We start from the raw sequence: 72089 nt of genomic DNA on the forward strand, positions 1-72089 counted from the left end.
GTGAGGATCAGGGGGAAAAGTCACGGTCAAATTGAGTGAAAAGGCAACCCTGTTCGCAGCACCCCCCTTCCTAGACCAGTCTCGGTATTTCCGACTTATCTCAGGCTACCGAGCTCGGATTGGGCTGAAATTTTACAGGCAACTAGAAAACATCATTCCCTACAACTTTCATGTTTTAAGTCAAGGCCAATTCGGCCTCTAACCAGGAGATACAAAACCAGACAGAAAGTTCCCAAATGAAACCCTAACTTTCTACAATTCCTACCAAACCAGAAATTGGTTGCAATTACCACTCATTTACAGCTACTAGAGCCATTAAACATCATTTCCAACCATCATAGATAGCCACAACATCATGATCATAGTAAACCAGAAAAATCATCAATAAATTGAAAACTTCACCAATTCATCTCAAACCAAGAAATAAACCACAAAATTCATCACTTTAACTACCACTAGGCACTAATTAAGCTTCATTAAGTGAAGGAGAAGGTTCAATCACCACTCACCTAGTAAACAAGAAAGGAAGAGTTGCTTGTCACCTTAGCTTCCCCAAACACTTCACCAACCAACTTACTACCACCAAATGGAGAGGTTTTATGGAGTAGAAACAAGATCAAATTGTTGGATGGTTACACTTAAGCAAGATGGAAGCAAAATCTTGAAGAGTTTTCTTCCTTTTCCTTAGAGAGAGAGCCGGCCAAGAAGGTGAAGACAAGAGTGAATTTTTGGTAATTTTTTGAGATATTTAAGTCAATTGGTAAAAAGTCAAAAAGGTGAATAGTTTTCTAACAAGTGTCACCACTCACAAAGTGACACTTGTCACCTCCTTAAAGAATCTCTATCCTTTTGTTCCCACTCACATCAATCACATTTCAACCTCTACTTATCTCTTAACACCCGATAAATTTCCACCAGTATCCCAAACTTAACCTAATTGGCCGAATTCTTCCGAACTTTTCGCACTAGTGGGTCCCACGTCCGTTATATATCCTTAATTTTTCAAAAACTATCCAATACTAGAAAAATCATCTAAAAACTATATCTGATCATTAAAAATATCAAGAAAATTTTCCTACTAAAGAAAATAAAGAAAATGCAGAAAACAAACCATTAAATAAATAAAACCCTAGAAAATGGGAAAAGTACGGGTTCTCACACTCTCTCCCCCTTAAAAGAATTTCGTCCTCGAAATTCCTTATCATTGGCTACTCCGGGATACAAAAATTTTAATACTTCCTTCTCCTGATTAAATTGAGCATCATACTTAGCTACCAGATCTGTACCCCTTCACTGGCCAGGTTCATTAAATTCTTACCTTTCACGTCCTCTAATGGGTCAAAGACTTGATGTTGTTCTAAGGAGTACACCCGAGAGGACACTTTCGATCCATCCTTGTCCCTCTTCGACTGGTCAGGGTGGGTCGTGGTTGGTGGCAGAGTCCCTCTCCGCTCAAGCAGGCGAGCTGGACAGTTAGCAATCTGATGTTCGGCACTTCCACAGCGCAAGCATTTTCCTCCTTTCTTCCAGCAATTGTCCTCTGAGTGGTTTAATTTTCCGCAATACCCGCAGGGTCCGCGTGCTGCAGAAGCCGAGCCTCCTCTTGACGGGCTCTCTTGTGACATTCCCGGCATCCTTACTCCTCCCGTTCCCCGCCCAAACTTGGGAGGGGTACTTTCATCCCCCTGCCCCGAACTACTTCCAGGAAATCCCCTCTTTTTCGCATGGAAGTTTTTCACCTGGAGCCTAGCATTCTCTACTCGTTGTGCCTTCTCCACTGCTTCGCTGAAGGCGTTAATTTGGGCTGCCGCGAGGTTCTTCTGGATTTCTACGTTCAGGCCCTGGACAAATCACCGTATTCTTCGTTGCTCGGTCATGATGAGTTCGGGCGCAAATTTGGATAGGCGGGTGAATTGGCTCTCATATTCCGCCACAGTTTGAGCTCCTTGGCGGAGTCGAATGAACTCGTCTTCCTTCCTCTCCTGAACTAGAGGAGGGAAAAACTTCGCATTGAACTCTCTGATGAAGTTCACCCAAGTCCTAGGTGTCTGTTCTCGTTCCCACTTCTGCCGAATTACGTTCCACCAGGAACGGGCTGCCCCCTCAAGTTGGAACACGGCAAAAGTCACCTGCCGTTCGTCAGGGTAGTGTAGGGCTGCAAATATATCCACCATCTTTTCAAGCCATCTTTCGGCAACGTCTGGGTCGGGTCCCCCAACAAACTTTGGCGGAGCGAACTTTTGGAATCGTTCGAGAGCTCTGTCTTCGCTCTCGATATTGTTACCAGGGTTTCCAGGGTTAGGGTTTGGGTTTTGGCCCTATTGCTGCACCACTTGTACTAGCAAGTCTGTCATTTGCTGCATAGCAGCAGCTATTTGCACATTAGGGTTTACTTTCGGTTCCAGATTGGGTCCAGCAGAGTTTCCCCCGTACCCCTAACCGGTGTGGGTTGTCTAGTTCCGCGCCCACGTCTCCGACCACTCCGTGTACCTTCCATGAGTTTTACTTGGTTTAGGCAATAATACTAAACCAAAATAAGCACGATGCATGTGAGTAACACTCAAAACTTTTATAATAACACACATTTATACATTCCAAATAAGATCAAAACATATATATACAAGCCGGTCAAAATTAAGCCACACACAAATTACAGCCAGTTAAGTCAAGTACAAACATAAACGATCCACCGAGGAATGGCCTTTCTAGTTCACCAAATCCTTTCTAACCTAGGCCCTCATATCTTTCATATCCGGGCGCAAGAATCCCATCTAAGATAATTCACAACTCGAGCGGGCCGGTCCCAAGAGTAAACCATCCTTATTAAAGATTCCTACCCGACATACATACCTAGCTTCCTCGAGTCCCATGATAATGATTCGTACACTTATCACATGCCCGGTTCATAACTTATGCTCAAACGAGCACTTAGACATATTCATGAAATTAAGACCACAACACCACTTGGCCCAGTCTCACTCCGCGCAGAGACCAAGCGAAGTGGCTCTGATACCACTTGTAAAAGCCCCACCTTCCCCTAAGGCGAACCAAAGGGGTTGGTGGACTGCCTGCCCAGCTCTCGCCAAGACTACGGGTCAGTTTACGTCAATCTAACACGTTCCGGAACTTACCAATGCACGCAACCAAGTCAAAATCACAAAAAAAAAAACGAAAAAAAATCGAAACCGATGATGAACAGTACCGGCCACGTCAGAATCCGGATACTAGGCCGAAAGTAGCCAAAATTTTTCCTTTGCCGTTTGAAATATTAGTTGATCCGAAATCCAACCAAATATCAACCAAACATATATACATTGAAATGTAACATTAGGGTTTGCCAAAACGGCATATCAAAACGATTCATCATGGATATACATGTTCGGTTTGCCAATCAAAAGAAAATGAACCCAATACACATTAGGGTTTCATTCAAAGAGCTATTCAAAAGACATTTACATGAGCTCAACTTGACAACCAACAAGTATAACCTTTCCAAGAGTGGTCATTTTCCTGTAAGGAAAACAAATGGAACGGAATGAGTTTAAGCCCAGTGAGTTACTACCACATAAGCAACAAAGATCACATAAGCATAATCTTTCATTTCAAGTACACAATTAAGGAGTAAAACAAGTCGGTAAAAGGATACGGACGGCTCTCAAGAGCCCATTTCCACGCTTACATTCTTGATCCAACCTCATTGACCCTCCGTCAATGTTTAAGAATACCCGACCGTAGACCTCACTTCACTTCCATTCCTTCCACCCAACATACCCCAACCGGGCCCGCACTCCAAACAGTAGTTTTTGGTAATACTCGAGTATACCGGAATAAAGAGTCTCATTACTACAAGATTCCCCAGTACAGTCCCCGTGGCATGTCAATTTTTACGACCAAGCCCTCGCCGTCTCGATTCAATTGACTACCAACGGGGTTGAGCTCAGTAATACAGTAAGGCCGTTGGATATTCGTCCAAACGACACCAAATCAGGTTTCCATGAAATGGAATTCAATAACTCATATATCAAGTTCAGTATTACAGTGAAACGGTAAACAGTCATTAATAGTATCAAAAGGGGTAAGGGCGGTCAAGTACACCCTCACCTTAATCAATTCCAATATCCAAATAAGCCTTCAAGGCATCACAATCACATATAGCAAAGCCACATTATCAGCATTCAAGTGAGTAGTGCACTCACCAACCAAGTAGGTGATGTTTCATGCACCGTCGTCAAAAGTATGTCGTGAACCACCGTCACACCCTAGAACACGCAAACAAGTACAATGAGACTCGATAACGAGTCATAAAGCAATGCCAATCACAACCCCAATAGGGTTCTATAAACATATACAAGCATTATAGGAAACCAGAAATTCCGAAAATGGAATTTACTTAGCCCTGATAAAAATAGTGTTTGACCACATTTTACGGGAATGGCACTAAAGGCACTACGATTATCGGATTAGGGTGAAAGACCCACCATTTCGAAGCTAAGAAACAGGGCTACAACAATGTAGAAGGTCACTCAGTCTAATTCCTAGCACAACTAGGTCAAATAGGCAAGATACCAAACCAGAACCATAATAACAGGTTCACAAACTACATTCTGCTGTAATCAGTACAACTCAGTCTATACAGGTCCACATTCAGAAATTCCAAAGGCATATGGTAGCTAGGTCATCAAGCTACATTTCATCAGAAGACCTCAAAGGCCAAATCGTGCATTTTCATGGTCGAAAATGGAAGACTACACGAAAACAGAAATCTGGGCGTGAAACAGGTTTCGAAAATGGTCAAGGGTATTTCGGTCATTTCACATGCTACAGTGGTCGGATCAAGCTGAGTATTTACAGGAAACTAGTTTATAGCCTTGGCTACAACTTTCATGTTTTGGCCAAAATCTAATTCGGTGAGGATCAGGGGGAAAAGTCACGGTCAAATTGAGTGAAAAGGCAACCCTGTTCGCAGCACCCCCCTTCCTAGACCAGTCTCGGTATTTCTAACTTATCTCAGGCTACCGAGCTCAGATTGGGCTGAAATTTTACAGGCAACTAGAAAACATCATTCCCTACAACTTTCATGTTTTAAGCCAAGTCCAATTCGGCCTCTAACCAGGAGATACAAAACCGGAAAGAAAGTTCCCAATGAAACCCTAACTTTCTACAATTCCTACCAAACCAGAAATTGGTTGCAATTACCACTCATTTACACCTACTAGAGTCATTAAACATCATTTCCAACCATCATAGATAGCCACAACATCATGATCATGTTAAACCAGAAAAATCATCAATAAATTGAAAACTTCACCAATTCATCTCAAACCAAGAAATAAACCACAAAATTCATCACTTTAACTACCACTAGGCACTAATTAAGCTTCATTAAGTGAAGGAGAAGATTCAATCACCACTCACCTAGTAAACAAGAAAGGAAGAGTTGCTTGTCACCTTAGCTTCCCCAAACACTTCACCAAATAACTTACTACCACCAAATGGAGAGGTTTTATGGAGTAGAAACAAGATCAAATGGTTGGATGGTTACACTTAAGCAAGATGGAAGCAAAATCTTGAAGAGTTTTCTTCCTTTTCCTTAGAGAGAGAGCCGGCCAAGAAGGTGAAGACAAGAGTGAATTTTTGGTAATTTTTTGAGATATTTAAGTCAATTGGTAAAAAGTCAAAAAGGTGAATAGTTTTCTAACAAGTGCCACCACTCACAAAGTGACACTTGTCACCTCCTTAAAGAATCTCTATCCTTTTGTTCCCACTCACATCAATCACATTTCAACCTCTACTTATCTCTTAACACCCGATAAATTTCCACCAGTATCCCAAACTTAACCTAATTGGCCTAATTCTTCCGAACTTTTCACACTAGTGGGTCCCACGTCCGTTATATATCCTTAATTTTTCAAAAACTATCCAATACTAGAAAAATCATCTAAAAACTATATCTACTCATTAAAAATATCTAGAAAATTTTCCTACTAAAGAAAATAAAGAAAATGCAGAAAACAAACCATTAAATAAATAAAACCCTAGAAAATGGGAAAAGTACGGGTTCTCACATAAAGACTCTATATCCTCTTTTGTTCTCACAATATCCCAGAAATATTCCTTCATCAGATTTTTTCTCAAACTTACCAAGATGTTCCTTTAAATTTAAAATAAAACATTTACAACCAAAGACTTTGAAATATCCAACCGTAGGTTTCTTATAAAAAATCAGTTCATAAGATGTTTTATTCAAAATGAGTCTCAAAAGGATTCTATTCATCACATAACATGCAGTGTTTACCGCTTCAGCCCAAAGGTATTTTGGCAAACTACATTCACTTAACATAGTTCTAGCAGCCTCTTGTAGTGTCCTATTTTTCCTTTCTACAACACCATTTTGTTGTGGAGTTCTTGCAATAGAAAACTCATGTGTTATGCCATTATGATCACAAAATTCTGGAAAACCACAATACTTGAATTCCATTCCATTATCACTTCTAATCCTAACAATTTTTAAACCAAGCAGATTTTGCACTTTAGCAAACAATGAAGTGAAATTTTTGAAGGCATCATCCTTATGAGCAAGAAATATCACTCAAGTATATCTAGAATAATCATCCACAATCACAAAGCAGTATTTCTTACCTCCCAAGCTAGTGATTTGAGTAGGACCAAATAAGTCAAGATGCAAGAGTTCTAAAGGTTTAGAAGTTGATACACACTTTTTTGGTTTAAAAGAAACTTTTGTTTGCTTTCCAAATTGACATGCATCACAAATTTTATCCTTTTCAAAACAGATTTTTGGCAAGCCTCTAACCAGTTCCTTTTTCGAAATTTCCTTTAGTAAATCCATGTTAAAATGACAAAGTCTCCTATGCCACAACCAAGGATCTTCATTTGAAGCTTTAAGACATTTGAAACTAGATGAATCAATTTTATCAAGAACCACAATATATATGTCGTTAAACCTCTTACCTTTGAACACAACATTATATTTGGAATCAAGCACAATGCATTCATGCTTTTTAAACAACACATTCAAGTCTTTATCACACAATTGACTAACACTAAGCAAGTTATAACCTAAGTTATCAACTAAGAGCACATTATGAACAAAAGTTTCACCATCCTTACCAACATCACCTATTCCAATTGTCTTAACTTTCACATCATCACCAAATGTCACCTTTCCACTTGATTTTGATTTTAGTTTTATGAACAAAGAGGGATCACCGGTCATATGCCTTGAGCAGCCACTATCAATAAACCATTTGGACTCGTTTGAGCCTTTTTCCTGAAAAGAGAAAGTGTTTGGTACCCTTTTTAATTTTTGGGTCCACAATAGTTAGCATTGTGTCTAACTAACCACACGCATCTCATCCCTTTGTTCAGATTTCTTTTCACATAGCAATCTCCTTTCAAATGCCCTTTTTGACAACAAAAACCACACATAATGGAAGAGTCCTTAACATGTAATGGTTTGACATATCTCAATCCACTTCTTCTATATGTTGTGAAACCATGTGTATTTTTGTTGTGTGCTAATGTTCTTTGATGAGCAGTAAGAAAGGTAGATGACATGTTCTTTTTGAGAAAATCTTGCTATCTTGCTGTCAAAGTCTCATCCAAGTTGTCCATTCTTTTCTTCAAATCACCATGTCTTTCCTTCAGCATTTCACAAATACTTGTCTTTCTATCAAGCTCATTTTGAACATCAACTCCGGCTCTTACAAGACATTCATTGTCAGTCTTTAGTTGTTTATTTTGTTGAAGAAGACTTGCATTTTCATGAATGAGAAAAGCAATTTTCTGTTTTAGTTGCTTGTTTTTATCATAAGATTTCTTCAAGGCATTATGTAGTTTTTCAACAAAGGATTCAAGATCATCATCTTCTTCATCATAACTTTCAGATTGAGAGTGTATGGAAGTTACCTCATTATCTCCAATAGCCATGAAGGCCATTTGAGCTGATTCTTCCTCTTCTTCAACTTTCCCTTCGGAGTTGCATTCATTCAAAGTAATCTGGAAGTTGTTGAATCTTGGCTTTCGATCAGCTTTCCCATCTTTCATTTTCTTCATGGGGCATTCGTTTGCATAGTGTCCAGGCTGTCCACATTCATAGCATTTGTCCACTTGCTTCTTGTTGAATTCTTGTTTTTCTTTGTTCCTTGCATTTGATGAATAATTTTGAAATTGATTGCTAGGTCCTCCCCTTCTAAACTTCCTTCTATTCAAGATTCTCTTGAAGCCTCTTGTGATGAGAGCAAGATCATTATCATCACCATCCGAGTCTTCATCATCCAAGTGAGATGGATCATCTTCACCTTGAGTAGTCTTTAGAGCAATGTTTCTCTTTGCTCTAGCATCCTCTTCCTCCTGCACTTTAGATTTCAATTTCAACTCATAAGAGGTTAGTGAGTTAATGAGAGATTCAATAGGCACAGAATTTAAATCCTTAACCTCCTCTATTGCAGTCACTTTATTTTTCCATTCTTTGCCCAATGCATTGAGAATTTTCCTGTTCTTCTCTCCCAAGGTGTACTCTTTGATCAAGTCATTGAACCTGCAATATATTTTGTCAATATCCTCAAGAGGTTCAATTTTAAATGATTCATACTTTGTGACCAAGATAGCCTTTTTCTGTTCTCTCACGTTGTCACCACCCTGATGGATTTCTCTTAGCTTATCCCACATTTCTTTGGCCGATTTACAGCCTTTTACTCTAATTGATTCATTTGAATCTAAGGCACTATAAAGAACATTCATGGCTTTGGCATTCAATGTGAGATTAGTCCTATTTTGAGCATTCATTTCAACTCTCGTTTTTGGCCGATACAAACCTGTATCTGCATCAAGAAAGTTAGCTTCATGCGGTCCTTCACTCACAATAAACCATAGCTCAATATCAATAGATTGCAAAAAGATAATCATCATTTCTTTCCAGCTAACATAATTGGAGCCACTAAACATGGGAGGCCTAGTAACAGATTGCCCCTCAACAAACATAGCATGACTGGTTGTCATCTTTACTCCATGCCGCTTGAACTTAATCTCTAGGAGGCCAAGCTCTGATACCAATTGTAAGCCCCAAAGACAACCTAAGAGGGGGGTGAATTAGGTTGATTAAAATCTTAATCAAATTTATGCACTTTTTCTTTAATAAAAATTTACCTTCTTTTCTAGTAATGATCAACCAAGTAGATTAGAAGAAGAGAGCAATGTTGATTAGAAAAACAAGTATGGATAAGCAATGAGAATTTTATTAAACAAAAAGAATAAGATAGAATATCAAACCGATTGTCTACCAAGCTTTCCTCAAACTTGAAGACCAATCACTAGGTTGACCAACTTCTCTTTGATGAAAGATGATCAACTAGATGTACAATGGAGGGAGCACTTCCTCCTTGCCCTAAGCCTCACTTAGTCAAGCTAAGAAGTTTTACAATCACTCAGAAAACCCTCAACAAAGCTACACTAATGAAACTTTCAACCACAAGAGAAATGCTCACAAGAAATTCACACCACTTAGAGAACAAATCTAGCTTTGGAGATTATTTTCTAGCTAAAATATCTCTTGAGATCTTGTAAACAAAGTGTGCAAAAGTCACTTCTTGGTTCAGAACAGTTTGTATTTGAAGAGGACCAAAAATGGGATTCATTAATGCTTCCAACGGATAGAAGGCAGATGAAGAGTCAACTAGCCGTTGGGGCTGTCGGACGTCCGACGACCAAATCATCGTCTGAACCTATCGTCCGAAAACAGCCAAGTTGTAGTTCGGACGTCCGATGAGTTTTTATCGTCCGACAGCATCAGCGTCCGATCGTCGTCAGAGAGTTGGCAAGTCTTCTTGGAATTTTTCAGACGTCCGACGCGGTTGATGTGTGTCCGAGGCGTGCGTCCGATCCTTCCGGAAGTCCAACGCTTCCTTATGAGAGTCCAACAGAGCTTCCTTCTTGATGTTCTTTATCCTTTCGGATGTCCCACAGATTCCTTTCGGACGTCCGACATGAGTGTCCTGTTTTTGCTTCTTCTTTTGGTTGATTTTCATTTCTTGACATATTCGTACCTGATTCTTTGATAGGCAAAAAACACTTACATTTGAAGAGAGTTAGATAAACATTTCAAAGTTTTTGTGATCATCAAAACCAAGAATAACAGCGGGATCAAAGGGGCAAGAGCAGGTCACATAAGCCCATTTTGGGGTTTGAAATCTCAGCCTTCCATCGTAGGTTTAGGTTTTGGGTTCCTTTAAATGCTTGAAAACGCAGCTAGCAAAAGGGGACTCTGGTGACGGCTGAAGGAGACTGGGGTGACGGCGGAGAGGGTAAAAATGGAAAAAAGGGTTTTCGGACAAGAGAAAAGGGGGGCTGAAGGTTGACGGCTAGATTTTTAGAAGAAGAGAGTTAGGGGTTTGACAGACGGTTAGAGAGAAAGAACGAGAGAGGTAGGAGAGGCAGAAAAAGCATAGAGAGGGGGGAAGGTTTTGATAGAGAGAATCAGGAGAGTGAGGCGGGCGGCTGAGCAAAGAACGAAAAAAGGGAAACAACGGGAAAAGAGAGGGCTTTGGTGAGAACCAGAGGGAAAAGCTATGGGTAACAAGAAAGGGAGGAGAGAGGTAGGAGATCGAGAGAGGCTTTCAGCTGAAGGGAATAGAGCAAAGAGAGGAAAAAAAACTAGAGGGGCTGGTGGACAAGGGGGAGATAGAGAGGCCGAAAGAGCTTCGGGTGGAGAAAAAGTTTGGGAAAAGCTGCGAAGAAGAAAAGCCAAAGGAGGAAGCAGATCTGGTGCTGTTCTTTGAGAATCAGCAAGGAAGTGCAGCGGTTCTCAAGCTCACGAATTCACCATCATCATCTGCAGAACTTTGTAAGCTATTTTTCTGCCTTCAAATTTCAGTTTTTAAGTATGGATGCTTGAGGCTCTCTGTTGTGTTTTTATCGCAGTGTCTTGGTGGATTTCCTACGTTTTTTCTGAAAAATTACTGTTTTATTTGAGTGGGTGGAAGTTTCTGGGTTTTCTGATAATTTTAAGACTAACCGTGACTTCCTTGGAGTGGAGAAATCTGTGAAACTTTCGTTTGGTGTTTTGCCGTGAGAATGAGTGATGTCTACTTTGTTTTCTTGCAAACAATGCTCATATTCCTTTTGTTTTATGTTTGGGAAAACTGGTAAATAAGATGAACTCCTAGCCTGGGCTCCGTGAAATGTTTTGAAAATGCATGTTTTGGCCCCTCTCTATCCCCGAATTTCCTTTGTTGCTTGTCTAAGCGTGCGTTCATGGTGAACATAATGAATGTTGGGCTGTAAAATTTTCTGGGTTCTTGATAAGCTGCATTTCATCTTTATGTTTTGCTGTTTTCCCTGCTCCCCGCAGCAGCCCACCAAAACTAGTTTAGTCATCTATTTTGCTAGTTAAATCTGGTGTCTAAATGATCAATGATAAGGTTGCTAAGAAAATTGCAGCAACAAGGTTGGAGCTGTCTGTTTTATTGCAGCAATGGTCATTTGCTTTGTTGCTAAGGTTCTTGTTTTGTTCGAAGTTTCTGTTTTGTTTGCCAATTGGTGTATCATGCGCATGTTTGTCGCGGGTTCTTTCTTTTGCGTCTTGGCTACAGTTTTTCATAACTAGTTGTATTTTTGGATGTGTTAGAAACGCACGAATGTATTTTTGGGAATGGTAGGATGGATTGAAGGTATAGCATTTGGGTTTTTGATTGATGATTCAGTAGGCTTCGTTGGGTTACTTTGCATAGACATCTTAGTTAAATAATGAAGTTGCATTCAAGAAACTTAGAAAGCTGGTGTTTGTTTCTGTTGCTCCATATATGTCTTCCATTTGTTTCCTCATTCGATCTTTAATGGTTTAGTGTTCATTGTTTGGGTTGTGTTAATCGAAGTGTCTAGTTGTCAAGAGGAGTTGAGTGTCTTTGCCAGTTGTTGTTTGAAGTCTTTGTATAAAAATCTGCATTTTGAGAGCTTGAAGTTGCAGAAAGCTTCGAATGAATGTTGCAGATGAATGCTTCTTTCGTTGCATGCATGCAAAAGGTTTTCATAACTTGTATTTTAACCCCCTTGAGTTTCATTTAATGCTACTATGGCCCGAAAAATGGAAAAATCAATCATTTTGGTCCCTTCTAAATGTTGATTTCACTTGATACGGTTTAATATGATTGTTTGATAGATTATTTGTGATTTTTAGAGTGAATTTGAGGATCTAACGATTTTTGATCATTTTTAGTTTGGACTTGAATTTTAATGAAATTTTGAGTAATTTTTCTTGTTTAATTATAGCCAATAGGTTTCATTCATCTTTTGTGAACTTTATCATTTGATTGGTAGGTGAACTTTTGTGAACTTTATCATTTGATTGGTAGGTTTCACCTTAAGCTCTTAATTTTAATTTATCTTCCTTTAGACCCTTAGTATTTATAATAATAATAATAAATTGGCCCCTTAGACTTCTTTAATTGTTTCAATTGGGTCCTTGTTTGTTTCAATTTGATGAATATGAGTTGTTTAGTTTATTTGAATGCTTGGATTGATTCAATCTCATGTTTATTCCCATTTCGTGTGATTATTTCTTGATTAAAGTGATGCCTTGACTCTTTTATTATTTGGAGGGTAAATAAGTGATTTCACTCCATTAGGGCCCCAATTCAAGGGAGGTACACTCTATTCCTTATTGCTCACTTTATTTGACCCTATGTGCCTACGTGACTTTACATGTTTAAACTGCATGTCCTCTTGAATGTTTTTATTTATTTATGTGATTTATTGGCTTTAGTTTTTGTATATTTATTTTAGCTCAATTTCGATCATTTGAAAGGTACTTGAATGCCAAAGTTGTAATAGATAGGGATTTAATTATTTTATTTTATTTTATTCTTTTCCCCTTAGATTGTAGTAGGGCTTCTCCCGAATATAATAGTTAGGGCTTTATTTGCTTTATTTGCCTTATGTGTGTTTTGCATGTCAATGTGCTATGTGTTACCGCTTTCTTAGGGTCTTGCATCTAGATATCATGCTTATGTGTTATGTGCTATATGTGATTTATGTGTTTACATGCTTTTATTAGGTCTTACATGATTTATTTGATTGTAACCAATGTGTGATGTCACCACACTAGTCCAATGCTAGTTGTGGTCAATTTCTCGAATCCACACTAGTCCAACGCTAGTTGTGGCCCTTTGTTCCGACTTTTCTCACTAGTCCAATGCTAGTGGGAAATTGTAGACATGGGCTAGTCCACCGCTAGACCCTTAGGAGCCCCTCGAGCGTTAGATCGTGGTTGTGTGATAAAATCACTTTATCTCATGCATGTTTTCACTTTTTAGGGTTTTACTATGTTGCATGACACTTTCTTATATATGTACACCCTTTATCCCATATTCCCTTCTACTTATATCCCTTATTCCGTATTTTCCCTTATATATATATATTCCTTACCCCTTTGTATGAAAACATAACATTAGACTTGCATTTCATTTAAGAAATAGAAACTAGGTTAAATCATTTGCATGCTAGATTAGGAAAACCCCTTGCGTATGGGATATGGACGAGTTTGGCTTTCTAGCCTTAGCACGCTTGTATTCCCTCTATTCAAGGGAACATTGAAAGTCACGAGTATAAGTCCCCCGCACCCATTATGATGCATTCCTTTAGCTCATACACATTTGTATATTATTATTTTCTTTACTTTTTCTTTCTTTCGAGTCTCATGACTTGCATTATTCGTGACTTCTTCGAAGAGTCTTTATTGGGTATCACAATCAATGTGATTGGTGCCAAGTAAGTTTTGAAGATAAATTTCGACCCCCCGATACCCTCTTAGGTCTAGGGTTTGCATGCATATAGTACATCCAAATGTGATAAATCTTAAGGGTAAAATAAGAAAATCTTTGATTAAATCGCGCAACTAACCTTGGCTAGGTTGAAAGGGTGCCTTGGATTCTTATCCTTGTAACAGCCCACCTTCCTCTAAGGCGAACCAAAGGGGTTAGCGGACTGCCTGCCCAGCTCTCGCCAGGACTAACGGTTCAGTTTACGTCGATCTATTACGTTCCGGAACTTACCATTGCACGCAAACAAGTCAAAATCACCAAATAAAAAAAAAATGAAAATCGAAACCGAAATTTATCCAAACCACGGCCAAGCATATATATACATTGGAAATCAACATTTACAAGCCAAACGGCAAACCAAGATATTCGTCTAGTTCATACATGTACCAAAAGCCATTTACACACCAAACATTGGTGGAATCAAAACACTTAGGGTTTTTTACCCTCAAGGAGCTATTCAAAAATACATGTACAAGAGCTAAACTTGTCATCCAACTATCACAATCTTTTCCAAAAGTTTCATTTTCCTGTAAGGAAAACAAATGACATGGAATGAGCTAAAGCCCAGTGAGCAACTATCACATTAGCAACCAATAGCATATAGCATAACCGATCACTTAAAGTACACAAATAAGCAATGAACCAAAATGGTAAAAGGATACGGTCGGCTCTCAAGAGCCCATGTCCACGCTTGCATTCTTGATCCAACCTCATTGACCCTCCGTCAATGTTAAAAGTACCAAACCGTAGACCTCACTTTACTTCCATTCCTTCCACCCAACATACCCCAACTGGGCCCGCACTCCATTCAGTCATTTTGGTAATACTCGAGTATACCGGAACCAAGAGTCTCATTACTACAAGGTTCCTCAGTACAGTCCCCGTGGCATGACAATTTTCACGACCAAGCCCTCGCCGGCTCGATCCAATTGACTACCAAACGGGGTTGAGCTCAGTGATACAGTAAAGCCGTTGGACAATCGTCCCAAACGACACCAAATCAGTTTCCATGCATGGAATTCAGTATCTCATATAACAATTGCAGTATTTCAGTAAAACAGTAAATAGCCATGAAGGAAATTACAAGGGGTGAGGGCGGTCAAGTACACCCTCACCTCAATCACTTCCAATAACCAATTAAGCCTTCAAGGCATCAAATACACATGGAACAAAGCCACATTATAACAAGTAAGTGAGTAGTATACTCACTAAGCAATTAAGTGCTATGTCACGCACTTCCGTCAGGGGAATGTCGTGAACCACCGTCACGCCCTAGAACACATAAGCAAGTACATGAGACTCAATAACGAGTCATAAAGCAATGCCAATCACAACCCCAATAGGGTTTCATAAGCATATACAAGCATTATAGCAAACCAGAAATTCAAACAATGGCTTTAGCCTTGACCCTGAAAATAAAACTGTTTTGTCCTTACTTTGCGGTAATGGCGTCAATTTCACTACGATTATCGGATGGGGGTGTAAGACCCACCGTTTCGAAGCTATGAAACAGGGCTACAACAATGTAGAAGGTCACTCAATCCAGTTCCTAGCTTAACTAGGTCAAAAATGCCAAATACTAAACCAGAATGACCAAAACAGGTTTGCAAATCACACAAAACTGTAATTACTATAACTCAGTCTATATAGGTCCAAATGCCGAAATTCCAAAGGCATATGGTAGCTCAGACATCCAGCTACATTTCATCAGAAGACACCAACTTCAAAATCCAAACCAATTCCAGCCAAAATATCCAAATACCAACGCAGTTTTCGCATTCTGTCCAAAGAAGAACAGCTACAGTAATTCCGACATAACTCACTCTACACTAAGCCAAATGGCCTGAAATTTTACAGGCACCTCAAACTCATCAATACCTACAACTTTCATGTTTTGAGCAAAGTCCAATTCGGCCTCTAACCCTATGATCCAAAACCGGACAGAATTAGGGATTTATGAACCCTAACTTTCCATTTTTCCATCCAAATCCAAAATTGATTGCATTTATCAACAATTCACACCTACTAGAGTCATTTTAAACCATTACCATTCATCATACAAGGCCACAACATCAAGATCATATTAAACCAGAAAATTCATCATAAATTGGAAAATTCCACCAAATCACTCCAAATAAAGAAATAAATCACATATTCCATCACTCATGCCACCATTAAGCACAAAATAAGCATCATTAGAGGTAGTAGGGTGTTCAAGCATCACTTACCAAGAAATCAAGAGAGAGAGGGATGTTGGCCACCTTAGACCTTCAAACAAACTTCACTAAGACACTTACTAGCACTAGAAGGAAAGATTTTATGGAGTGGAACCTAGTGTAGGCTTTTGTTCTTGGAAGATTGAGTGAAATGGAAGCTTGAAAGTTGAAGAAATTTCCTTCCTTCTTGAGCTAGGAGGGCCGGCCAACATGGAGAAGAAAATGGTGATTTTTGGGCAATTTTGAGATATTTAATCCTTTGGTCAAAAAAGTCAAGAAAGTGAATAGTAATTCTTAAAGTCCAACCAATGAGAATGGGACACTTGTCACCTCATTAAATGCATTCCTATCCTTTCTTTCTTCTCTCACATCAATCATTTCACACACTCTACTTATCTATTAACACCCGATAAATTTTACACAGTATCCGGAATTTAACCTAATTGGCCGAATTTTTCCGAACTTTTCGCACTAGTGGGTCCCACGTCCAAAATACATTCTTAATTTTCTAAAACTCACCAATGCTAGAAAAAATCAACTAAAAACTATAATTACGCATAAAATCTACCAGAAAAAATATTTCTAAACCAGAAAATGCAAAATTTATGCAATTAAGGGAACTAAAACCCTAGGAAAAATAATTAGGGTTTTACGGGTTCTCACACTCTCTCCCCCTTAAAAGAATTTCGTCCTCGAAATTCCTTATCATTCACTACTCCGGGATTAAATTGAGCTTTATACTTTGCTAACAAATCTGTGCCCCTTCACTGGCCAGGTTCAGTAAATTCTTACCTTCCACGTCCTCTAATGGGTCAAAGCCTTGATGTTGTTCTAAGGAGTACACCCGAGAGGACACTTTCGATCCATCCTTGTCCCCCTTCGACCGGTCAGGGTGGGTCGTGTTTGGTGGCAGAGTCCCTTGCCGCTCGCGCAGGCGAGCTGGACAGTTAGCAATTTGATGTTCGGCACTCCCACAGAGCAAGCATTTTCCTCCTTTCCTCCAGCAGTTATCCTCTGAGTGGTTTAATTTTCCGCAATACCCGCAGGGTCCGCGTGCTGTAGAAGCCGAGCCTCCTCTTGACGGCCTCTCCGGTGACACTCCCGGCATCCTTACTCCTCCCGTTCCTCGTCCAAACTTGGGAGGGGTACTTTCATCCCCCTGCCCCGAACTACTTCCAGGAAATCCGCGTTTCTTAGCCTGGAACTTTCGGACCTGCATTCGTGCACTTTCAACTCGTTGGGCTTTTTCCATTGCCTCGCTAAACGTAGTGATTTGAGCCGCCGCGAGGTCTTTCTGGATCTCAACGTTCAAACCCTGAATGAAGCGGCTAACCCGTCGTTGTTCAGTCATGATTAGTTCAGGCGCAAACTTGGACAGGCGGGTAAATTGACTCTCATATTCCGCCACAGTCTGAGCCCCTTGCCGGAGCCGGATAAACTCATCCTCCTTCCTCTCCTGGACTAGAGGAGGGAAAAACTTGGCATTAAATTCTCGGATGAAGTTCACCCAAGTCCTAGGCGTCTGCTCCCGCTCCCATTTCTGTCTAATTACGTTCCACCAGGAACGGGCTGCTCCCTCAAGTTGAAACACGGCAAAAGTCACCTGCCGTTCGTCTGGGTAGTGTAGAGCGGCAAATATATCTACCATCTTCTCAAGCCATTTCTCAGCAACGTCAGGGTCGGGTCCCCCAACAAACTTTGGCGGGGAAAACTTTTGAAAACGTTCGAGAGCTCTATCCTCGCTCTCGATATGGTTACCGGGGTTTCCGGGATTAGGGTTTGGGTTCTGGCCCTGTTGTTGCACTACTTGTGCTAGTAAATTGGTCATTTGCTGCATAGCAGCAGCTATTTGAACAGTGGGGTCGGCTTGTGGTTCAGGATTGGGCCCAGTAGAGGTTTCCCCCGTACCCCTAATCGGTGTGGGTTGTCTACCCCTGCGTCCACGGCCTCGACCACTTCGGGTGCCTTCCATCAATCTAAGTCAATCTAGGTCATCAAATAAATACACTGTTAAAGGGCACCTAACCCTTCCTTCCGTAGCACCAGACAAGAACAATGAAACAAGAATAAGCAACTCAAACATTTACTGCGAAGAGCATTTAGACACATAACATGTATACATAGATCACATAACCAGGTTAAGCAATCATACGGAACGGTCAGTCAAGTACATATGAAGTCATTGCATGACACAATAGGGTCCTCAAAAGTACTTTAAACAACTAGGTCACAAGTGCAAAAGAACTCACGAAAAGCTTTTTCCCTTCTAGGGCTTCGTCCATATATTTATATCTTAATCAAGGTCGATCACGCTTAACCACACCCAAACAAACCACACGAAGTTCCATAGAATCACCTTTCTAGTTCACCAAACCCTTTCTAACCTAGGCCTTCATATCTTTCGTATCCGGGCGCAAGAATCTCGTTTAAGATAATTCACATCTCGAGCCGGCCGGTCCCAAGAGTAAACCATCCTTGTTAAAGATTCCTACCCGACATACATACCTAGCTTCCTCGAGTCCCATAATAATGATTCATACACTTATCACATGCCCGGTTCATAACTTACGCTCAAACGAGCACTTAGACATATTCATGAAATTAGGACCACAACACCACTTGGCCCAGTCTCACTCCGCGCAGAGACCACGCGACGTGGCTCTGATACCACTTGTAACAGCCCCACCTTCCCCTAAGGCGAACCAAAGGGGTTAGCGGACTGCCTGCCCAGCTCTCGCCAGGACTAACGGTTCAGTTTACGTCGATCTATTACGTTCCGGAACTTACCATTGCGCGCAAACAAGTCAAAATCACCAAATAAAAAAAAAATGAAAATCGAAGCCGAAATTTATCCAAACCACGGCCAAGCATATATATACATTGGAAATCAACATTTACAAGCCAAACGGCAAACCAAGATATTCGTCTAGTTCATACATGTACCAAAAGCCATTTACACACCAAACATTGGTGGAATCAAAACACTTAGGGTTTTTTACCCTCAAGGAGCTATTCAAAAATACATGTACAAGAGCTTAACTTGTCATCCAACTATCACAATCTTTTCCAAAAGTTTCATTTTCCTGTAAGGAAAACAAATGACACGGAATGAGCTAAAGCCCAGTGAGCAACTATCACATTAGCAACCAATAGCATATAGCATAACCGATCACTTAAAGTACACAAATAAGCAATGAACCAAAATGGTAAAAGGATACGGTCGGCTCTCAAGAGCCCATGTCCACGCTTGCATTCTTGATCCAACCTCATTGACCCTCCGTCAATGTTAAAAGTACCAAACCGTAGACCTCACTTTACTTCCATTCCTTCCACCCAACATACCCCAACCGGGCACGCACTCCATTCAGTCATTTTGGTAATACTGGAGTATACCGGAACCAAGAGTCTCATTACTACAAGGTTCCTCAGTACAGTCCCCGTGGCATGACAATTTTCACGACCAAGCCCTCGCCGGCTCGATCCAATTGACTACCAAACGGGGTTGAGCTCAGTGATACAGTAAAGCCGTTGGACAATCGTCCCAAACGACACCAAATCAGTTTCCATGCATGGAATTCAGTATCTCATATAACAATTGCAGTATTTCAGTAAAACAGTAAATAGCCATGAAGGAAATTACAAGGGGTGAGGGCGGTCAAGTACACCCTCACCTCAATCACTTCCAATAACCAATTAAGCTTTCAAGGCATCAAATACACATGGAACAAAGCCACATTATAACAAGTAAGTGAGTAGTATACTCACTAAGCAATTAAGTGCTATGTCACGCACTTCCGTCAGGGGAATGTCGTGAACCACCGTCACGCCCTAGAACACATAAGCAAGTACAATGAGACTCAATAACGAGTCATAAAGCAATGCCAATCACAACCCCAATAGGGTTTCATAAGCATATACAAGCATTATAGCACACCAGAAATTCAAACAATGGCTTTAGCCTTGGCCCTGAAAATAAAACTGTTTTGTCCTTACTTTGCGGTAATGGCGTCAATTTCACTACGATTATCGGATGGGGGTGTAAGACCCACCGTTTCGAAGCTATGAAACAGGGCTACAACAATGTAGAAGGTCACTCAATCCAGTTCCTAGCTTAACTAGGTCAAAAATGCCAAATACTAAACCAGAATGACCAAAACAGGTTTGCAAATCACACAAAACTGTAATTACTATAACTCAGTCTATATAGGTCCAAATGCCGAAATTCCAAAGTCATATTGTAGCTAAGAAATCCAGATACATTTCATCAGAAGACACCAACTTCAAAATCCAAACCAATTCCAGCCAAAATAGCCAAATACCAACGCAGTTTTCGCATTCTGTCCAAAGAAGAACAGCTACAGTAATTCCGACATAACTCACTCTACACTAAGCCAAATGACCTGAAATTTTACAGGCACCTCAAACTCATCAATACCTACAACTTTCATGTTTTGAGCAAAGTCCAATTCGGCCTCTAACCCTATGATCCAAAACCGGACAGAATTAGGGATTTATGAACCCTAACTTTCCATTTTTCCATCCAAATCCAAAATTGATTGCATTTATCAACAATTCACACCTACTAGAGTCATTTTAAACCATTACCATTCATCATACAAGGCCACAACATCAAGATCATATTAAACCAGAAAATTCATCATAAATTGGAAAATTCCACCAAATCACTCCAAATAAAGAAATAAATCACATATTCCATCACTCATGCCACCATTAAGCACAAAATAAGCATCATTAGAGGTAGTAGGGTGTTCAAGCATCACTTACCAAGAAATCAAGAGAGAGAGGGATGTTGGCCACCTTAGACCTTCAAACAAACTTCACTAAGACACTTACTAGCACTAGAAGGAAAGATTTTATGGAGTGGAACCTAGTGTAGGCTTTTGTTCTTGGAAGATTGAGTGAAATGGAAGCTTGAAAGTTGAAGAAATTTCCTTCCTTCTTGAGCTAGGAGGGCCGGCCAACATGGAGAAGAAAATGGTGATTTTTGGGCAATTTTGAGATATTTAATCCTTTGGTAAAAAAAGTCAAGAAAGTGAATAGTAATTCTTAAAGTCCAACCAATGAGAATGGGACACTTGTCACCTCATTAAATGCATTCCTATCCTTTCTTTCTTCTCTCACATCAATCATTTCACACACTCTACTTATCTATTAACACCCGATAAATTTTACACAGTATCCGGAATTTAACCTAATTGGCCGAATTTTTCCGAACTTTTCGCACTAGTGGGTCCCACGTCCAAAATACATTCTTAATTTTCTAAAACTCACCAATGCTAGAAAAAATCAACTAAAAACTATAATTACGCATAAAATCTACCAGAAAAAATATTTCTAAACCAGAAAATGCAAAATTTATGCAATTAAGGGAACTAAAACCCTAGGAAAAATAATTAGGGTTTTACGGGTTCTCACACTCTCTCCCCCTTAAAAGAATTTCGTCCTCGAAATTCCTTATCATTCACTACTCCGGGATTAAATTGAGCTTTATACTTTGCTAACAAATCTGTGCCCCTTCACTGGCCAGGTTCAGTAAATTCTTACCTTCCACGTCCTCTAATGGGTCAAAGCCTTGATGTTGTTCTAAGGAGTACACCCGAGAGGACACTTTCGATCCATCCTTGTCCCCCTTCGACCGGTCAGGGTGGGTCGTGTTTGGTGGCAGAGTCCCTTGCCGCTCGCGCAGGCGAGCTGGACAGTTAGCAATTTGATGTTCGGCACTCCCACAGAGCAAGCATTTTCCTCCTTTCCTCCAGCAGTTATCCTCTGAGTGGTTTAATTTTCCGCAATACCCGCAGGGTCCGCGTGCTGTAGAAGCCGAGCCTCCTCTTGACGGCCTCTCCGGTGACACTCCCGGCATCCTTACTCCTCCCGTTCCTCGTCCAAACTTGGGAGGGGTACTTTCATCCCCCTGCCCCGAACTACTTCCAGGAAATCCGCGTTTCTTAGCCTGGAACTTTCGGACCTGCATTCGTGCACTTTCAACTCGTTGGGCTTTTTCCATTGCCTCGCTAAACGTAGTGATTTGAGCCGCCGCGAGGTCTTTCTGGATCTCAACGTTCAAACCCTGAATGAAGCGCCTAACCCGTCGTTGTTCAGTCATGATTAGTTCAGGCGCAAACTTGGACAGGCGGGTAAATTGACTCTCATATTCCGCCACAGTCTGAGCCCCTTGCCGGAGCCGGATAAACTCATCCTCCTTCCTCTCCTGGACTAGAGGAGGGAAAAACTTGGCATTAAATTCTCGGATGAAGTTCACCCAAGTCCTAGGCGTCTGCTCCCGCTCCCATTTCTGTCTAATTACGTTCCACCAGGAACGGGCTGCTCCCTCAAGTTGAAACACGGCAAAAGTCACCTGCCGTTCGTCTGGGTAGTGTAGAGCGGCAAATATATCTACCATCTTCTCAAGCCATTTCTCAGCAACGTCAGGGTCGGGTCCCCCAACAAACTTTGGCGGGGAAAACTTTTGAAAACGTTCGAGAGCTCTATCCTCGCTCTCGATATGGTTACCGGGGTTTCCGGGATTAGGGTTTGGGTTCTGGCCCTGTTGTTGCACTACTTGTGCTAGTAAATTGGTCATTTGCTGCATAGCAGCAGCTATTTGAACAGTGGGGTCGGCTTGTGGTTCAGGATTGGGCCCAGTAGAGGTTTCCCCCGTACCCCTAATCGGTGTGGGTTGTCTACCCCTGCATCCACGGCCTCGACCACTTCGGGTGCCTTCCATCAATCTAAGTCAATCTAGGTCATCAAATAAATACACTGTTAAAGGGCACCTAACCCTTCCTTCCGTAGCACCAGACAAGAACAATGAAACAAGAATAAGCAACTCAAACATTTACTGCGAAGAGCATTTAGACACATAACATGTATACATAGATCACATAACCAGGTTAAGCAATCATACGGAACGGTCAGTCAAGTACATATGAAGTCATTGCATGACACAATAGGGTCCTCAAAAGTACTTTAAACAACTAGGTCACAAGTGCAAAAGAACTCACGAAAAGCTTTTTCCCTTCTAGGGCTTCGTCCATATATTTATATCTTAATCAAGGTCGATCACGCTTAACCACACCCAAACAAACCACACGAAGTTCCATAGAATCACCTTTCTAGTTCACCAAACCCTTTCTAACCTAGGCCTTCATATCTTTCGTATCCGGGCGCAAGAATCTCGTTTAAGATAATTCACATCTCGAGCCGGCCGGTCCCAAGAGTAAACCATCCTTGTTAAAGATTCCTACCCGACATACATACCTAGCTTCCTCGAGTCCCATAATAATGATTCATACACTTATCACATGCCCGGTTCATAACTTACGCTCAAACGAGCACTTAGACATATTCATGAAATTAGGACCACAACACCACTTGGCCCAGTCTCACTCCGCGCAGAGACCACGCGACGTGGCTCTGATACCACTTGTAACAGCCCCACCTTCCCCTAAGGCGAACCAAAGGGGTTAGCGGACTGCCTGCCCAGCTCTCGCCAGGACTAACGGTTCAGTTTACGTCGATCTATTACGTTCCGGAACTTACCATTGCGCGCAAACAAGTCAAAATCACCAAATAAAAAAAAAATGAAAATCGAAGCCGAAATTTATCCAAACCACGGCCAAGCATATATATACATTGGAAATCAACATTTACAAGCCAAACGGCAAACCAAGATATTCGTCTAGTTCATACATGTACCAAAAGCCATTTACACACCAAACATTGGTGGAATCAAAACACTTAGGGTTTTTTACCCTCAAGGAGCTATTCAAAAATACATGTACAAGAGCTTAACTTGTCATCCAACTATCACAATCTTTTCCAAAAGTTTCATTTTCCTGTAAGGAAAACAAATGACACGGAATGAGCTAAAGCCCAGTGAGCAACTATCACATTAGCAACCAATAGCATATAGCATAACCGATCACTTAAAGTACACAAATAAGCAATGAACCAAAATGGTAAAAGGATACGGTCGGCTCTCAAGAGCCCATGTCCACGCTTGCATTCTTGATCCAACCTCATTGACCCTCCGTCAATGTTAAAAGTACCAAACCGTAGACCTCACTTTACTTCCATTCCTTCCACCCAACATACCCCAACCGGGCACGCACTCCATTCAGTCATTTTGGTAATACTGGAGTATACCGGAACCAAGAGTCTCATTACTACAAGGTTCCTCAGTACAGTCCCCGTGGCATGACAATTTTCACGACCAAGCCCTCGCCGACTCGATCCAATTGACTACCAAACGGGGTTGAGCTCAGTGATACAGTAAAGCCGTTGGACAATCGTCCCAAACGACACCAAATCAGTTTCCATGCATGGAATTCAGTATCTCATATAACAATTGCAGTATTTCAGTAAAACAGTAAATAGCCATGAAGGAAATTACAAGGGGTGAGGGCGGTCAAGTACACCCTCACCTCAATCACTTCCAATAACCAATTAAGCTTTCAAGGCATCAAATACACATGGAACAAAGCCACATTATAACAAGTAAGTGAGTAGTATACTCACTAAGCAATTAAGTGCTATGTCACGCACTTCCGTCAGGGGAATGTCGTGAACCACCGTCACGCCCTAGAACACATAAGCAAGTACAATGAGACTCAATAACGAGTCATAAAGCAATGCCAATCACAACCCCAATAGGGTTTCATAAGCATATACAAGCATTATAGCACACCAGAAATTCAAACAATGGCTTTAGCCTTGGCCCTGAAAATAAAACTGTTTTGTCCTTACTTTGCGGTAATGGCGTCAATTTCACTACGATTATCGGATGGGGGTGTAAGACCCACCGTTTCGAAGCTATGAAACAGGGCTACAACAATGTAGAAGGTCACTCAATCCAGTTCCTAGCTTAACTAGGTCAAAAATGCCAAATACTAAACCAGAATGACCAAAACAGGTTTGCAAATCACACAAAACTGTAATTACTATAACTCAGTCTATATAGGTCCAAATGCCGAAATTCCAAAGGCATATTGTAGCTAAGACATCCAGATACATTTCATCAGAAGACACCAACTTCAAAATCCAAACCAATTCCAGCCAAAATAGCCAAATACCAACGCAGTTTTCGCATTCTGTCCAAAGAAGAACAGCTACAGTAATTCCGACATAACTCACTCTACACTAAGCCAAATGACCTGAAATTTTACAGGCACCTCAAACTCATCAATACCTACAACTTTCATGTTTTGAGAAAAGTCCAATTCGGCCTCTAACCCTATGATCCAAAACCGGACAGAATTAGGGATTTATGAACCCTAACTTTCCATTTTTCCATCCAAATCCAAAATTGATTGCATTTATCAACAATTCACACCTACTAGAGTCATTTTAAACCATTACCATTCATCATACAAGGCCACAACATCAAGATCATATTAAACCAGAAAATTCATCATAAATTGGAAAATTCCACCAAATCACTCCAAATAAAGAAATAAATCACATATTCCATCACTCATGCCACCATTAAGCACAAAATAAGCATCATTAGAGGTAGTAGGGTGTTCAAGCATCACTTACCAAGAAATCAAGAGAGAGAGGGATGTTGGCCACCTTAGACCTTCAAACAAACTTCACTAAGACACTTACTAGCACTAGAAGGAAAGATTTTATGGAGTGGAACCTAGTGTAGGCTTTTGTTCTTGGAAGATTGAGTGAAATGGAAGCTTGAAAGTTGAAGAAATTTCCTTCCTTCTTGAGCTAGGAGGGCCGGCCAACATGGAGAAGAAAATGGTGATTTTTGGGCAATTTTGAGATATTTAATCCTTTGGTCAAAAAAGTCAAGAAAGTGAATAGTAATTCTTAAAGTCCAACCAATGAGAATGGGACACTTGTCACCTCATTAAATGCATTCCTATCCTTTCTTTCTTCTCTCACATCAATCATTTCACACACTCTACTTATCTATTAACACCCGATAAATTTTACACAGTATCCGGAATTTAACCTAATTGGCCGAATTTTTCCGAACTTTTCGCACTAGTGGGTCCCACGTCCAAAATACATTCTTAATTTTCTAAAACTCACCAATGCTAGAAAAAATCAACTAAAAACTATAATTACGCATAAAATCTACCAGAAAAAATATTTCTAAACCAGAAAATGCAAAATTTATGCAATTAAGGGAACTAAAACCCTAGGAAAAATAATTAGGGTTTTACGGGTTCTCACAATCCTTGCCTTCCCTTTCTTCAAATGTGACTCCCGAATCTTTTTCTCTGATTTTCGTAGACTTGGAGTCGTTTAAAAAGGGTTTTCTACTTTTTTGTTTAAAATTCATTTTTTGGTGACTTGGTACACCTTAGCTCTATACCAAGTGGCGACTCCATTTTTCATTAAAAAAACCCTTTTTAAACTATATTTTGGGTCAAATCGTCGCATTTTCATGTCCCATTTAAACCCATGTTTTTTATTTTCTTTTTAAATCAAAAATTCATTTTCCAACCAAAAATTGAATCAAAAGCCATTTTTCTAAACTCGTCTTTTATTTTTCTTATAAAAAAATGGGGTGCGACAATATTATTTTACAAGGTGCTAAGAGATAATTAGAAGTTACCTATATGGATTAGTATTTGAGAGACAAAGAGATAAGATTTAAACTAAAAGGTGACAAGTGTCACCATTCAATTCATCCTTGGACTTTTGACCAAGATATTTTTACTTTCTTAAAGCTAATTTTGGCCAATTTATTTCTTCATTTTTAGCTCCTTTGGCCAGCCCTCTCAACAAGAAAAGAAAAGAAAGCTCTCAACTTGTTTCTTCCATTTCTTGCCTTGATCTCACAAACCAACCGTTAAAACTTTGATTTGCTCCATAAAAACCTTTCTCTTGGTAGGATTATGGTGAGTGGTGAAGTGGTTTGAGAAGCAAAGGTGCTAAGTTGCTTGTTGTCTTGAGGTTACAAGGTGAGTTGTTAAGAATCTTTCCTTTAGCTTTGATTATGTTCAATTGGTGGCTTTAGTGGTTTAATATGATGACATATATATGGTGTGATTATGGTTTGTTTATGGTTGGAAGTGAAGGTTTGATGAATTTTGATTTATTATTGTTATTTTTCTGTTTTGTATGAGGATCATGGTTTGATCATGGTATGATGGCTAGTAATGGTGTAAAATGAAGCTTGTATATGTTAGTTGAAGTTGGTTGGGGAAAATTTCTGGTTTGATACGAAATTCCAGGTTTCGGGTTTACATTTGCCTTGTTCTAACCGGATTTATTCGAGCATGTTAAAGGCCGATTCAGGCTTATGTTAAAATATAAAAGCTGTAGAAAATGGTGTTAACTAACTACCTGCAAAATTTTAGCTCGATTCGAGCACTGTAGCATGTGAAATGACCAAAATAATCTTGACTGTCCATGAACCCTGTTCCGCGCCCAGATTTCTGTTTTCGTGGAAATTTCCATTTTTGAGAATGAAAATGCATGATTTGGCCTTGGATGTCTTCATAAGGAATGCAGGTATATGTCTTGGCTTCAAAACGCCATAAGATTCATTTCAATCCGATAAGGGCAGCTCCAGTTATGGATATTGTACCGAAAGGTGTTAAACGGAACTTTTATACGTTAACTACGATCGTTACAGAAATTTTACGCTTGAGGGAATGAAATCCGGTTTTTAGGGTTAAATTGGGGTTTTTCTAATGGCGGCTTTTAAGCTTCTAATTAGCTTTGATTGAGGGATATTGTGGCCTAATTGGATATATTTTATTACTTATTAACCGTATGTGTGATTGGTAATATATTGTAGGTTGGAAATGAAGCATTTATGGGGAAATGCTGTCCGAACTTTGAGAATGTATGATTGCTTTGAGTTTGTGATTTAGGGCTTGGACTCGGGCAATGTAATGGTATATGATGGATGGTTTCTGAGCCGCGGAGGTGAGTGACTCTAAATTGTTTCCAAAGTACTTTTGAAATGTTTCTTGCATTATTTACTCGATTGCATATCATGTGTGCGCGCATGTGAGTTCATGACATGATTTGGCTTTAATGAGCTCTTGGGGAGTCTTGTGCTGAACACCAACGTCTCCAGTCCTGTTTATTGTTCATGACATGATCTGGAGCACCAACGTTGCTCCCCCTTATTGTTTAACGTTAAGTAATCTATTTGAGCGTTGGGTGTTTAAGTACAATGATTTCACTGGCTCATGAGAGCAATAAACGTTGTGACGCCCCCACTTCTCCCTAAGGCGCACCAAAGGGTATCCGCGGAACGCCTGCCTAGCTCTCGCTAGGACTTAAGCAATAAACGTTCAACCTTAAAGCGATACTAGATATCAAAATCAAATTAGTACGAATACATATAGTGCGGAAACGTTCATGCTTAACAATATCCATCCATTACCCAACCTGTCAGCATATGGCTCTGATGCCAACTGTGACAGTTTTCATGGTCACATCACAAGGTACCTATCAGCTTGCCACCCGCACGTCGTGCGTTCATAATACAACTTAAATTTCAAAATATACATCACAGATATCCGAATGATACATTAAACTTCCAAAGTACAATCATAAAGGGGTCAAGCCAAAATACACCTGAAACCCTAAAACAAAATATATCCAAAAGGAGATTTCTCCGCGTTAACTCCATTTCCAGTCCTGTTAAGGAAAACAAATCTACAGGGTGAGCAAAACGCTCGTGAGGCCAAGGACACACATGCAAGCACATTGTTCAAATAGCAATCTCAGCTTTATCAAATAAAACCGTGATATTTCAATAAAGTACCATTTGAGCAGGAAAAATAATCAGAAACAATTCAAGGATATAGTAGCTCTCAGGAGCTAAGTTCCACTCGCTCTGCCGATGTCATTCGTATACCTTCCCGCATTGACCCTCCTGTCAACCGGGTCGGTATTTCCATTTCCGTAGATCACCACTTACTTCCCTCCGTCCACCGTACACCCCAAGGGCCCACAAGTTTGTTATAAGGCGATACTCTACGAGTATGCCAAGCAGGATCTCTTATTAGGTCGAGCTTATAATCTCATGGCTCGCCCAAGTTCCCGACCAAGCCCATTGCCGGCTCGAGTTCAAGGTCGGCCTATGAGTTTGGGCGTCCCCCATTCATTTGGAAGTCGAGGAGGTTCACTCCAACGACATATGTAACCATTACATAGCATTGCATTTCATTCATTCATTTGAAATCAGAACGGATGCGATAAAGTACACACCCGCCCTTATTTTTAAAATCTCTAATAATTACCACAATTAAGCAAGTATCAAAGATTCACACACTTGACACTCACCGAGCAATTTAATAAAGATTATTCGCTGGAGTTCAAGTGTCCACGGTGAGATCCTCTTGAAGGTCTCCTTGTGTGCCTGGCAGTTAATGGTGGATAATTACTCAAGTATCTCAATTATCAAGTAAGATTGTACATTAGTACGATCTAAGGAATATTTCACAAAAATGAACCTCAATTACTCGTAAATCGAGGTTCAACTTGCGTTTTATGAAGTATAATATTAGTTGAGTTTTTATCATGAAAATCGTGGGCAAAACGTTTAGATAATATCAAAAGTGTAAAGAGTTCTTGAAAACTCTATTTCTTTGAAATTGGAAAATTTTCAGCTTTATCATGAATCTTTGAAAAATCGTAACTCACTCGGTACAAGTCGAAAATTGGAAAACTTTATACCGTTGGAAACCTCTTAGAAAGTACTATAAGTTCCTAGAAGACACTTTTCCATGAATCGAAGTGGAAAGTGCTCAAAAATGGGCTTGAAGGTGCAGACTTGGTTTCAAGGCAGCATTAAGTTGGATTTCGGCCAACTTTGAAAATTCGGCACGATTTACACGTTGCAAACCGGCCTCTGAAATTTGTAACCCAATTAGAGTTGCAAGTGAGGTGTATAGCAAAGCAAGCGGATCAAGAATCGGAGTTTTGAGTACCGAGATACGGTAGCTCAAAGTTGGGGAAAATTCAAGACTGGAGAAGAATTTTCCAGATTTGAACCTCCAACTCTAGAAATTTAATTAGGTATCGAAACGAACTTGGATTGACACCAAAATTGGCAGTATTTCAATACTATATGGAAGGTATCTCTCTGTCAAAATTCAGGGAAAAATACCCTCGGGAAGGTAGTTAACTAATCATCCAAAGTTTCAGAAAATTTCTAAGGCAATCTGCCTTTTGACTTTCATTTCCAAAATTCAAATCGTTTAACCAAGAAAGCTATCCAACCATGGTTCATTTGTGAAATAAAGGTCTAAGATACAACCATGATACCTTTGGTAATGGTTTAGCCTCGAAATTTCAATTAATAAGATCACTCACGGTTTTTGTCCAAAACCAGTCCAAATGTTACGTTTTTCCAAAACAGGGCAGTCTTCTTATTTTGGTCACAACACATTCAATTTAACTCGGAATGGAGTGTGGTTTATGGCGTTGGAAAATACATTCATAGGAATAAAAGTTCACAGAAGAAATCATTTCAAAATTTGGCAAGCAACCAGCTCGAAATTGAGCCTCAAGTTGCTGCCTCTACAGACCATTCCAGCAGTTCCGAGAAACAGGACAGTGGTCTTAAAACGCTTGGTTCGGCTCACTCACAAGGAATCAGAACGTGCATTTTATCTCAAATTAAAGCCTGGGATGTCTAGTTTCAAACGCCACTGACGGCACATGATTTTGACACCCGAGGACAGAGTTATAGCCAAAACACCACCGCTGGTCTGAGCCATACGTGAACAGTTTCCAGATTTGCTAGTTTCCCCAAAAAAATTCATTTGCCCAACCAAACCTTATTATTTTTCAATGAAATTTTTCACACATCTAATATAACATATAAACATCAGGTTAATGCCAATAATTCACCAAAAATTGGCCTTATAGTGGCCGAACAAAACAGGGGTATTTTCGGAAATTTTTGCTTCTTGCACCCAATGAAGTTTCTATCAATTACCCACCACTAATCCATCATTTTAACCACTAAACCAACAATATAACCACCATCAATCATCAAATCAGCAACAACCCAAGTGTGGGAATCCATAGAGCCCACTTTTCAAATTTTACACCAATGTCAAGACACCCATACACATGCAATAGCTTAAGGATGCATTTCTACCATCATAAACCAAGATTAAGGTGTAGGATGAGGTTATACCTCCTTGTTGCTCCAAACCAGAAATTTCGGTCCTCAAGATGCTCCAAGAAACCGTGAAAATGCAGCCCTTTTGTTAGCTAAATCCAACCTCCAAGTAGTTTGCTAGATGATCTCCAAGTTTGGTGAAGATTGGTTGAGGTTTTGGGTTGATTTAGTGAAGAAATTTGTGAAGCAAGAGAGTGAGTGAGAGAGGAGATGTTGGCCGGCTGTCTTGGTGAGAGAAGAGAGAGTGAATTTTGATCCAAGTTAGCTTTCAAGAGAAGATTAAATGAGTGGTGCACAATCACTCCAAAGTCAACTCACATTAGGGCTCGTTTGGCACGTTTTAGGCTCGATTTTCTCGCGCGTTTGGTTCACTAGTGCACTGAACCTCCAATGCATATATATTCATGTAAATATTATTCACTCTTAATTGTCCCGAAATAAGGGTCTAAAGTCCCTCAAATAAAGTCGCGCGTGTGAAAACGCGTACCGTCAAATTTAACGCTATAACGCGAAACCTCCGAGAAATTCTTATAACGATTGCACTACTAACTATCACTTGAGTGTTTATTCATAATATTACCTATTTTAGAACCACAGTACAAGTTTCCAATATTCCAAACTTATTGTGTTTCTACGCGGTAAAATCTCCAAGCACTACTCACTATTTTTACTAAACGCGCTCCAGGAAATTAATTTTTGAAACGAGTCACTTTAAAAATATAACGAAGTTATATTACTATGTATTTATGTCCAATTAGACTAGAAAATATTCCTCGTGGCAAAAATCCAATTAAATAATTTATTAAGCCATAAATTAGGTTTAAATAAAATAATAGTTTTTACGAGTCCTCACATGAGTCGAGTATTAACTCCTCAAATCTCCAATAAATTTGTATCCATGCGTCTTTTGGAAAACTATCCACGCGTGAGTAGTATATGCTCACTTAGAACTTATTCACCTTTAATTCTCGATTAACTTTTCTTAATCTGCTATTGTCCGTTCTTAATTTCCCCAGGATAATCATGCTCTCGAATATAATATCACCTCGAAACACTCGTGTTCACTATCTCGCACTTAAACAATCCTTCCGAAAATTGAAGTTGTTAACGGGACATTTTAAAAACACAATGAAGACATTATTCCATACGAATGGATTTAAAATGGTCGTAATAAATTATTTGGGGAAAATAGGTGGATAAATACTTAATGAAACCATTAATATTCGATAAAATAAGAAATTTTTCGGGTCTTCACAAACGTACATTTGATTACTGATTCATGATTGAATTTTGAACTTCCTCCTGTATAATAGTTGGTGTTAAGGATCGCATGGATGTATGAAGCGGAAACTAATTCTAAGCGTGGATGCTTCGCTTATGATATGTAAATTTGTGGAACATCTGATGTATATTTGAGACTTATATTGTAATTTATTTGAGAACTGTAGTGAACGACTGAGTCCCGGCGAGAGCTGGGCAGGCGGTCCGCCGAACCCTTTGGTTCGCCTTATGGGGAGGTGGGGCTGTCACACAACCGATCTCTTCATGTGTAGGTAACTCATCGTCTGAGTCAACCTCTTCCTCCTCAAGGGACGGCATCCCTTGGTACTTCTTCTCTTCATCCGATGCAACCTCCCCATTTGGCAATAGTAGCATGGTCCTTTCGTTGGCGCATTGAGAGGCGATATGACCAAAGCCTTGACACTTGAAGCATTTAGTGTCTCGGCTTTGTGGTTTGGAAGCTGTGACGGCCCCGAAAGGATGAGTGTGAGAACCCGAAAATTTTTATATATTTTCTAAACATTATTTTGTTTCCCTGTCTACAATTTTATGCCTTTCTTCAATATATTCATTTCTTATACATTTTTATAAGGGAATATAGTTTTCAAATCATTTCCTTGATACAAGTTAGTCGACGTTAAGTTTGAAGTGTATTATCAACGTGGGACCCGCTAGTGCGGTAAATGCGATATATTTTGGACAACTTGTGGGAGTTTTGTATTAAATGATATTATTTTATAAGGTGCTAAGAGATAATTAGATGTTACCTATATGGATTAGTATTGGAGAGACAAAAAGATAAGTTTTAAACCAAAAGGTGACAAGTGTCACCATCCTATTCACTCTTGGACTTTTGACCAAGACATTTTACCTTTTTAAAGCTAGTTTTGGCCAATTTATTTCTTCATTTTAAGCTCTCTTGGCTGAACTCCTTAGGGAGAGAAAAGTAAGAAACCTTCAACTTTTATTCTTCATTTCTTGCTTAGATCTTGCAAACCAACCGATTAAATCTTGAATTTGTCCACAAAGGCGACTTGCTAAGGGTGTTTCAAGGTCTTGGTGGAGTTATTTAGGAGAAGGAACCATTAAGCTCCTACCTTTCTTGTGATTTTAAGGTATTTTGCCAAGAACATCCTCTTTACTTCAATACATTGCTTATTAGTGGTTTTTAGTTGTTTCAGATGTTGTGTTGTGGAGGATTAGCACTTGAATACATGAATTCCAGCTTGGATGATAACCTGCCCTGCTTCTGCCCGGTTCTATTTCATCTTGTTAGAGGCTGAATTAGGCTTAGTACAAAACAAAAAAGTTGTAGAGAATGATGTTTTATAGTTTCCTGCAAAATTTTAGGTCAATCGGAGCAACGTAGCCTGTAAAAAAACCAAAATACCCCTGCTACCCTGTTTCTGTCCGAAAATGAAAATCAGCCTCTGTAAGTGGTTAGTTTGACCAGGAATATTACCGAATTGATTGATGATGTCTTCTTGAGAATTATAGCCTTGTATCTTAGCTTTCAAATGGCTTTGGAATTACCTGAATTGGAGTTGTGTGTGCTGAGATGTGAGTGAATAAAGCAGGACTACTAGTTGATTTCCGTAGTGAATTTCGAACTGGAAAATCTGGGGGATGTTTTGGTAAATTTGACCTAGTTAGGGTGAGAACTAGACTGAGTGGTCTTCATGAAAGTTGTAGGTATTTGTCTTAACTTCGAAATAGTATAAATTTCATTCCAATCCGATAAGGGTAGCTTAACTTATGGATATTTTGCCGAATGGTGTTAAATGGAACTTTTATACGTTAACTGCGATCGTTGCGGAAAAATTTACGCTTGAGGGAATGAATTCCGGTTTCTAGGGTTTAATTGGGGGTTTTTCTAATGGTGGCTCTTAAGCTTCTAATTAGCTTTGATTGAGGGATATTGTGGCCTAATTGGATATATTTTGTTGCTTATTAACCGTATGTGTGATTGGTAATATATTGTAGGTTGGAAATGAAGCATTTATGGGGAAATGCTGTCCGAACTTTGAGAATGTATGATTGCTTTGACTTTGTGATTTAGGGCTTGGACTCGGGCAAGGTAATGATATATGATGGATGGTTTCTGAGCCGTGGAGGTGAGTGATTCTAAACTGTTTCCAAAGTACTTTTGAAATGTTTCTTGCATTATTTACTCGATTGCATATCATGTGCGCGCGCATCTGAGTTCATGACATGATTTGGCTTCAATGAGCTCTTGGGGAGTCTTGTGCTGAACACCAACGTCTCCAGTCCTGTTTATTGTTCATGACATGATCTGGAGCACCAACGTTGCTCCCCCTTATTGTTTAACGTTAAGTAATCTATTTTAGCGTTGGGTGTTTAAGTACAATGATTTCACCGGCTCATGAGTGCAATAAACGTACATTTGATTACTGATTCATGATTGAATTTTGAACTTCCTCCTATATAATAGTTGGTATTAAGGATCGCATGGATATATGAAGCAGAAACTAATTCTAAGCGTGGATGCTTCGCTTATGATATGTAAATTTGTGGAACATCTGATGTATATTTGAGACTTATATTGTAAATTATTTGAGAACTGTAGTGAACGACTGAGTCCCGGCGAGAGCTGGGCAGGCGGTCCGCCGAACCCTTTGGTTCGCCTTAGGGTGAGGTGCGGCTGTCACACAACCGATCTCTTCATGAGTAGGTAACTCATCGTATGAGTCAACCTCTTCCTCCTCAAGGGACGGCATCCCTTGGTACTTCTTCTCTTCATCCGATACAACCTCCCCATTTGGCAATAGTAGCATGGTCCTTTGGTTGGCGCATTGAGAGGCGATATGACCAAAGCCTTGACACTTGAAGCATTTAGTGTCTCGGCTTTGTGGTTTGGAAGCTGTGACGGCCCCGAAAGGATGAGTGTGAGAACCTGAAAATTTTTATATATTTTCTAGACATTATTTTGTTTCCCTGTCTACAATTTTATGCCTTTCTTCAATATATTCATTTCTTATACATTTTTATAAGGGAATATATTTTTCAAATCATTTCCTTGATACAAGTTAGTCCACGTTAAGTTTGAAGTGTATTATCAACGTGGGACCCGCTAGTGCGGTAAATGCGATATATTTTTGACAACTTGTGGGAGTTTTGTATTAAATCATATTATTTTACAAGGTGCTAAGAGATAATTAGATGTTACCTATATGGATTAGTATTGGAGAGACAAAAAGATAAGTTTTAAACCAAAAGGTGACAAGTGTCACCATCCTATTCACTCTTGGACTTTTGACCAAGATATTTTACCTTTTTAAAGCTAGTTTTGGCCAATTTATTTCTTCATTTTAAGCTCTCTTGGCTGAACTCCTTCGGGAGAGAAAAGTAAGAAACCTTCAACTTTTATTCTTCATTTCTTGCTTAGATCTTGCAAACCAACCGATTAAATCTTGAATTTGTCCACAAAGGCGACTTGCTAAGGGTGTTTCAAGGTCTTGGTGGAGTTATTTAGGACAAGGAACCATGAAACTCCTACCTTTCTTGTGGTTTTAAGGTATTTTGCCAAGAACATCCTCTTTACTTCAATACATTGCTCATTAGTGGTTTTTAGTTGTTTTAGATGTTGTTTTGTGGAGGATTAGCACTTGAATACATGAATTCCAGCTTGGATTATAACCTGCCCTGCTTCTGCCCGGTTCTATTTCACCTTGTTAGAGGCCGAATTAGGCTTAGTACAAAACAAAAAAGTTGTAGAGAATGATGTTTTATAGTTGCCTGCAAAATTTTAGCCCACTCGGAGCAACGTGACCTATAAAAAGACCAAAATACCCCCGCTGCCCTGTTTCTGTCCGAAAATGAAAATCAGCCTCTGTAAGTGGTTTGTTTGACCAGGAATATTACCGAATTGATTGATGATGTCTTCTTGAGAATTGTAGCCTTGTATCTTAGCTTTCAAATGGCTTTGGAATTACCGGAATTGGAGTTGTGTGTACTGAGATATGAGTGAATAAAGCAGGACTACTAGTTGATTTCTGCAGTGAATTTCGAACTGGAAAATCTGGGGGTTGTTTTGGTAAATTTGACCTAGTTAGGGTGAGAACTAGACTGAGTGGTCTTCATTAAAGTTGTAGGTATTTGTCTTAGCTTCGAAATAGTATAAATTTCATTCCAATCCGATAAGGGTAGCTTAACTTATGGATATTTTGCCGAATGGTGTTAAATGGAACTTTTATACGTTAACTGCGATCGTTGCGGAAAAATTTACGCTTGAGGGAATGAATTCCGGTTTCTAGGGTTTAATTGGGGGTTTTTCTAATGGTGGCACTTAAGCTTATAATTAACTTTGATTGAGGGATATTGTGGCCTAATTGGATATATTTTATTACTTATTAACCGTATGTGTGATTGGTAATATATTGTAGGTTGGAAATGAAGCATTTATGGGGAAATGCTGTCCGAACTTTGAGAATGTATGATTGCTTTGAGTTTGTGATTTAGGGCTTGGACTCGGGCAAGGTAATGATATATGATGGATGGTTTCTGAGCCGTGGTGGTGAGTGATTCTAAACTGTTTCCAAAGTACTTTTGAAATGTTTCTTGCATTATTTACTCGATTGCATATCATGTGTGCGCGCATGTGAGTTCATGACATGATTTGGCGTTAATGAGCTCTTGGGGAGTCTTGTGCTGAACACCAACGTCTCCAGTCCTGTTTATTGTTCATGACATGATCTGGAGCACCAACGTTGCTCCCCCTTATTGTTTAACGTTAAGTAATCTATTTTAGCGTTGGGTGTTTAAGTACAATGATTTCACCGGCTCATGAGTGCAATAAACGTACATTTGATTACTGATTCATGAATGAATTTTGAACTTCCTCCTGTATAATAGTTGGTATTAAGGATCGCATGGATGTATGAAGCGGAAACTAATTCTAAGCGTGGATGCTTCGCTTATGATATGTAAATTTGTGGAACATCTGATGTATATTTGAGACTTATATTGTGAATTATTTGAGAACTGTAGTGAACGACTGAGTCCCGGCGAGAGCTGGGCAAGTGATCCGCCGAACCCTTTGGTTCGCCTTAGGGGGAGGTGGGGCTGTCACACAACCGATCTCTTCATGTGTAGGTAACTCATCGTCTGAGTCAACCTCTTCCTCCTCAAGGGACGGCATCCCTTGGTACAACCTCCCCATTTGGCAATAGTAGCATGGTCCTTTGGTTGGCGCATTGAGAGGCGGTATGACCAAAGCCTTGACACTTGAAGCATTTAGTGTCTCGGCATTGTGCTTTGGAAGCTGTGACGGCCCCGAAAGGATGAGTGTGAGAACCCGAAAATTTTTATATATTTTCTAGACATTATGTTGTTTCCCTGTCTACAATTTTATGCCTTTCTTCAATATATTCATTTCTTATACATTTTTATAAGGGAATATAGTTTTCAAATCATTTCCTTGATACAAGTTAGTCCACGTTAAGTTTGAAGTGTATTATCAACGTGGGACCCGCTAGTGCGGTAAATGCGATAATTTTTGACAACTTGTTGGAGTTTTGTATTAAATGATATTATTTTACAAGGTGCTAAGAGATAATTAGATGTTACCTATATGGATTAGTATTGGAGAGACAAAAAGATAAGTTTTAAACCAAAATGTGACAAGTGTCACCATCCTATTCACTCTTGGACTTTTGACCAAGATATTTTACCTTTTTAAAGCTAGTTTTGGCCAATTTATTTCTTCATTTTAAGCTCTCTTGGCTGAACTCCTTAGGGAGAGAAAAGTAAGAAACCTTCAACTTTTATTCTTCATTTCTTGCTTAGATCTTGCAAACCAACCGATTAAATCTTGAATTTGTCCACAAAGGTGACTTGCTAAGGGTGTTTCAAGGTCTTGGTGGAGTTATTTAGGAGAAGGAACCATTAAGCTCCTACCTTTCTTGTGGTTTTAAGGTATTTTGCCAAGAACATCCTCTTTACTTCAATACATTGCTTATTAGTGGTTTTTAGTTGTTTTAGATGTTGTTTTGTGGAGGATTAGCACTTGAATACATGAATTCCAGCTTGGATGATAACCTGCCCTGCTTCTGCCCGGTTCTATTTCACCTTGTTAGAGGCCGAATTAGGCTTAGTACAAAACAAAAAAGTTGTAGAGAATGATGTTTTGTAGTTGCCTGCCAAATTTTAGCTCAATCGGAGCAACTTAACCTATAAAAAGACCAAAATACCCCTGCTGCCCTGTTTCTGTCCGAAAATGAAAATCAGCCTCTGTAAGTGGTTAGTTTGACCAGGAATATTACCGAATTGGTTGATGATGTCTTCTTGAGAATTATAGCCTTGTATCTTAGCTTTCAAATGGCTTTGGAATTACCTGAATTGGAGTTGTGTGTGCTGAGATATGACTGAATAAAGCAGGACTACTAGTTGATTTCCGCAGTGAATTTCAAACTGGAAAATCTGGGGGTTGTTTTGGTAAATTTGACCTAGTTAGGGTGAGAACTAGACTGAGTTGTCTTCATGAAAGTTGTAGGTCTTTGTCTTAGCTTCAAAATAGTATAAAATTCATTACAATCCGATAAGGGTAGCTTAACTTATGGATATTTTGCCAAAAGGAGTTAAATGGAACTTTTATACGTTAACTGCGATCGTTGCGGAAAAATTTACGCTTGAGGGAATGAATTCCGGTTTCTAGGATTTAATTGGGGGTTTTTCTAATGGTGGCTCTTAAGCTTCTAATTACCTTTGATTGAGGGATATTGTGGCCTAATTGGATATATTTTATTGCTTGTTAACCATATGTGTGATTGGTAATATATTGTAGGTTGGAAATGAAGCATTTATGGGGAAATGCTGTCCGAACTTTGAGAATGTATGATTGCTTTGACTTTGTGATTTAGGGCTTGGACTCGGGCAAGGTAATGATATATGATGGATGGTTTCTGAGCCGCGGAGGTGAGTGATTCTAAATTGTTTCCAAAGTTCTTTTGAAATGTTTCTTGCATTATTTACTCGATTGCATATCATGTGTGGGCGCATGTGATTTCATGACATGATTTGGCTTCTATGAGCTCTTGGGGAGTCTTGTGCTGAACACCAACGTCTCCAGTCCTGTTTATTGTTCATGACATGATCTGGAGCACCAACGTTTCTCCCCCTTATTGTTTAACGTTAAGTAATCTATTTGAGCATTGGGTGTTTAAGTACAATGATTTCACCGGCTCATGAGTGCAATAAACGTAAATTTGATTACTGATTCATGAATGAATTTTGAACTTCCTCGTGTATAATAGTTGGTATTAAGGATCGCATGGATGTATGAAGCGGAAACTAATTCTAAGCGTGGATGCTTCGCTTATGATATGTAAATTTGTGGAACATCTGATGTATATTTGAGACTTATGTTGTAAATTATTTGAGGACTGTAGTGAACGACTGTGTCCTGGCGAGAGCTGGGCAGGCGATCCGCCGAACCCTCTGGTTCGCCTTAGGGGGAGGTGGGGCTGTCACACAACCGATCTCTTCATGTGTAGGTAACTCCTCGTCTGAGTCAACCTCTTCCTCCTCAAGGGACGGCATCCCTTGGCACTTCTTCTCTTCATCCGATACAACCTCCCCATTTGGCAATAGTAGCATGGTCCTTTGGTTGGCGCATTGAGAGGTGATATGACCAAAGCCTTGACACTTGAACCATTTAGTGTCTCGGCTTTGTGGTTTGGAAGCTGTGACGGCCCCGAAAGGATGAGTGTGAGAACCCGAAAATTTTTATATATTTTCTAGACATTATTTTGTTTCCCTGTCTACAATTTTATGCCTTTCTTCATTATATTCATTTCTTATACATTTTTATAAGGGAATATAGTTTTCAAATCATTTCCTTGATACAAGTTAGTCCACGTTAAGTTTGAAGTGTATTATCAACGTGGGACCCGCTAGTGCGGTAAATGCGATATATTTTTGACAACTTGTTGGAATTTTGTATTAAATGATATTATTTTATAGGGTGCTAGGAGATAATTAGATGTTACCTATATGGATTAGTATTGGAGAGACAAAAAGATAAGTTTTAAACCAAAAGGTGACAAGTGTCACCAACCTATTCACTCTTAGACTTTTGACCAAGATATTTTACCTTTTTAAAGCTAGTTTTCGCCAATTTATTTCTTCATTTTAAGCTCTCTTGGCTGAACTCCTTAGGGAGTGAAAAGAAAGAAACCTTCAACTTTGATTCTTCATTTCTTGCTTAGATCTTGCAAACCAACCGATTAAATCTTGAATTTGTCCACAAAGGTGACTTGCTAAGGGTGTTTCAAGGTCTTGGTGGAGTTATTTTGGAGAAGGAACCATTAAGCTCCTACCTTTCTTGTGGTTTTAAGGTATTTTGCCAAGAACATCCTCTTTACTTCAATACATTGCTTATTAGTGGTTTTTAGTTGTTTTAGATGTTGTTTTGTGGAGGATTAGCACTTGAATACATGAATTCCAGCTTGGATGATAACCTGCCCTGCTTCTGCCCGGTTCTATTTCACCTTGTTAGAGGCCGAATTAGGCTTAGTACAAAACAAAAAAGTTGTAGAGAATGATGTTTTGTAGTTGCCTGCCAAATGTTAGCTCAATCGGAGCAACTTAACCTATAAAAAGACCAAAATACCCCTGCTGCCCTGTTTCTGTCCGAAAATGAAAATCAGCCTCTGTAAGTGGTTAGTTTGACCAGGAATATTACCGAATTGGTTGATGATGTCTTCTTGAGAATTATAGCCTTGTATCTTAGCTTTCAAATGGCTTTGGAATTACCTGAATTGGAGTTGTGTGTGCTGAGATATGACTGAATAAAGCAGGACTACTAGTTGATTTCCGCAGTGAATTTCAAACTGGAAAATCTGGGGGTTGTTTTGGTAAATTTGACCTAGTTAGGGTGAGAACTAGACTGAGTTGTCTTCATGAAAGTTGTAGGTCTTTGTCTTAGCTTCAAAATAGTATAAAATTCATTACAATCCGATAAGGGTAGCTTAACTTATGGATATTTTGCCAAAAGGTGTTAAATGGAACTTTTATACGTTAACTGCGATCGTTGCGGAAAAATTTACGCTTGAGGGAATGAATTCCGGTTTCTAGGATTTAATTGGGGGTTTTTCTAATGGTGGCTCTTAAGCTTCTAATTACCTTTGATTGAGGGATATTGTGGCCTAATTGGATATATTTTATTGCTTGTTAACCATATGTGTGATTGGTAATATATTGTAGGTTGGAAATGAAGCATTTATGGGGAAATGCTGTCCGAACTTTGAGAATGTATGATTGCTTTGACTTTGTGATTTAGGGCTTGGACTCGAGCAAGGTAATGATATATGATGGATGGTTTCTGAGCCGCGGAGGTGAGTGATTCTAAATTGTTTCCAAAGTTCTTTTGAAATGTTTCTTGCATTATTTACTCGATTGCATATCATGTGTGGGCGCATGTGATTTCATGACATGATTTGGCTTCTATGAGCTCTTGGGGAGTCTTGTGCTGAACACCAACGTCTCCAGTCCTGTTTATTGTTCATGACATGATCTGGAGCACCAACGTTTCTCCCCCTTATTGTTTAACGTTAAGTAATCTATTTGAGCATTGGGTGTTTAAGTACAATGATTTCACCGGCTCATGAGTGCAATAAACGTAAATTTGATTACTGATTCATGAATGAATTTTGAACTTCCTCGTGTATAATAGTTGGTATTAAGGATCGCATGGATGTATGAAGCGGAAACTAATTCTAAGCGTGGATGCTTCGCTTATGATATGTAAATTTGTGGAACATCTGATGTATATTTGAGACTTATGTTGTAAATTATTTGAGGACTGTAGTGAACGACTGTGTCCTGGCGAGAGCTGGGCAGGCGATCCGCCGAACCCTCTGGTTCGCCTTAGGGGGAGGTGGGGCTGTCACACAACCGATCTCTTCATGTGTAGGTAACTCCTCGTCTGAGTCAACCTCTTCCTCCTCAAGGGACGGCATCCCTTGGCACTTCTTCTCTTCATCCGATACAACCTCCCCATTTGGCAATAGTAGCATGGTCCTTTGGTTGGCGCATTGAGAGGTGATATGACCAAAGCCTTGACACTTGAACCATTTAGTGTCTCGGCTTTGTGGTTTGGAAGCTGTGACGGCCCCGAAAGGATGAGTGTGAGAACCCGAAAATTTTTATATATTTTCTAGACATTATTTTGTTTCCCTGTCTACAATTTTATGCCTTTCTTCATTATATTCATTTCTTATACATTTTTATAAGGGAATATAGTTTTCAAATCATTTCCTTGATACAAGTTAGTCCACGTTAAGTTTGAAGTGTATTATCAACGTGGGACCCGCTAGTGCGGTAAATGCGATATATTTTTGACAACTTGTTGGAATTTTGTATTAAATGATATTATTTTATAGGGTGCTAGGAGATAATTAGATGTTACCTATATGGATTAGTATTGGAGAGACAAAAAGATAAGTTTTAAACCAAAAGGTGACAAGTGTCACCAACCTATTCACTCTTAGACTTTTGACCAAGATATTTTACCTTTTTAAAGCTAGTTTTCGCCAATTTATTTCTTCATTTTAAGCTCTCTTGGCTGAACTCCTTAGGGAGTGAAAAGAAAGAAACCTTCAACTTTGATTCTTCATTTCTTGCTTAGATCTTGCAAACCAACCGATTAAATCTTGAATTTGTCCACAAAGGTGACTTGCTAAGGGTGTTTCAAGGTCTTGGTGGAGTTATTTTGGAGAAGGAACCATTAAGCTCCTACCTTTCTTGTGGTTTTAAGGTATTTTGCCAAGAACATCCTCTTTACTTCAATACATTGCTTATTAGTGGTTTTTAGTTGTTTTAGATGTTGTTTTGTGGAGGATTAGCACTTGAATACATGAATTCCAGCTTGGATGATAACCTGCCCTGCTTCTGCCCGGTTCTATTTCACCTTGTTAGAGGCCGAATTAGGCTTAGTACAAAACAAAAAAGTTGTAGAGAATGATGTTTTGTAGTTGCCTGCCAAATGTTAGCTCAATCGGAGCAACTTAACCTATAAAAAGACCAAAATACCCCTGCTGCCCTGTTTCTGTCCGAAAATGAAAATCAGCCTCTGTAAGTGGTTAGTTTGACCAGGAATATTACCGAATTGGTTGATGATGTCTTCTTGAGAATTATAGCCTTGTATCTTAGCTTTCAAATGGCTTTGGAATTACCTGAATTGGAGTTGTGTGTGCTGAGATATGAGTGAATAAAGCAGGACTACTAGTTGATTTCCGCAGTGAATTTCAAACTGGAAAATCTGGGGGTTGTTTTGGTAAATTTGACCTAGTTAGGGTGAGAACTAGACTGAGTTGTCTTCATGAAAGTTGTAGGTCTTTGTCTTAGCTTCAAAATAGTATAAAATTCATTACAATCCGATAAGGGTAGCTTAACTTATGGATATTTTGCCAAAAGGTGTTAAATGGAACTTTTATACGTTAACTGCGATCGTTGCGGAAAAATTTACGCTTGAGGGAATGAATTCCGGTTTCTAGGATTTAATTGGGGGTTTTTCTAATGGTGGCTCTTAAGCTTCTAATTACCTTTGATTGAGGGATATTGTGGCCTAATTGGATATATTTTATTGCTTGTTAACCATATGTGTGATTGGTAATATATTGTAGGTTGGAAATGAAGCATTTATGGGGAAATGCTGTCCGAACTTTGAGAATGTATGATTGCTTTGACTTTGTGATTTAGGGCTTGGACTCGAGCAAGGTAATGATATATGATGGATGGTTTCTGAGCCGCGGAGGTGAGTGATTCTAAATTGTTTCCAAAGTTCTTTTGAAATGTTTCTTGCATTATTTACTCGATTGCATATCATGTGTGGGCGCATGTGATTTCATGACATGATTTGGCTTCTATGAGCTCTTGGGGAGTCTTGTGCTGAACACCAACGTCTCCAGTCCTGTTTATTGTTCATGACATGATCTGGAGCACCAACGTTTCTCCCCCTTATTGTTTAACGTTAAGTAATCTATTTGAGCATTGGGTGTTTAAGTACAATGATTTCACCGGCTCATGAGTGCAATAAACGTAAATTTGATTACTGATTCATGAATGAATTTTGAACTTCCTCGTGTATAATAGTTGGCATTAAGGATCGCATGGATGTATGAAGCGGAAACTAATTCTAAGCGTGGATGCTTCGCTTATGATATGTAAATTTGTGGAACATCTGATGTATATTTGAGACTTATGTTGTAAATTATTTGAGGACTGTAGTGAACGACTGTGTCCTGGCGAGAGCTGGGCAGGCGATCCGCCGAACCCTCTGGTTCGCCTTAGGGGGAGGTGGGGCTGTCACACAACCGATCTCTTCATGTGTAGGTAACTCCTCGTCTGAGTCAACCTCTTCCTCCTCAAGGGACGGCATCCCATGGCACTTCTTCTCTTCATCCGATACAACCTCCCCATTTGGCAATAGTAGCATGGTCCTTTGGTTGGCGCATTGAGAGGTGATATGACCAAAGCCTTGACACTTGAACCATTTAGTGTCTCGGCTTTGTGGTTTGGAAGCTGTGACGGCCCCGAAAGGATGAGTGTGAGAACCCGAAAATTTTTATATATTTTCTAGACATTATTTTGTTTCCCTGTCTACAATTTTATGCCTTTCTTTATTATATTCATTTCTTATACATTTTTATAAGGGAATATAGTTTTCAAATCATTTCCTTGATACAAGTTAGTCCACGTTAAGTTTGAAGTGTATTATCAACGTGGGACCCGCTAGTTCGGTAAATGCGATATATTTTTGACAACTTGTTGGAATTTTGTATTAAATGATATTATTTTATAGGGTGCTAGGAGATAATTAGATGTTACCTATATGGATTAGTATTGGAGAGACAAAAAGATAAGTTTTAAACCAAAAGGTGACAAGTGTCACCAACCTATTCACTCTTAGACTTTTGACCAAGATATTTTACCTTTTTAAAGCTAGTTTTCGCCAATTTATTTCTTCATTTTAAGCTCTCTTGGCTGAACTCCTTAGGGAGTGAAAAGAAAGAAACCTTCAACTTTGATTCTTCATTTCTTGCTTAGATCTTGCAAACCAACCGATTAAATCTTGAATTTGTCCACAAAGGTGACTTGCTAAGGGTGTTTCAAGGTCTTGGTGGAGTTATTTTGGAGAAGGAACCATTAAGCTCCTACCTTTCTTGTGGTTTTAAGGTATTTTGCCAAGAACATCCTCTTTACTTCAATACATTGCTTATTAGTGGTTTTTAGTTGTTTTAGATGTTGTTTTGTGGAGGATTAGCACTTGAATACATGAATTCCAGCTTGGATGATAACCTGCCCTGCTTCTGCCCCGGTTCTATTTCACCTTGTTAGAGGCCGAATTAGGCTTAGTACAAAACAAAAAAGTTGTAGAGAATGATGTTTTGTAGTTGCCTGCCAAATTTTAGCTCAATCGGAGCAACTTAACCTATAAAAAGACCAAAATACCCCTGCTGCCCTGTTTCTGTCCGAAAATGAAAATCAGCCTCTGTAAGTGGTTAGTTTGACCAGGAATATTACCGAATTGGTTGATGATGTCTTCTTGAGAATTATAGCCTTGTATCTTAGCTTTCAAATGGCTTTGGAATTACCTGAATTGGAGTTGTGTGTGCTGAGATATGAGTGAATAAAGCAGGACTACTAGTTGATTTCCGCAGTGAATTTCAAACTGGAAAATCTGGGGGTTGTTTTGGTAAATTTGACCTAGTTAGGGTGAGAACTAGACTGAGTTGTCTTCATGAAAGTTGTAGGTCTTTGTCTTAGCTTCAAAATAGTATAAAATTCATTACAATCCGATAAGGGTAGCTTAACTTATGGATATTTTGCCAAAAGGTGTTAAATGGAACTTTTATACGTTAACTGCGATCGTTGCGGAAAAATTTACGCTTGAGGGAATGAATTCCGGTTTCTAGGATTTAATTGGGGGTTTTTCTAATGGTGGCTCTTAAGCTTCTAATTACCTTTGATTGAGGGATATTGTGGCCTAATTGGATATATTTTATTGCTTGTTAACCATATGTGTGATTGGTAATATATTGTAGGTTGGAAATGAAGCATTTATGGGGAAATGCTGTCCGAACTTTGAGAATGTATGATTGCTTTGACTTTGTGATTTAGGGCTTGGACTCGGGTAAGGTAATGATATATGATGGATGGTTTCTGAGCCGCGGAGGTGAGTGATTCTAAATTGTTTCCAAAGTTCTTTTGAAATGTTTCTTGCATTATTTACTCGATTGCATATCATGTGTGGGCGCATGTGATTTCATGACATGATTTGGCTTCTATGAGCTCTTGGGGAGTCTTGTGCTGAACACCAACGTCTCCAGTCCTGTTTATTGTTCATGACATGATCTGGAGCACCAACGTTTCTCCCCCTTATTGTTTAACGTTAAGTAATCTATTTGAGCATTGGGTGTTTAAGTACAATGATTTCACCGGCTCATGAGTGCAATAAACGTAAATTTGATTACTGATTCATGAATGAATTTTGAACTTCCTCGTGTATAGTTGGTATTAAGGATCGCATGGATGTATGAAGCGGAAACTAATTCTAAGCGTGGATGCTTCGCTTATGATATGTAAATTTGTGGAACATCTGATGTATATTTGAGACTTATGTTGTAAATTATTTGAGGACTGTAGTGAACGACTGTGTCCTGGCGAGAGCTGGGCAGGCGATCCGCCGAACCCTCTGGTTCGCCTTAGGGGGAGGTGGGGCTGTCACACAACCGATCTCTTCATGTGTAGGTAACTCCTCGTCTGAGTCAACCTCTTCCTCCTCAAGGGACGGCATCCCTTGGCACTTCTTCTCTTCATCCGATACAACCTCCCCATTTGGCAATAGTAGCATGGTCCTTTGGTTGGCGCATTGAGAGGTGATATGACCAAAGCCTTGACACTTGAACCATTTAGTGTCTCGGCTTTGTGGTTTGGAAGCTGTGACGGCCCCGAAAGGATGAGTGTGAGAACCCGAAAATTTTTATATATTTTCTAGACATTATTTTGTTTCCCTGTCTACAATTTTATGCCTTTCTTCATTATATTCATTTCTTATACATTTTTATAAGGGAATATAGTTTTCAAATCATTTCCTTGATACAAGTTAGTCCACGTTAAGTTTGAAGTGTATTATCAACGTGGGACCCGCTAGTGCGGTAAATGCGATATATTTTTGACAACTTGTTGGAATTTTGTATTAAATGATATTATTTTATAGGGTGCTAGGAGATAATTAGATGTTACCTATATGGATTAGTATTGGAGAGACAAAAAGATAAGTTTTAAACCAAAAGGTGACAAGTGTCACCAACCTATTCACTCTTAGACTTTTGACCAAGATATTTTACCTTTTTAAAGCTAGTTTTCGCCAATTTATTTCTTCATTTTAAGCTCTCTTGGCTGAACTCCTTAGGGAGTGAAAAGAAAGAAACCTTCAACTTTGATTCTTCATTTCTTGCTTAGATCTTGCAAACCAACCGATTAAATCTTGAATTTGTCCACAAAGGTGACTTGCTAAGGGTGTTTCAAGGTCTTGGTGGAGTTATTTTGGAGAAGGAACCATTAAGCTCCTACCTTTCTTGTGGTTTTAAGGTATTTTGCCAAGAACATCCTCTTTACTTCAATACATTGCTTATTAGTGGTTTTTAGTTGTTTTAGATGTTGTTTTGTGGAGGATTAGCACTTGAATACATGAATTCCAGCTTGGATGATAACCTGCCCTGCTTCTGCCCGGTTCTATTTCACCTTGTTAGAGGCCGAATTATGCTTAGTACAAAACAAAAAAGTTGTAGAGAATGATGTTTTATAGTTGCCTGCAAAATTGTAGCTCAATCGGAGCAACGTATCCTGTAAAAAGACCACAATACCCCTGCTACCCTGTTTTTGTCCGAAAATGAAAATCAGCCTCTATAAGTGGTTAGTTTGACCAAGAATATTACCGAATTGGTTGATGATGTCTTCTTGAGAATTATAGCCTTGTATCTTAGCTTTCAAATGGCTTTGGAATTACCTGAATTGGTGTTGTGTGTGCTGAGATGTGAGTGAATAAAGCAGGACTACTAGTTGATTTCTGCAGTGAATTTCGAACTGGAAAATCTGGGGGATGTTTTGGTAAATTTGACCTAGTTAGGGTGAGAACTAGACTGAGTGGTCTTCATGAAAGTTGTAGGTATTTGTCTTAGCTTCGAAATAATATAAATTTCATTCCAATCCGATAAGGGTAGCTTAACTTATGGATATTTTTCCGAATGGTGTTAAATAGAACTTTTATACGTTAACTGCGATCGTTGCGGAAAAATTTACGCTTGAGGGAATGAATTCCAGTTTCTAGGGTTTAATTGGGGGTTTTTCTAATGGTGGCTCTTAAGCTTCTAATTAGCTTTGATTGAGGGATATTGTGGCCTAATTGGATATATTTTATTGCTTATTAACCGTATGTGTGATTGGTAATATATTGTAGGTTGGAAATGAAGCATTTATGGGGAAATGCTGTCCGAACTTTGAGAATGTATGATTGCTTTGACTTTGTGATTTAGGGCTTGGACTCGGGCAAGGTAATGATATATGATGGATGGTTTCTGAGCCGTGGAGGTGAGTGATTCTAAACTGTTTCCAAAGTACTTTTGAAATGTTTCTTGCATTATTTACTCGATTGCATATCATGCGCGTGCGCATCTGAGTTCATGACATGATTTGGCTTCAATGAGCTCTTGGGGTGTCTTGTGCTGAACACCAACGTCTCCTCTACTATTTACCTGGAACCAACGTCTCCACCACTTTCGTGAGTTCGTGACATGATCTGGAGCACCAACGTTGCTCCCCCTTATTGTTTAACGTTAAGTAATTTATTTGAGCGTTAAGAAAGTGGTGTTTGATAATAACCTCACTACCCAATCACCCCACAATAAGTGCAAATGAATATAGAAGAAAGGGTTTTTCCTTTTCGTTTTCGAGTTAGAGCGAATTAGGGTATTTACGCCTATCCGTAGTGTGATTATCCGGTATAGGATGGGGATCAAATTTGGTGATTTAACGTGTGTTTTAGATGATATTAAGAGTGTGATTAGAAGTGGTAATAATAAGTTAAAACCCTATTATACGCGATTTAAGGAAAAATGGCTAGAACCGACGGGTAACGTTCGCCACCGATTGGCTACCAATTGAACACACCATTTGACCACCATTTTATCAAGTTAATCTCCTTATTATTAGAGCCTAAAAATCAGCCAAAAGCTGATCATGTTGGCCAAATTTATTGACCAAGAAAACAAGAAAAGAAAAAAAAATTTTGGATGCACCAAAGTGTGACACTTGTTGGTCACTTAGAGACCTTTGACCAAGCCAATTTTCTTTGCTTCTTATCTTCACTTGGACTCCATTTCTTCACCATTTTTCTTGGTTTGGCCGAGAGCAAGAGAGGGAGAAAGAGTGAAGAGAGCTTTCAATTTCCAACCTTGAATCCAACATTTTGAGTGAAAACAAGAAAAACTAAACCGATTAATCACTAGTTTGGGAGTTTGGAAAGCTTAAGGAACCAAAAATTTCAAGGGGAAGTGGAGGATAACTCTAGCAAGCTTTATTTTGAGGTAATATGGCTGCCCACACTTTTCTTTGTCCTTTACTCATGTTGGAGTTGCTTAGTAGCTTGTATTTGTGGTTATAATAATGCTTATCTCCAGTGATTTTGGATGATTGGAATGATGCAATTGAGTTAGGGTTTGAATGATACCCTCCTCATACTTGTTGTATGGATGGTATATGATGTATATATGTTGGTATAAGAGGTGGTAGTGATGGTTTCAAGCTTAAAATGAGATTTAGATCTTGATTGTAGCAAATTTCCAAAATTGAAGTTAGTATGTACCCTATTATGCCGGGTTCTAGTTCACCATGATAGAGGCTGAATTAGGCTTAGACTAAAACATGAAAGTTGTAAATAATGATGTTTTATAGTTGTCTGAAAAATTTCAGCTCAATCGGAGAAATGTAGCCTGTGAAAAGATAAAAATACCCCTGACTACCATAGGTTAGTCCAATGGACAGTTTTGACATTTCATCAATCTGATCGTGTCTTTTCACCTTGACACGTACTGAAATAGCATTTATCCAAAACATGAAAGTTTTAGTGCTATGTCTTAGCTTTCCAATGCCCCTAAAAATGCCTTAATCGGACTTCGGTAGCCTGAGTTATTGTCATTTACGCATAAGGCGGTTAACAAGCCTGAATGTGAGATTCTGGTTCTGTTATTTGAGATTTTGACCTAGCTACACTACGAACTGGACTGAGTGGTCTTCATCAAAGTTGTAGGCCTTTGTCTTATCTTCGAAATGGTATCAATTTTACCCTAATCCGATAAGTGTAGCTTCGGTTGTGCTCGTTACACTAAGTGACAGCAAATCTGTCTTTTGATTTATGCCTTACATTTCATTTCCGGACATGTACCTAGTTTAATTTTGTGTTTGTATGACTTTGAGTCTATTGAACGGCTATTGAAATGAAGTTATTTTATGTGTGACTTTGGGATTGTTTGAGGAAAATATTGAAGCCATGAATGGCTGGAAAATAGGTAAACACAAGGGACATGCCGCCAAAGTTTCACTAGAGGACTAACCTAGCCTTTGGAGTTCTAGTTCTGTATTTTGCAAATGTGACTTGATTACACTAAAAACTGGGTCGAGGTGTCTTCATGGAAGTTGTAACCTTTTGTTTAAGTTTCGAGACACTACCTAATACATTTTGATTCAATAACCACAGCTCCAGTTATGGTAAAAAATCGTGTAACCCATTTTGTACCATTTTCATTTCCGCGCACGTACACGTGCATTTCTCAACCGTTTTTGCCATTTTGGACCGTTTAGGATTATTTTTGTATTTTGTTACCATTCCAGCCGCTTCGGCCAATTTTGACATTCTTTTGGCCTTAACGTCATTTTTGACAATTTTTTATTATTTTTGACCGTATTCGATCGTTTAAGTTATAAATTGCTATTGTATGGCCGTTTCACTTATGTGTGTATATAATCTATCAATACAGATTGTGAGGCTTTTGACGGTGACGGTCAAGCTCAGTGAATTGTATCGTTTTCGTGCCAAGCTTTATTAAGTGAGTAATTGGGTTGTTATTGATGTGGAATTGTTAAAGTGCTTTGTATATGTTAAATGGGTACTTAGGCGAGGGTGTACTTTATCTCACTCGACCTAAGCCCATCCTTTGTTTTGATTTCCTATGTGAGAATACATGCCTTATGTTGAGTATCACCCTTTTGCTGTGTGCTGATGAGGGTGATTACATGACTTGAGTATCACCCTTTTGCTGTGTGCTGATGGGGGTGATTACATGACTTGAATTAAACCCCTTTTGGTTGTGTGCTGTTGGGGTAAGTACTTTGTTGTGTACTTTGTTGAGAGATATCATCTATTGAGAGATTGAATATCTCAGGGCTTGGTTCCAATCCAGTTCCAAGAGTAGACGAACTATTCGAGCCAGCCGGGGCTTGGTCGAAGATAGTTCCATGCTAAACTTGGGATTTAGTTCTTTCTTAAAGCTTTGACGAAAGTTAAGTTATTTTGTTTCGCTCGAACTGCTGTGTGCTGTTGACTGGCCAACGGGGGTTGATAAGATGAATGGGAAAAGTTAAGTGGAGTCTACGGACCATGAGTACTTTGGTTGACGGAGTGTCAGCAGGCGTTCAACCTCGGGGAATTGAATTGGTTTTAGAGCCACCCGTATCCTACCATTGTGATGTTACTTTTCTGTCATTGATGTGAAATATCCTGATTTACTTGTTTAATTATGTGAGTTTACATTTTTCCCCCTGATTACTCACTAAACATATAGCTTACCCCATTCTATTTGTTTTCCATAGTAGGGGGCCGACGCGGGGATCGCTTTGGAAGGTGTTTAGTGTTTTGATTATAGACGAGTTGAACTTGTACTTGTGACAGCCCCACCTCACCCTAAGGCGAACCAAAGGGTTCAGCGGACTGCCTGCCCAGCTCTCTCCAGGACTACGGAGTCAATTCACACAAACCTAATATAGTACGCGCGAAAGGATCTAAGAAAACGAACAATTTCAGGCCACCAACAGTTACAACAGAGCTTACCAAACCATACGGAAATACGAAGCGTCGGTTAAACACTTAAACATTTTTTTACATCGGAGTCTTGAACAAGTGAACAAAAATACAAGCCGAAGTATTCATGCTACACAAAATACAATTAGGGTTTCGGTTACAAAGGAGCTTAACAAAATAACAAATACATTAGCTCGACCCCTTTTCTTCCAAAGTCGTGGTTTCAAAGTTTGTCCCCTGTAAGGAAAACAAAGATAACGGGAAGGGGGTGAGCTTACGCTCAATGAGGTACCAAAATAATAACAAGTAAGAAACGTGGCCTTCATATTCAATTAGTCACATATGCGAATCAAATAAAGAAATGAACAAACACCATAGATAGAAAGGATACGGGTGGCTCTTAGGAGCCAAATTCCCATTTGCTTCACCGAAACTTGATCGAAATAATAGTTGACACTCCGTCAACGCTAAAGGAGTAACCAATACCGTAGACTCCACTTTCTCCGATTCCTTCCACCTCACATACCCCTCCCGGGCCCGAATTCCAATCAGTTCAGAAATGGTAATACTCGAGTATACCGGAATCAAGGGTCTCAATACCCAAAGATCCCAAAACAGACTACCGTGGTTCGTTATCTAATCGACCAGGCCCTTGCCGACCCGATTCGATTAACTAGGCCACAGGTATTGAGCTCAGAGGTCACAGAAAGGTCGTTGGATACAAGTTTCCAAACGACGTCCGAATAGATACAGATAACAGATACAGATGACAGATTCAGATTCGCACCAAAATTGGCATATGAATAGACAGAGAACGAGTGTGATAAAGTACACCCTCGTCTCAAACAAAATAAACAGATAGTTCAGTCGTTCATATCACAGATTACATGTACAGAAACCGAGTTAAACAACAAGTGAGGGAGTGGTACACTCACAGGTTTAAGTACGGATACTTCAAAAGTTTTCACTTCAGACTAGCTTTAATCGCCAAGAAACCCTAAAATCATCAAAGTAAAACAATTGAAGATTTCACATCCAAAATCGAGTAAATGGAATGTACAAGTGAGCCTCGACTACATGTCGTACGTCTTTCCAAGTTAAGTACTAGTACAAAAGAATAAACTATGACTTTTGAGCAAAAAGATAACAGTTGGTCCTGGGGTTACAAACAACTCCCAAAATCCATCATTTTTACCAAGATCAACTCAACTTGAAAGAATCGCGTAGCCCTAAAATTTTGGGCAGCATACCCTCTGTATTTACCTATTTTCCAGCCATTTATGGCTTCATTGTTTTCCTCAACCAATCCCAAAGTCACACACAAAAATAACCTCATTGAAATAGCCGTTCAATAGGCTCCAAGTGGTACAAGTACAAATTCAAGTAAGGACAATGGTCCGGAAATGAAGTTTATGCCCTAAACCAAAAGACAGTTTTGACGTCATTTTGCGGTTTTGGCACCATTGGCACTACAATTATAAGATGGAGATGAAATACACACCGTTTCGAAGCTAAGAGATAGGGAAACAATGTTGAGGAAGGCCACTCAGTCCAGTTTCTAGTGCAACCAGGTCAAAAATTCAATATACTAAACCAGAACCGCAAAAACAGGTAAACAAACCGCATTCTGGTTAACAAACTGTAATTCAGGCTACCTAAGTCCAAATCAAGTGATTCCAAAGCCATCCGAAAGCTAAGACACCAGGATACATTTCTTAAGAAGATGTAAACACCCAAATCAGAAGTATTCCCAACCAAATTAACCAATTACAGAAGCAATTATCAAGTTCGGGTAGAAACAGGGCAGCAGGGGTATTTCGGTCTGATCATAAGCTACACTACCCCGATTGTCCTGAAATTTTGTAGGCATCTCTAAAATATCATTCCCTACAACTTTAATGTTTTAACCTAAGGCTAATTCGGCCTCTAACTATGATGAACAGCGCCGGGCAGAAAGGGGGTAATCGAAACCCTAACTTCCGAAATTTCCATTCAATGCGGAAATTTTCCGCAAATAACTACAATTGACACACTAAGGCTTCATTCCAGATCATTTCAAATCATCATCCATGGCCACAACATATGAATCATATTAAATCAGAAAAATCAGGAATAAATAGAAAATGTCATCAATCTCAACCAAAATCATGAAATAACACCTAACATCATCTCTTAGGCTACCACAAGTCATTAATTAAACATCATTAGATAGAGGAGAGGGGTTCCTTCACTACTCACCTTAGAACTAAAGAAAAGAGACCACTTAGCACCTGAAGCTTCCAAACAACTTCACTAATCACTCACAATCACTCACTTTAGGGTTTTTATGGAGTAAAAGCAAGATTAAACGGTTGGTTTGTTGAATTTGTGCAAGATTGGAACAAGAATTTGGGGAGCTTTTCCCTTTCTTTTTGATTGAAGTGGCCGGCCACAAGAAGCTTAGAAATGAAGAGTTTTTGGTCAATTTTTGGGTTTATTTAGTAAATGGTAAAAAGGTGAATAGTAGTCAAAATGCAAGATTTAATCATATGGTGACACTTGTCACCCTATTTAATGCATGCATATCACTTTGTTTCCTCTCACACCAATCCACTTGGTAATCTCTAATTATCTCTTAGCACCCGATAATTTAAACCCAGTATCCAAAACTTAACCTAGTTGGCCGAATTTTTCCGAACTTTCCGCACAAGCTGGTCCCACTTCCGGTATACGCTCTTAATTTCTCAAAAACTAACCGTTACTAGAAAAATCATCTACAAATGATATTTACTCATAAAAATTATCAGAAAAATTTTCCTAATAAAGAAAATGCAGAAAACATGCCATTAAAGAGAATAAAACCTAGAAAATGAGAAAATTACGGGTTCTCAAACTCTCTTCCCCTTAAAGAAATTTCGTCCTCGGAATTTTCTTATCAATGGAATCTTTCAAAATCTAAGGTACCTAACGGATCGTACCTTCTACGTCCTCAGACGAGTCAGGGACCTGATGGTGTTCTAAAAAGTATACCCGAGCCGGTACCTTCGATCCAACCCCTTCCTTTTCCGACTGTTCAGGGTTAGTCTTAGTGGGTTGCGGGGTCCCTTTTCCTTTTCGCAATCGAATTGGACAGTCAGTAATCCGATGATCGGCACTTCCGCAGCGCAGACATTTTCCCTCTTTCTTCCAACAATTTGTCTCCGTATGATTTGGCCCTCCGCAATATCCACAGGGACCACGAGTAGCAGAGACTGGTTCCCCCTGAAAGACATCACGCGACACCCGCTGTTGTCGTACTCCCCCATTTCCCTTTCCAATCTTAGGGGGCGTACTTGTACCTTCTTGCTTAGAGCTACTCCCGGGAAAGCCCCTTTTTTTGGCTTGAAAGTTTTTCACCTGCAGCCTAGCATTCTCTACTCGTTGTGCCTTCTCTACGGCATCGCTGAAGGGGTTAATTTGGGCTACGGCTAGATCTTTCTGGATCTCCACGTTCAAGCCCTGGATAAAACGCCTGATCCGCCGTTGCTCGGTCATAATCAACTCAGGGGCAAATTTGGATAGGCGGGTGAACTGGCTTTCATATTCCGCTACAGATTGGATCCCTTGGCGAAGTCGGATAAACTCATCTTCCTTCTGCTCCTGGACTAGAGGAGGGAAGAATTTCGCGTTGAACTCCCGCATAAAATTCACCCAAATCCTGGGCATTTGTTCCCGTTCCCATTTTTGCCGAATAACGTTCCACCAGGAACGGGCCGCCCCTTCCAGCTGAAAGACGGCGAAGGTTACCTGCCTCTCCTCGGCATAGTGCAAGGCAGCAAAAATATCTACCATTTTCTCGAGCCACCTTTCGGCGACATCCGGGTCGGGCCCCCCAATGAATTTCGGTGGGGCGAACTTCTGGAATCTCTCAAGAGCCCTATCGTCGCTCTCGACGTGGTTGCCAGGGTCTCCAGGATTAGGGTTCGGGTTTTGGCCCTGTTACTGCACCACTTGTGCCAGCAGATTGGTCATTTGCTGTATGGCGGCAGCTATTTGAACGTTAGGGTTAACCCTCGGTTCAGGGTTGGGTCCAAATGAGGTTTCCCCAGCACCCCTGTCCGGCGTGAGTTGCCTACGCCCACGCCCACGTCCCCGGCCACTACGTGTGCCCTCCATTGATCTAAGTCAATCTAAGGTCGAGGTGCAAAGATAATATTAAAGATAATTATAAGCATAAGCAAATAACAAGAGGTACACACAGATCAAGAGCATATATACACACAATTGTACCGAACCAGTTACACAGTAGCAGTCAATTAGATACAACCAAAAGGGGTCCATGAAGGTAGCGGGGTCATCCAAAAGTACTATAGACAGAGTAGGTCACGAGTACAAAAATAACTCACGAAAAGCTTTTCCCCCTCTAGGGCTCCATCCATAATCTACAAGAACAACACCATTTATATCTTACTAAAGGTTGATCACACTTAACCACACCCGAACAAACCACACGAAATTCCATAGAATTGTATTTCTAGTTCACCCAATCCTTTCTAACCGAGGCTCTCATCTCTTTCGTATCCGGGCGCAAGAATCCCATCCAAGATAATTCACAACTCGAGCCGGCCGGTCCCAAGCATAAATCATCCATATTAAAGATTCCTACCCGACATATATATTTAGCTTCCTCAAGTCCCATGATAAAGATCTTTACACTTATAACATGCACGGTTCATAGCTTACGCTCAAAAGAGCACTTAACCCTTTAAACACCTTCACCAAAAGCAGGACCATAACACCACTTGGCCCAAACTCACTCCGTGCAGAGACCACGCGAAGCAGCTCGGATACTACCTGTGATATCCCCACCTCACCCTAAGGCGAACCAAAGGGTTCAGCGGACCGCCTGCCCAGCTCTCGCTAGGACTACGGAGTCAATTCACACAAACCCAATATAGTACGCGCGAATGGATCTAAGAAAACGAACAATTTCAGGCCACCAACAGTTACAACAGAGCTTACCAAACCATACGGAAGTACAAAGTGTCGGTTAAACACTTATACTTTTTTTTACATCGGAGTCTTGAACAAGTGAACCAAAATACAAGCCGAAGTATTCATGCTACACAAAATACAATTAGGGTTTCGGTTACAAAGGAGCTTAATAAAATAACATATACATTAGCTCGACCCCTTTTCTTCCAAAGTCGTGGTTTCAAAGTTTGTCCCCTGTAAGGAAAACAAAGATAAAGGGAAGGGGGTGAACTTACGCTCAATGAGGTACCAAAATAATAGCAAGTAAGAAACGTGGCCTTCATATTCAATTAGTCACATATGCGAATCAAATAAAGAAATGAACAAACACCATAGATAGAAAGGATACGGGTGGCTCTTAGGAGCCAAATTCCCATTTGCTTCACCGAAGCTTGATCGAAATAATAGTTGACACTCCGTCAACGCTAAAGGAGTAACCAATACCGTAGATTCCACTTTCTCCGATTCCTTCCACCTCATATACCCCTCCCGGGCCCGAACTCCAATCAGTTCAGAAATGGTAATACTCGAGTATATCGGAATCAAGGGTCTCAATATCCAAAGATCCCAAAACAGACTACCGTGGTTCGTTATCTAATCGACCAGGCCCTTGCCGGCCCGATTCGAGTAACTAGGCCACAGGTGTTGAGCTCAGAGGTCACAGAAAGGTCGTTGGATACAAGTTTCCAAACGACGTCCGAACAGATACAGATACAGATACAGATAACAGACACAGATGACAGATTCAGATTCGCACCAAAATTGGCATATGAATAGACAGAGAACGAGTGTGATAAAGTACACCCTCATCTCAAACAAAATAAACAGATAGTTCAGTCGTTCATAGCACAGATTACATGTACAGAAACCGAGTTAAACAACAAGTGAGGGGAGTGGTACACTCACAGGTTTAAGTACGGATGCTTCAAAAGTTTTCACTTCAGACTGGCTTTAATCGCCAAGAAACCCTAAAATCATCAAAGTAAAACAATTGAAGGTTTCACATCCAAAATCGAGTAAACGGAATGTACAAGTGAGGCTCGACTACATGTCGTACGTCTTTCCAGGTTAAGTACTAGTACAAAAGAATAAACTATGACTTTTGAGCAAAAAAATAACAGTTGGTCCTAGGGTTACAAACAACTCCCAAAACCCATCATTTTTACCAAGATCAACTCAACTTGAAAGAATCGCGTAGCCCTAAAATTTTGGGCAGCATACCCTCTGTATTTACCTATTTTCCAGCCATTTATGGCTTCATTGTTTTCCTCAACCAATCCCAAAGTCTCACACAAAAATAACCTCATTGCAATAGCCGTTCAATAGGCTCCAAGTGGTACAAGTACAAATTCAAGCTAGGACAATGGTCCGGAAATGAAGTTTATGCCCTAAACCAAAAGACAGTTTTGACGTCATTTTACGGTTTTGGCACCATTGGCACTACAATTATCGGATGGAGGTACAATATACACCGTTTCAAAGCTAAGAGATAGGGAAACAATGTAGAAGAAGGCCACTCAGTCCAGTTTCTAGTCCAACCAGGTCAAAAATTCAATATACTAAACCAGAACCGCAAAAATAGGTAAACAAACCGCATTCTGGTTAACAAACCGTAATTCAGGCTACCTAAGTCCAAATCAAGTGATTCCAAAGCCATCCGAAAGCTAAGACACCAGGCTACATTTCTTAAGAGGACATAAACACCCAAATCAGAAGTATTCCCAACCAAATTAACCAATTACTGAAGCAATTATCAAGTTCGGGTAGAAACAGGGCAGCAGGGGTATTTAGGTCTTTTCATAAGCTACGCTACTCCGATTGGCCTGAAATTTTGTAGACATCTCTAAAATATCATTCTCTAAAACTTTTATGTTTTAATCCAAGGCTAATTCAGCCTCTAGCTATGATGAACAGTGCCAGGCAGAAAGGGGGTAATCGAAACCCTAACTTCCGAAATTTCCGTTCAATGCGAAAATTTTCCGCAAATAACTACAATTGACACACTAAGGCTTCATTCCAGATCATTTCCAATCATCATCCATGGCCACAACATATGAATCATATTAAATCAGAAAAATCAGGAATAAATAGAAAATGTCATCAATCTCAACCAAAATCATGAAATAACACCTAATATCATCTCTTAGGCTACCACAAGTCATTAATTAAACATCGTTAGATAGAGGAGAGAGGTTCCTTCACTACTCACCTTAGAACCAAAGAAAAGAGACCACTTAGCACCTTAAGCTTCCAAACAACTTCACTAATCACCTCACAACCACTCACTTTAGGGTTTTTATGGAGTAAAAGCAAGATTAAACGGTTGGTTTGTTGAATTTGAGCAAGATTGGAGCAAGAATTTGGAGAGCTTTTCCCTTTCTTTTTGTTTGAAGTGGCTGGCCACAAGAAGATTAGAAATGAAGAGTTTTTGGTCAATTTTTGGGTTTATTTAGTAAATGGTAAAAAGGTGAATAGTAGTCAAAATGCAAGATTTAATCATATGGTGACACTTGTCACCCTATTTAATGCATGCATATCACTTTGTTTCCTCTCACACCAATCCACTTGGTAACCTCTAATTATCTCTTAGCACCCGATAATTTAAACCCAGTATCCAAAACATAACCTAGTTGGTCGAATTTTTCCGAACTTTCCGCACTAGCGGGTCCCACGTCCGGTATACGCTCTTAATTTCTAAAAAACTAACCGATACTAGAGAAATCATCTACAAATGATATTTACTCATAAAAATTATCAGAAAAATTTTCCTAATAAAGAAAATGCAGAAAACATGCCATTAAAGAGAATAAAACCTAGAAAATGAGAAAATTACGGTTTCTCACAGTACTTGTTATAATTTGACGAGTAAGATATATATAGTTGTCATGGTGGTTGTAGTTATCAGCTTTTCTAGGGTTTACTTTCTAGTACTCATGGTATGTATGACTTGATGTACTAGTTTATGCAACTTTTGAAGCCGTAATCGAGTAAGTAGAACTTTCTTTTAGCGTGAAATCTATTTTCTCATTTTAAGTATTGAGTCCTGGCGCGAGCTAGGCAGGCATCCCACCGATACCCTAGGGTTCGCCCTTGGGAGAAGTGAGGGCGTCACACTAAAGCTATTTGGAAATTGCCATTTGAGGGGGTAAACATTTTTTCAATTTGGAAAAGAGGGAAGTTTCCAAAATCCATCAATTGTTCCAGCTTGTTTCCTAATTCTAAAGCCACAAAACTAAGGCTGTCAGATAGAGTGTTCTTGAGTTCCTTTGAGTCATTTGTTGTTGTCTTCCTTAGTTGCTACTCTTAATCAAATTCCAGCCTATTTCCAGTAAAATTTTCAAGTCTTTGAGGTCAGCTTTGAGTCATTTGTCGTCTAGGGCAGTGATATTTTCCCTTTCATTTCATTGCTACAACCTTACTTGGTCTAAATTGTTAATTGGTTCAGTGCTAGAAGGAACTCTAATTTCTTCAAGGAGTTGAATGAGGAGCCTTGAAAATTGGATTGGTGAGCTCATTAGAGGGTTTTAGTGAGTGAAAACATGAGTGCGAGTGCATACATGTGAGGAAGTGTGTGAGGTAAAATTATCTCTTTTCACTACTAAATACACAGCTTTCACTTTACCATGACTAATGAGGGAGAAACAAGCTCCCAAGCTTTTAATTTCAAAATTTTTACAGAGGCATTAAAGGGTGAATTGGGACGAATGATGGATCAAAAGTTGGAGGTGATGCACCAACGAATTGATAGCTTGGAAATGTCACGAGAAAGTTCCAAAGGCAGCCATGGAAACGCTTACATGCATGATTCGAGTAACTTCAATTCGGATGAAGAATATGAACCTAAGCAAAGGAGAACTAAGTGAGATACTAGACCATTGGGTGACATCATTAAAGGCATTAAAATGAAGATCCCACCCTTTCAAGGATGATCGGACCCTGATGCATATCTAGAATGGGAGAAAAGGATCGAACTCGTCTTCGATTGCAATGTCTATTCGGAGAAGAAAAAAATGAAGTTGGCAGTGGTAGAATTCACCGATTATGCCATTGTTTGGTGGGACCAAGTCTCCACTAGTTGAAGTAGAAGTGGAGAACCCACTATTCAAACATGGGCCGAGTTGAGACATCTCATGAGGAAGCAATTTGTACCAAGTCATTACTACCGTGACTTGTACCAAAAGTTTCAAACTCTTACTCAAGGAGCTCGGAGTGTTGAGAACTATCACAAAGAGATGGAGATTTTGATGTTGAGAGCGGACATTACGGAGGATAGGGAAGCGACAATGGCTCACTTCTTGAATGGTTTAAGACCAGAAATTGTTGAGCAAGTGGAGTTACAACATTATGTGGAGCTTAGTGACTTGATGGAGAAGGCCATCAAGATTAAGAGGAGACTAAAGAGGAGGGGTCAGTCAAGGAACTACACCAACTTTTCACCTTCTTATACATGAAATTCACTACCAAAGAAAGAGGAAAAGGGGGCGGCCAGTTCTACACCCTCAAGACCAAAGCAAGATTCGACCAAATAGAAGTCTAAACCAACCCCTAAGACTACCATTGAGTCAAGCAAGGGTAGGAACAGAGATACCAAGTGTTTTAAGTGCCAAGGTCAAGGACATATCGCAAGTCAATGTCCGAACCAATGCACCATGATCATCTGTGAGACCCTGATATTTTACTTGTCTTTATAACTCTTATTTGAACTTACTTGCCTTTGATTCATGGTTGAATTTGAACCAAGGGAGTGACTTTTGTTAAGAAAAGGTTTATAATCTCAAGTTGTTAGAAAATATAGAAAGTTTCATAGGAGGCTCTGTGCAAATTTGGGAAAATGGCTATAACTTCGTATAGGAAAGTCGGAATTGAGTTCCGTTTGCTGCGTTTGAAACTAGACTCATATGAATTCCTTTGGTGTAAAATTCAGATTTTGATTCAATCTCTATAAATTCCAGAAAATTAACAAAATTGACAGAAAATTCTGCCCTACACAATTAAACATAGGAATGTTGTAGTAGCTTATGGCTCAATTTAGACTAACTTATGAGCTTAATTTCTTTGAGATGCCTTCTAAAGATTATAAGTGTTTTAAGTCTAGTTTTTAGCAAGCCAAGTTATATGAATGTTTGACATTTATAACTCAAGATATGATTTTTCCAAAGAAAGGGCATAAGTTAGGGTTTTTTGTGCATACTAGGGTTTTTGGTATGTTTTTGGTGCATTTTGGTAGTGTGATCACTTGGTGAGGTGTGTGTACTAAATTTGGTGGATAAGAATGAGTATTAAGTAAGAGAAAGTGTGTGATTAGAAGTGCTTATAATAAGTTAGTGAATCATAAGTAAAACCACAAGTACGTGCGAGTTAAGGAAAATAGGCTTGAACTGACGTGCACCGTTTGCTACTGATTGAGTACACTACTTGAACATTATTTTATTACCTTAATTTCCTTGTTATTAATTGAAAAAAATCAGCCCCAAAATATCCTTAATCCAGCCGAAATTTTGGACCAAGAAAAAGAGAGAAAAGAAAGAAAAATGAGAATTCTCTAGAAGATGGTAACAAGCCTCTTTCTTTGACTTTTGACCAAAACTTTCTTATCATTTAATTCTTCTTTCTTGTCTTAAAACCAAACAAAACAAACTCAAGAGAAGGTGAGATAGAGAACTGTAAGCTAGGGGGAAAAACAAAGAGGAAAAAAATCTATCCAAGGCCTTGACCAAGACCCTTTGACCAAGCCTTTCTTGGTTTTCATCTTGTACACATTGAACCCAACCATTTTATTTTCTTGCAAGCTTGGCCGAGAGAGAGAGGAGACGAAAATTCTATCTTGATTTCCTTGCTTGATTTGTGGAACATCCAAACACTAACCCAAATCCATATCGATTAATCTTAAGTTAAGCTTGGAGAGAAGACCTTGGTGGAGTTTTTGGAGGAGTAAAACTCTTGTTTGCTTGGGGTTTGAGGTAAGTTTCTAGAAAACATCTCTTTTATTTGTCTCTTGAGATTCATTCAAGATAAGTTATGATTGAAGCTAAAAGAAGCATGGTTATGAAAGATTTTATGGTTTTGGCTAGGGTAGCATGTAATTTCCAGCCTTGATATGCATTTTCCAGCCATGAGATGAACTTTATAGTTTTGATATGAGATGGTTTAACTTTGATGTGAACTTTGAAGCTTTGGTATATGGTTTTCCAGCTTTGGTTGTGTGAGGACTCGCAAATTCCTTGTATTTTTCCTCAAAAATACCCTTTTATTTGAAAATTAGTATTTACCAAAGGCCACTACCCAAATATTTCACCTAAGTGTAGATAAACCTAGAAAATAGGGTTTTACGTTTCGGTTTCAAGTTTGGAGCAAAATTAGGGTTTTCGCAATTTTTCGCCGGATGAATTTTCGGTACAGAGTAAGGATTAAATTTGAGGATTAAAAGTGACTTTTAAGTGAGAAATAATATGTGATTGGTAGCAATGATATAAGGTTAGTGAATGGGAAGTAAAAACCCTAGTACGTGAGTTTTTAAGAAAAACGGCGCGAACCGGCGGGTCCCGCGCACTACCGTTTGAACGCACCACTTGACCACCATTTTTGCTTACCAAACAAATTTATTGAACTTGAGCAAAATATCTTCTCTCTTGGCAGCAAGCTTGACCGAAATTTGTGGCTCATAAGCAAGGGAAAGAAAGAGAAAAATTAGTGGCTAAGATTAGGCCAAGTGTTGGGCAATTTGTGGACACCATTAGTTCTAATCCTTTTGGCTTTAATATAAGACAACTTAGCTTCATACCTCTTCATATTTCTGCCAAGGGAGCTGAGAGAGAGAGAGGAGAAGAACAAGAGTGAACTTTCTTCATTTCTTCTTGATTCAAGCTACAAAGTGAGAAATCAAAAGAACTAAACCGATTAAACTTCTCCTTGAGTGATTAGCTAGTGTTTGGTGGTGAAATTTTGGAAAGAGAAGGCTTGGGCTACACTTGGAGAACTCATATTAAGGTAAGGAAGATGATATCTCTCTAAATTTTTCTTTCAATCTTGGTTAAATTAAGTCTAGTAACTTGAGTAGTAGTGGAATCATGGATGCTAGCATGTTTGGAAGTTTTTCCCCTCTTTATATGATGAACTAGGGTTTGGGAAATTCTGCCCAACTTTTTGTATGATGCTTGTATGTTACAATTAATGTTGTATAAGATGTTTTGGTAGTGTGAGAAGTGAGAAATTGGGGAAAGTTGCACTAGAAACTACAAATTTCAGATTTCTGGAAATTCTAGCTTCCATTCTGTCCGGTTTGGTAACTGCATGTTAGAGGCCGAATTGGCCTTGGGTCAAAGAAGGAAAGTTGTAGAGAATGGTATTTTGTATGTGGCTGCAAAATTTCAGCTCAATCGGAGTAATGTAGGTCATGAAAAGTCCGAAATACCCTTACCGTTTTAAGTATTTCCCAAGCAGTCCGTGTGATCAGTTAAGTCCAGTTTATCACGTTTTTCGACTAGGATCCATTCTGATTTAGCTTTTTGCCAAAACATGAAAGTTGTAGTATTCTGAATTAGCTTTCAAATTCCTCTAATAACACCTGATTCGGACTTGTGTACTCTGAGTTATGTCCATTACAGTGTTCTGGGTTTAAACAGCCGACGAATTGGTTTCTGGTTTAGTAATTCGAGAATTTGACCAAGTTACATTAGAAAATGGACTAAGTGACCTTCATGAACATTGTAACCCTGAGTCTTAGCTTCGAAACGGCATAGGTTACGTTTTAATCCGATAAGCGTAGCCTCGGATACGTTATTTCCGCTTTCATACGTCAAATCTGTCTTTTGCTAAATTGAATTTCTGCACTTGTTATTACTGTATTTCTTATTCTTATGATATTGTGAGCCTATGGAACGGCTCTTGACTTGAATTGCTTATGTGTGATGTTGGGTTGTGGTTGAGGAAGAATAATGAAGCCAAAATGGCTGGAAAATTAGGTAAACACAAAGGGCGTGCTGCCCAAATTTTCACCCGAGGTCTAGGTTTCTATTTGAACTTGTATACTTTTGTTAGGCCAATACCATGACCGGTTTTCCATTTTAAAACATGATTTTTCATCCTTGGCTTCAAACAACCCTCTTCTTACTTGAAAGTCATCTTTACACGTTTTACTCTTAATTAGTCGGGTATCTTCGTTTCCCTTAAATGTTTTGCTCGATAACCTGTAATATGTTCTCTTGTTCAACCTTAGGTTTCATTGGTGACTAAGGGTAATATCCGGAAGGATTTTGCATGTTATTTTGCATATCTAGGTGAGTGTTCCTTATTTGACTTTATGGCTTGTTGTTATCATTTGCTAATGTGTTAATTGCTTTTAATGATTTCCAAAACGAGCTTTCTAGGCGAGCGTGTACTTTATCGCACTCGACCTAAATAACTGTGCAATTTTCAAGGATTTAATGATTGAAATGTTACTTGCGCATGAATGTAAGCCTTTTGGGCTGAACTGGCCATTGCCCCTTGTTACCGGTCGTCTCGAGCCAGAAGCGGACTCGGTCGGGCGATTAGGGACTTGGGTGAACGTTTGGTATACTCGAGTATTACCGTGTAGGTTGGTGGAGACTGGCCAACGGCCAGGACGGGGGTGAATGAATGAATGAACGAACGAACGAACGAACGAGGGTTTATTGATAAACGAAAAATGCATTTTCTAATGATTGGAGGAATAAGGGGAAATGTCAGGAGAACGAATGAATGAAATAACGAATTGCTCCTTGTGAGCCGTATCCTTTTAATGAATGTGTTACTATCGCTTTCCATTGTAAATGTTTCTTGAATTATTGATACTCCATGTTTAATGTATTGGATTGATTATCTGATTATGTGTTCGGAACCTCACTGGGCTTTTAGCTCATTCCTTTAGTTTTGTTTTCCTTACAGGAGAAGGCGAGCGAGGACGTGAGCTTGAGATAGACTAGCCAATCTAGTTTTGTTTCTTTGTAGCGGTTCTCGCCTAGTGCTTGGCACGGGCTGGACGTATGAAGGATTGAGAACCCTTGTATATTTGATGTTTATATTCTCTTTTGGGTTGGCAATGTATATGAGTTCCGCTTTAAGTTTGGATCAATGCCCTATTTATTCTAGTGATTTATTTTAATTTTTAATTGAGAACTGTAGCGAACGACTGAGTCCCGGCGAGAGCTGGGCAGGCGGCCCGCCGAACCCTCTGGTACGCCTTAGGGGGAGGTGGGGTCGTCACAGGTTGAAATTTCCAGCTGTAGTTCTAAAATTCCAGCTTTAGAGAGAAATTTCCAGCTTTAGAGAGGAATCTGTCCTGCTTCTGACCTGTTTAATTCATCCATGTTAGAGGCCGAATCAGGCCTAGGTCAAAACATGAAAATTGTAGGGAATGGAGTTATATAGATGCATGTAAAATTTCACCTCAATCGGAGTACTGTAACATGTGAATTAACTAAAATACCCCTGATTGCTCAAATGTCCTGTTTAACCGACAGCTTTCTATTTTCTTTGAGATTGCACATTTTGACCTTGAAAATGTACGAACTAGGTGTTGATGTCTTCATAAGGAATATAGCTCTCTATCTTAGGTTCAAAACACCGTAATATTTACCCCCATCCGATAAGCGTAGCATCAGTTGTGACCAAAACGCCAGAAGATGTCAAACCTACTGCCTAGCCATTTGCCTTTAATACTAGTTCTAGCTTTGATTTTGATAGTTACATTGCTAGAATTGCCTTGTATTGGGATGACATTTAGCCTATTGAAGGGCTATTGTGTTAAGATTGTTTAAGGGTGAATTTTGGCTGAGTTGAGGAAAATAATGAAGCCATAAATGGCTGGAAAGTAGCTAAATACAAAGGGTATGCCTCCCAAATTTTCACTCGAGAGTTAAGCGTGTGTACTCGCGACTTGAACGAAGATTTGAGGTCAAATTGAACTTGGATTGTCTATGGTATTCGAATATTCTTTCGTAGAGGTATATAAGTTTAAATTTGGCTGAAATTCGTACCCTTGGAAAAATGAAAGTAGTGACCACTCAGAATATGTTTTCCTCGTCTTTTAGACTCAAATTCGAATTCCAAAGTTTTAGTTGCTTCTTTAGCAACACCAAAAGAGCGAGCATGAATTTTCTAGAGTTTGATACGTAACATGAATCCTATCTAAATGAGTTTCATTTACTTGATCTTCTTGAAGCGAAACTCCTATGTTTCGAACCCTAGTTGATTTTAAAGCTTTTAAATGATATTGTATCGCATATTTGGACTCTAACCAAGGAGTTACACCTGACTGTGATTTTGAGAAGCACTAGACTTTTGGTGAATGCTTCCAAATACCTGATTGAACTTAACACTTGTTTTCAATACTTGACCAATGTGATCGAATGGTATTTGATTGGTTTGGTTGGGCAAGGGTATATTTATCGCACTTGCTCTAATGTGAATGTGATATGTGTGACAGCCCCACCTCTCCCTAGGGCGAACCCTAGGGTATCAGCGGACTGCCTGCTCAGCTCTCGCCGGGGCTCAGTCGATCAAAGAACTAGCAACTCAAAATAACAGGGGAAAATAACTTCAAATTACATCGTACAACCCTAATAACATATAACAGTCAATTAACTTTCCAAACTTAGTACGGTAAGCTAAGAGTCACACTTACCATTCCATACTACAATTACAAAACATAAGTCAAACTTATAAATTCAAGCTTACAAAAGTAAGAGGTAAAGTCATCTTAACAAAAGGTTACAAGTTCAAGCAAAACAAATCTAAGAAAGCTCTCGACCGTTAGTCCATCCCCGATCTGTTAAGGAAAACAAAGGGATTGGGGTGAGCTAAAGCTCAGTGAGGTTCCAAGTAAAGCAAGTAAACACATAGCCAAATTAAGGCATAAAATAATCAAATAAATACCGTATGATACAATAACAATTAACCACAGTTCAATTCAAGGATACGGGTGGCTTTCAAAAGCCAAAATCCCCTTGATCATAAATGTCTCCGTTGACTCTCCGTCAACACTTGTATACACATAATATCAAGTCCGTAGAACACCACTTTCACCTGCCTCCGTCCACCAATCAACCCCCCACCGGGCCCGCACTCCATAAACAGTAGTTAGGTAATACTCGAGTATACCGGTTTCAGTAAACAGTAAACAGTCCTCAAGGTTTATCGGTTTTCTCGACCAAGCCCTTGCTGGCTCGATACGGCCGACTCACCTGTGAGGTTGGGTACCCAAACAGTAACAGTAGTCGGTGGAATATCCTCCACACAACTTAAAGCACAGTCACATATAGCAGTATTTCATCCCATGGTAATTCATTCAATAAATAGAGTCTCAGTAAACAAACAAGGAAGGTCAAGTATGATGAAGTACACACTCGCCTCAATTTTATTAAAACAGTGTTTGGCTCAAGCAACATCAATTCAATAATTTCAAGTACACAATATTCCACATAACAAGTAACCGGTAGTGGAACACTCACCTGTCAAGCAAAAGTAACGATCGATGTCAAATGTCTTAGTTATGATCACCTTCGTTTCCCAAACCTAGGCAACACGTAAAATCGTTAACAATTAGATTCATGCCCCACTAGGTTAGGCTCATTAAGAGGCCAAGTGAGTAGTCTAAGCTACTTAATCCGTCATGCAAACAAGGTCCAAACCATGGTAAAAGTTCATGAGAAAACAAGTTTAGTAGATGCATGAAAGTTCGGCAAAAGAAAAGTTCCAATCGGGCTTTAAGGGTTTCTTCTCGGGTGCACAGTCTTGCCCTGGCAGTCTTAGGAAAACGGTCATAACTCACTGTAGAAAAGTCGAAATTAGGTGCCGTCAGTGGCGTTGGAAACTAGACTCGAAGGGATTTCCAAAAATACCAAGTTCATACCGTGGTTCATCTCCTATCAACAACAGTAACTCAGACAATGTGGCTGTTTTTCCAACCCTGGATCAGCATTACCCTTATACCATACTACTCTAGTTCTAGGGCTAACTTCATTAATTTTGATCCAAATTCACCCAATTCACTCCTCAAGTAATCATATACAAGGATTTAAGTCACCTAGAATCAAGGGAATTCACAACATAACATACAACATGATTTAAGGCAGCCACAATGATCTCATAACTACAAGAATCCTAAAACAGTCTACTAATGGTTCAAAAACACCACTTTACTTGCTTCAATTCCATTCCAACTTACTTATGGCTTAACCAATAGTTAACCTAGTTTATTAGGCTTGATTAGGGCATAATTTTAACAACAAAATTGAGAGAAAACCCCTCCTACAAGAACCAGTCAGCCAAGACAAAACACAACCAGCCCACTCTTTTCAACACTTGTTCAACCTTCATCCTTACATGTTTTCCACCCAAATCATCATATCAAGTGATAGATCTAGCTCAAAAGAGGTTTAAACCATAATAATACCTCATAAACAAACATGAATAAGATTCAAACATTTCATCAAACACTTGGTGTGCATACTAAGAAACCTAGCTACTACTTGTTTAATTCAAGAAACTAACCTCACACCTCAACCAAACAACTTGTATCTTTGCTATTAACACTTCAAGTGCATGGTCTATCATCAAAAGCCAAGATTTAAAGAACATATACCTCTCTTGTGGTGAGCTTGAACCACCAAAATCAATCCACCAAAGTAAGTCTTCAAGCTTGAAGAAAACACTTAGAGTTGGAAGAACTCTCTTACTAACTCAAATCTTTCTCTTTTGATTGTTGTTCTTGATTTGCTAGGGGTAAGAAAGCAAGGTTATGGAGCTCACTCACTCTCTCTCTTGAGGCTAAGAAATTCGGCCAACACAAAGAAAAAGAAAGGCTTTGGCTAGTTTAAATAATCTTCAAATCTTGGGTCTAACAAGATACTTGGCTAGGGTTTTGCCACATGTCCACTTACTTGTCCAATTCTTTCCTAATCTTTGACTAATGGTGTCTTAACCTTTCCAAATGTACCAATACTTAACTAGCATCTATAATCCTACATGTAAGGTCTCTACTACTAATATAAAGACACTTGGTAAAATGCAAGTGGTGTATTAATTAAAATCAACTCAAGAAAAATGTTTTATTTCAAGTAAAAAGGAATGAAGTGTAATGCATGAAAATTATTGTAACACCTAGAAAAGCTAATGTAAGGGCATATAATATATGATTTAAATCCTAGAATAAGGCAATTAATTTGGGGAAATTGTGCTTTAAAAAATGAGGGTTCTCACAATATGTACTTGTTTATTATTGCAATTGACTTGATATACTTGTGCTTGACTTGTAAGTGCTGAGCGGCAGCATGTACCGCACTCAATCCGAGTGGGAGGTGCCTCTCATTCCCGTCTCTGTACTTTTATCTTGATTTAGTCGATTAGAGATGTTATCTCATTGACTTCTTGGGGACCTAAACCCCACTAGCTAGTTAATCGAGTCGAGCCGGTAAGGGATTGGTCGATTAGATAACGAACCATGGGTATTTAGTGTTGTCGATTGGAGTGTTATCTTTTCGACTAATCGGTATGCTTGAATATTACCACCAGTGTTTAGTTAGTGTTCGGGCCCGGTAAGGGGGTTGAATGGTGGACGAATTTGTGTGAAGCGAAGTACTACTGGATTGGTTACTTTACTTGAAAGTTGATGGAGTGTCAACTAATACTTGATCAAGCTCTGATGAAGCAAAGGGAATTTGGCTCTTGAGAGCCATCTGTATCCTTATACTTTGATTGTTATTCGTAGTGTTATTGTTTCTTTCAGGAAAAGAATTTTACACTCGGTCATTTTGAGATTTGCTACTTGAAGTGTTATTGCTCACTTTTATGAACTTATTACGCTCGCTACTTTGCTACTTTGATACGTGCACTTTTAAATAATGGTCAACTTGCTATTTGGAATCTCATTGGGTTTTTAACTCATTCCATGCCATTTATTTTCCTTACAGGAGGCACAAACGAGGCGTGGGACTGGTACAGGCTAGCATAGTCTAGTTTTGGAAATTTTACGATTGTACTCGCACTAATCGTTCAATTATGGTTGAATGTATTGAGAACTTAAATCTTGTGATATATTTGGGATTGTACAAATGCTTTGAATAGAAATGAATGTACATGTAGGTTCCAAGTTTGGGAACTGTTATTTTCTTTACTCTTGAGGTTGTAACTTATTTTATTTGAAGTGAGTGAGTGAGCGAGTTAGTGAGTGAGTGAGTGAGTGAGTCCTGGCGAGAGTTGGGCAAGCGGTCCGCTAAACCCTGAGGTACACCCTAGGGGGAGGTGGGGTCATCACAGATGGTATCAGACCTGTTTCACGTGGTCTCTGCACAGAGTGAGTTTGGGCCAAGTGGTGATATGGTCCCGATTATGTGAATAAGTGTAAAGGACTAAGTGCTCTTCTTGGACGTAAGCTATGAATCGTGCCTGTTATAAGTGAAAATCCTTTATCATGGATAGATATGTACGTCAGGAAGGAATCTCTAGTAGAGGTGATTTACTCTTGGGACCGGCTGGGTTGAGATGTGAATTATCTTATTATGGATTCTTGTACTTGAGTA

The 72089-nt window shown here is 39.4% G+C and overlaps 1 long non-coding RNA gene across 1 annotated transcript; it reads right to left on the bottom strand.

Moving 5' to 3' along the window:
* Window positions 1-28389: 28389 nt before the first annotated feature.
* LOC140006442 (uncharacterized) lies at window positions 28390-29413 on the bottom strand. The gene is made up of 2 exons (XR_011814064.1): window positions 29336-29413; window positions 28390-28687 (listed from the first exon to the last, which is right to left on the bottom strand). It is a non-coding gene; the product is annotated as an uncharacterized lncRNA (long non-coding RNA).
* Between the last annotated feature and the right edge of the window lie 42676 nt (window positions 29414-72089).

The sequence above is a fragment of the Coffea arabica genome, chromosome 1c, assembly GCF_036785885.1.
Source record: "Coffea arabica cultivar ET-39 chromosome 1c, Coffea Arabica ET-39 HiFi, whole genome shotgun sequence".
Classification (NCBI taxonomy): domain Eukaryota; kingdom Viridiplantae; phylum Streptophyta; class Magnoliopsida; order Gentianales; family Rubiaceae; genus Coffea; species Coffea arabica.